At 38.5% G+C, this 63,815-nt stretch overlaps 1 protein-coding gene across 3 annotated transcripts; it reads right to left on the bottom strand.

Moving 5' to 3' along the window:
• Positions 1-5,722: 5,722 nt before the first annotated feature.
• Positions 5,723-54,973, bottom strand: LOC117288444 (gamma-aminobutyric acid type B receptor subunit 2-like). 3 transcript variants are annotated; one of them, XM_033769309.1, is made up of 17 exons: positions 54,317-54,973; positions 44,594-44,731; positions 38,887-39,054; positions 38,066-38,173; positions 27,791-27,856; positions 22,319-22,513; positions 20,418-20,660; positions 19,556-19,628; positions 17,090-17,173; positions 13,944-14,094; positions 12,793-12,925; positions 11,841-11,954; positions 10,707-10,829; positions 9,182-9,359; positions 8,494-8,663; positions 7,595-7,732; positions 5,723-5,976 (listed from the first exon to the last, which is right to left on the bottom strand). In XM_033769309.1, the coding sequence occupies exons 1-17, from the start codon at positions 54,617-54,619 to the stop codon at positions 5,854-5,856; spliced, it is 2,508 nt and encodes an 835-aa protein (XP_033625200.1). In that variant the 5' UTR covers positions 54,620-54,973; the 3' UTR covers positions 5,723-5,853. The 3 variants fall into 3 exon arrangements, with proteins under 3 accessions (XP_033625200.1, XP_033625201.1, XP_033625202.1); XM_033769310.1 differs by lacking the exon at positions 22,319-22,513; XM_033769311.1 differs by lacking the exon at positions 5,723-5,976 and having other exon boundaries at positions 7,601-7,709.
• Positions 54,974-63,815: the final 8,842 nt, after the last annotated feature.

The raw sequence follows: 63,815 nt of genomic DNA, 5'->3' as shown, positions 1-63,815 counted from the left end.
AGCCCCCCCCCCCCACACCCACCGACATTTTATTTATTATAAACCTGTAGGATATTGCTTGGCTAATATCACAACTCTGTAGTCATCTGAGAGCGGAGTCGTGTATCCAGATAAGTAACGTTCCATCTCACAATCGATTCAGAAAACAAATTGACGCAGTATCACTTATTGTATGCCCCTTTGAAAAAAAGCTCAGTAATCTGTATGACATCTGAATCACGTTGCAATTATGTTTTCGACGCAGAGTATAGTCGACCCCATTAAAACATAATCAAACTCTCGTTTGAAGACCCAATAGAGCTGGGATGATGCCAATGAAATTGACATTACTCAGAAATATCCCATTAAAAAGGCAAAAATCCGATTCTGAGCTCACCCTGTCCCAGAGGTAAGTAATAACCAGAAATATGACGAACATAGGAACACGGGAAAGCCGATTCACACGACAGCAGAGGTTCTCTTGCCTCAATCGAGATCGTCATGCAGACCGGGGAACTTCTGACATCTGCATGTGACGTACGTCAGACGGTACTATAGTTGACATGGGTACGAGTTGACTTTATGGGTTAGAGTTTATTTACATGGGTACGAGTTAACCTGCGCTGTAAAAACTGTGCTTGGAGTTTAAAAACAAGTTGTCCACTTTATCATTTTCGAAATCTGCTCAAATTGTTTGTAGCGTTCCGTCACAAAAAAGATTCTATAAACATAAAATAAGGTTTTAAATGTGAAAAAAAGTGGGTACAAAACTTATGCTTAGAAATGTTTTGAAAATCTAAACACCTTGTTTTAGTGTTGCGGGTACGAGTTGACTTGGGTACGAGTTTACCTCACTGATCTCTATTATTCTGATGTATCATACAAGTTGACCTGTATATACTTGAGCATGGTTGTACAGTTTTACAAAATACAAATCGTTGCGAACCTAAAGATCCCTGTAGCGAAATCGTTGCCGCCCTGCACGGTCAGTACAAATGTCGTTCTTTCACACGAGGTGCATTTTGTGAAATTTCGAATTCATGTGTAAAATTAAAAACAAGGGGCCGTGGCTAAATTGATGTCGTGTGAAGAGAGATTGACTCAAACATCATAGGAATGGAGATGTATTACTTGAAACAGTTAGTGATTGATTGCTATTATGGTTCTTCTTGTAATAATTAATTTATCAGAAATATGTTTATCTACCGCAAAGTGTGATCATTGTGATTTGTTTACACTTTACTTAACTCGATTATTAAAATGTTCTAATGTTTGATTTCGAAGTGCTGATAAAAAAAACTATAACCCTGGGATATAGATAAATAAAGTTTGAATAACAAGTGAGTTGTCAAAATTGCGTCATCCTTGACAAATCTTCGACGGCTAAAATGATCAAAATCTTTCTTTTGAAAATTCCTGAATAATCCATTTGTACCATCAAATGGCATAATTACCTGTGCCGTCGTACTATTATACAAAATTGTGAGTAATAACTTTACAATTGAAAATTGCAATTTGTATTTGAGGAGTCTTCTTTATTCAAATAGTGTTTCACATCAAACATATTAATCATACTTTAAACATCCTGCTTAAAAGACTTCTGGTACAATATCCCCCATCTGACATTCTATGACCGATGGCACAATCACCTCTCGTACTTCATACAAAAAAATACTTTACATTGAAAATGTTAATTTGGGGAGCCTTCGTCACTTTAAAACTATGTTTCACATTAAAATGTTAGTTTACTTTAATATATCATGCTAAACGTGCCATCTTTTGTCAAAACCATCATCGTTAAAAAGTTTACGAAGCTGATCACTACAAAAATAGTACATGTTTAAAATACTAATTTTCGATCTTTCGTGAACTTATAGTGCTTTTTGAAACTTATTGACTTCACTCTCATACCAATCCGGTCCAGAATTGACCCGTAGATTCATTTCTGTGTCAGGCTGCCCCGGAAAGTTGTTTACGAAAATGGAATTTAACTCAGATTCTGTCTCAGTTTGACAATTTTCCGGGTCAGATTTACCTTTTTTCAAGGCCTCCTTGGAGAGCTTCATAGAGCCGCTAACAAAGCGATTGGAAAGGGAGACCACGCACCGAGTGGCGCAGCACATGAGGCCTTTAACAACTCGATTCTCGTTTCGTGATTTGTTTTGTATCCTGACTTTAAAAGAAAAACTGTAGAAACAAGTTCAACCAATCAGAAGCGACTTGGGTCAGCGGTTCAGATTATATGAGCATTGTATGCACACTGTCTGGAAACAAAACACAAATCATCCAACTTTGATTTGTTTATAAAACGTTTTTTTTGCGAAAATCTTCGTTTTATTGGTTCATTGTTCAGCACTTTTTATGAACAATTCATAAATAAAACAGCAAACAAATGAAAAAGGCCCTCGTGGCTTTGCCACTTGACTCGAGTGAGTGGTCTCCCCATCCAGTCGCCTGGGTTCGCGGCTCTACGACGCCGTTCAAGCCAAGAAGGTCTTGCCAACAGAATAGAGTCACGTTGACACAGACTCAGGATCACACTGACCGAAAGTTGGTCAGGCCGGACGTCTCTTTCGTTCTCTCTGTCTTTCACAAAACTTACACGACAAACAACTGAAACCACTAATTACGAAGGAACCTTAAAAACTCGTCAGTCAGTTAGGTAAGTAACAGTGTTTCGCTCCCGCCCTTTTTTCTAATATATATATTGTGTCATGACAAGGGTGCGTTACAATTTAGAAAGAAGACGGGCGAACATTTTTGTTAAAAAAAATCACGGAACAAAGACTCTCCCATAAACCATCACACTGTAGTGAGGCTTGGTGGGAACATTATATGCACTCACAGAAACAACTTTACACATTATTTGTTTGTTCGTTTGTTGGGTGTTGGTGTGTTTTTCCTTTTTTCGGTTTTTCATTATAAAGACACTTAACCTTTTGGTTTGATATTTTTGTTTGTCTCACACCGTGAAACAGATTTATTGTGATAAAGTCATCAAAAGCAACAACAAATAAACAACAACGTCTGCGTGATGCATCCTGCTTACTATATTACCAAATGACCTTTGCAAGTCATATTTTTGCCAAGTGATCTACGGTAAATTTGGCAGTATTACCGGTACCCTTATAATTCCCATAGTTAAGTGTTCAATAATCTTGAAACTGGAACCGTAGACTGAGGTCGCACTCTCAAACAAAGCTCTCAAAGTGCACACGCACACACTCACGTAATTATGCGATGACTCGCAAAGGACACGTAAATAATGACATCAAATTTTGAGGAAAAGTGAGGACATTTGCTTCAAACTCCAAGTACCAAAGCACATAAATATTGACGTTGCGTTCATGCATTGCTTATTTGAGGGATGTGTTTTCACTGACCAATGAACGAAACAGTCGCATCTAAAAGCGCACAAATTTGTGCAAAAACGCACAAAGGGTAAAGTCGTAAAGACAACCGGGATCATTGAATACTACTATACAATTATCCAAACTTGTAAAGACGTAGACTTGTGGACAAGTCGTTTATGGTCCCACGCGTTCAGATAGTCGAGTTGCAGTGGTGCTCTCCGCGCGAACTGCTGGTTGCGCGACTACTACGCGCTGCCCGACTTCTACTCCGAGTAGAAGCATTGCGCTGCAACTCGACTATCTGGCCGCGTGGGACCTTCAACGACTTGTCCACAAGTCTAGTAAAGACGCAACGGGAACATAGAGTAAATATTGACGTCAGTATTCACGTATTATGTTAAGGTGTCCCTCCCGAACCTCATCATGCCACGCCCATTCACATTTTCAACACAGACATTGACTAAAACAAGGCCACAAAATGCTTTTAAGGCAGTGGACACTATTGGTAATTGCTCAAAATATTTAATAGCATAAAACCTTACATGGTAAAGAGTAATGGGGAGAGGTTGACAGTTTAAAACATTGTGAGAAACGGCTCCCTCTGAAGTGGAGTAGTTTCCAAGAAAGAAGTCATTTTCCACGAATTTGATTTCGAGACCTCAGCTTTAGAATTTGAGGTCTCGAAATCAAGCATCTGAACGCACACAACTTCGTGTGACAAGGGTGTTTTTTTCTTTCATTATTATCTCGCAACTTCGACGATCAATTGGGCTCAAATTTTCACAGGTTTGTTATTTTGTGCATATGTTGAGATACAGCAAGTGAGAAGACTGGTATTTGAGAATTACCAATAGTGTCCACTGTCTTTTATGTTAAAGTTACTTTTTGCATAATATGTGCATTTAAAATTAGGTGATCGAGTAAATCGAAATCTGCTTCCCATAGCACTTCGTGGTAAAAAATGTACAAACGGTGCGATCTGTAGGTGCATCCAACTTATCATTGAAATGACAGAGAAGACCAAAATGGAGGAATTAGGGGGGGGGGGGTATTTAGCAATGTCAGCTTTAGTAGGATTTGAAACTTTGCATGGCGGGAGTATAATCGGGTGATGCTTGCGATAGCACCAGGTGTAAATCTATTTTGAGTAGTGTTGGTTCTAAAAAGAATTAGTGGTTGACAACTCGAGAAAGAACCGTTGGTTGACGACTCAATATTTTGAGTCGTCAACCACTGGTTCTTTCCAGAACCAACACAACTAAAAAATAGAATACACATGGTGCTACCGCAAACGTTTGCTTTAATTTATTCTTTATGCTGAATCTGAACAACAAAAATACCCTATAGAGCTTGTTTAAATTAGTTTTAGCTTTTTAAACAAACACAATTATCGGTTAAAGTCTATGTATAGACGAAAGTAAAACTTTGGGACAAGGATGTTTGTTTGATCTTAAATTTTTTGAAACCCCTTTTGTAAATCTACGCCCGAATGTGAAACTAATCAAAGCTGGTTTATACGCAGACGCACGATGGTCGCAAGGGCGTTAGATAAACGCGTGACGCAGTTTAAAGAGGAAGACGACGCCAAAACGACCAATAAAAAAGCTTTTCACCCCGCGCGACCAAAACAAGCGTCTGTGTAAGTTTTGTGATCGGAGATGGGCACAAATTCTTAATTTTTACTAAGTAACCTGACCTGAGGTCAAGTTTAAATATCGGTTTTTCTTCGTTATTATGTTGACTTTATTTTAACTTTTATATATGATGTTAATTAGTATTACATTTTTAACAACATATGTCATTTTTATGGTCATAAACTACATTAAACTAAAGTAATGGACGAAACAAAATCTCCCCAACGTAAAACTCCATAAGGTTGGGACCACACTGGTCCCGAAAGTTAAAATCCGCGCGAGACTTGCACAGAAAGACCCTTCCCATGAAATGTAAATTGCACATAGCGCGTGCGCACTAACGTTTTGGTTGGCAAAATGAGAAAAAATCACGCTGTTTTGTACACGGCTAATGGGTGCGTGACGCACACGCGATTGCGCGTCTGCTTAGTGCACAACTCTATGGTGTTTGCCAACCAACAGGGACTGTACGCATGCGTGAATGTAATTAGCATATTTCATGGGAAGGGTCCATTCATGGAATGCTTCGTGCGATGCGAATTCCAAAAATTCCAAAAATCGTTTCGCATTCGATTTCACAGGAAGTATGAACCGCAGCCTCGCTACCATGGGCAGCGCGCCGTATCGATACATTTCGTCACTAACCCCCTGGGGTCGATTTCACAAAGCAATAAAATCCAGCATAAGACAAATCAGTATCACCATAGTGATTTGTATTGTGACATCACACTTCACTAAGCAACTACGATTGATTTGCAGTTACGATCAATCGTGGCTCTTTGTGAAATACCAACAAAAGAAACTGTTTAAACCTCCAAAGGTTTTGTTGCAGTACGTGTTCTTCTGATACAGTGTGTAAAATATGTCTTTTGAACAAGAAATGTTTTTCAGACGCTCTGCTCTTTCTCGTGATTTGTCGCCTCGTCCGGTTGGATCCACGGCCTTTTCTTTTGTAGAGATGACGCTACAAGATCAAGGTCCCGTTTCAGCCTCTTCAGCTTCTCTTCTTTCTAAAAGAAATTAAAATACAATACGAAATTTGCTGTATAGGCGCTGGTTTACAATCTAAAATAGTTAAAGGGCATGGAGAAACAGAAAGATATAATTAGGAGATAACTTATATTTGCCATAGCTATCATTTTGTGCCAAGTAAGTCATTATATAATAAAAAGCAAAAACAGCCGTTATGAGAAGTGTTAGACTTTGCTTGTCTTTCAATACCTATAATATTATTTCAAATACAAACAAATCTGCAAAGGACCTGAGGCAATCTTCCTCATTTCTAGCTGTGTCAAATACCAAGCTGGCCAGCAAACAAATTCACCCAAATGTTTTCTCTATCTGCCCACTTCGTGTATCTTTTGCTTAGTGTGTTTAATTTTGCATATTACAATTCTTGTATCTAAGGGGGCTAGACACAAGATTTTAACATGAAGGTAGTCAAACATCGGAAAGAAAAAAATACCCGAATTGATTGAAACGATGTCCTCCAATGAGTCTTTGTACTAAGGGCACTTGGAGATGTCACCACACTGAATTACATGTTCACTTATTCAGTGCAAGACCGAAAACAATTCAGTATACGTGTCTGCAATGCTATTTCCCCTTTACATTAAAGGAACATTACAGAATTGGTTGTTGCTAACAAAACAGTTGCTGGCAGTGTAAGCAATTTATGTAATCCATCATATCCATAAACTGACAAACCTTTAGAAGTTTGAGATCAATCGGCCATCTGGGTCACGAAAAACCGGTGAAAAACCGTTTACAAATTTTGCATTGCATCAATGCCCAAACAAAAATTAATAAAACGCTTACTGAGCGATAAACTCAAAACGTGAAATTAGATTACTTATTTCCCATCAAATATGACATTTCAGACAGAAATATTTCAAGGGATGTTTTCTACTATCATCATCATTAGACTGTGTAAGTTTTATGTAAATCTGTGGTCTTCACGATTTTTGTTTCTTACCGATTCTGTAACGTTCCTTTAAAGAAGGGATCCAGGGTCAACATTGAGTTTTGTGACGAGCTTATTTTTCAATAGATTTTGCTCCTTGTGAAAGTGGGGAAAAGTTACAAGTCCCTAACCTCACATTAAAACGGTGTTCAAAATATTGTTTTTATATGTAATCACGACGTCATCGGACAGCAACGCCAAATGCTTGTACAAATTGTACATACATTCAACGAGGAATTTATGAGCCAGTCGAAAGCTGGAATTCAATGCCTTTTTTGATTGAGTAGGCCTACATTACAAAATTAGTTATGAGCTGACCATTTTCTGTACCGAAAATAAATACAGACCACTTGAAACGTGACGTCATTGAAAATTGTTTAATCTTGACAAAAATGCACCTAAACGAAATCAACCACGGCATAGCATTTTACACCAAGATGTCTAAACTTGTTTTTGTTTCCCATTTTGATAAAGACTCTATGTGTAGAAAAATTAGTGGATAACAAATCTTTATTTGACCTATGAACTAGATAAAGGGTGACAAATAAATATAGGCGTACGACAACCTAACCCGAATAATTCTGTTTTGCAGCCACATAAAACACATCCGTTTGAAAATAAGGAATGAAATAAACAGGTTCGTCAAATACCGCTGAATGACTTACTCGTTGCAGTCGTTGATGTAGTCTACTCACGTTCGAGTCTGCGCAGTCATTGAACGTTGACATTGAAGCATTGGAGATGTATTTAGTCATCATACTAACCTGGAAGTTTTTTCTGCTGTATTTGCGTAGAAGATATATCTGTCAACAACGGTCGAGCAAAACAAAAATGGTACAGTTTTATCTGATTTACAACATCATGAATATATATTTTGGCGCCAAATCATCGAAATATTTTACCTTTAAAACATAAAAAAAACTAACATTGAGCCTAAAATAAGAATTACAAAAAAAACAGTCAACGGAATTCAAAAAAGAAAAAAAAATTGAAGCATGCTTATCCAATAATGGCGATAACATAACAAATGACCAAGTTACATTATCTGAACAAAAATGAAAGCTACGCGTTTCACTGTATGAGCAGATTAAATTTCAAGAACTGTATCTACGGCACAAACTGTCTGTGGTTTACCCGACCCATTTTTGCGTAGGTCTCAAAAATTGTTTACGTAGTTCTGTGCATGCCTCGTAGCGTTCATTACATAATTACTCTGTTCGGTATAAGCTATTTCCGATCATGCCATAGAGTTATATATTAGAACTAGAGGGCGCACGAGTGATGCTTCGTGCACAAACGCCACGGAACCGCAAGATGACAAGCGCACCATTCTGCATGCGCGTTGAATATGAAATACACGTTTAAGGTTTTTTTATTGAACGCTCACGCGATGCTGTTTGTTCAACTTACAAAATGGCCGCACTAACACACGCTGTGAGATGCCAGTTTTGTCAAATTAGAAAATGGCCGCCTGCGCGCATACCGGAGCGCGTATATGGGCCAGTGCGCCCTCTAGTTCTTATATAATATAACTCTATGGATCATGCACACTAAAGTAATTTACCTTCGGTAGAAATACCAAACACAGGACGGTAGTATTGGTAACGATGATTGCTGAGCAAAGGACGGCGAAGTGGGTAGTTACGTTGGTACGAACTACCTCCAGATTTAACGTTGGCAAGACGAGGGCGAGGAAAATGGCCACCGTGTAAATGGACATGGCGATATAAGTACCTTAATAGGCAAAGGATAATATTGTTTAAGGCTTGACAATTTTTTATTTTTTTTTACAATTTGTATAGGCATATCACAAGGATAATGGCTATAGATATTAGCATGTCTGCGTAAAGTAACTGAGTGGTCTGGTGTTTGACTCCAAAAAAATTACAGACTGTGTGTTAGTAAAAGGAAAACCACACAAATTAGATGAATATTTGTGCGACTCATTACTTTCTACTTTTAAAACATCTTTCCAACCATATTAGTTTCAAAATAAACGCGTTTTAGATGCACTAGCTTTTTAAAAGGTTTGTTGTACTCTGACACACAATTTATAAATTTAATTTTGTATTCTATTTTGTAATAATCCCGGGGGATTTTTATTTTGATTCACACCAGAGAGACGCAAATAACATTAACTAGCTTGACTGTGGAATGTTATTGCACATTAATTTTCTTTTATTTTATAAAAAAAACAGCATGTTAAACGCATAACGCAAAACTGGGTTTTACAAAAATGATTTGTAACTTACTGTCATTGAGCGAGGAAACAGAAATCGTTCTGGTTTCCCACGCTAGAAAGATCCCGAAGACGAGTAGGATTCCTTTGGTGATGTAGATAACACCTGAGAAGTACACGAGGTACTGTGATGTACAATACGGACTGACCGAAACAATATAGAGCTCCCTCTCTGGTTGGCTCATGTCTAGCTTTGATTACAAGAGAATACAAATTGACAAAGTCAGTAATGAAGTATGGGATTTATCTTGTGTCGATATAGTAAATTATAAATGATGGAGGGACAATGAAGGATTCTACGACAGAACTTCAGACCGCTCCCGACACATAATAACGATTTGATAATAATAAAGAAAAATTTAAAAAGCAGCGTATAGAGGGAAATCCTTATTTAAACAAGTCGTATAACTCAATGTAGCTAGAGGTTAAACATCGAACCACCCTGTAAGAAAACTAAACAACAACAACTCGAAATTAACCTTGAGTTAATTAGTAGAAGATAGCTCATACTAATACTCATTTGTTGATCTCACGATTTGCTCATCCAAATATCAATTAAATTATCTTGGCTGGTGGATAAAGAATATAATTTAAGAGCATTTATGTTTTATTTCAACCCTTTTAGAATAAAGGTTGACATTTTATGCAACATTAGGACAACAGTTTTCTTTGAGCGGAAAACAGGGAGACTTGAATTTGCAAGATTCTGTATCTGTAAGCGTTACGTTGGTTTATTGCTTACTTTTAACTTATTAATTGGCTTGAGTTCGATCGAAAGTGTATAGAGTGACGTAACTCAGTTTGTCCTTACGCGTGTGAGCAATTATTGTTTAAAGGCACTCGACTCCTTGGGTAATTGTCAAAGACCAGTGTTCCCAGACAATCATGTAAGCAAAACATCATTGTTGAACAAATTAATTGTGTGATTTTAGACGGGCCGGAAGTCTTTAAATATTCGAGTGAGAAATTATATCTGTCTCAAGAACTAAGCTACTTCAGAGGGAGCCGTTTCTTACAATGTGTTATACTATCAACAGCTCTCCATTGCTCGTTACCAAGTAAGTTTGTATGCTAACAATTTTTTGAGTAATTACCAATAGTGCCCACTGCCTTTAATGATTGTATGATTTATACATAGACAGGATGTAACACTAAAACAAGTTTTAACCACAGTACGTTAAAACGTACTGTGGTTACATTTCTGCATGGCTTATTCAATATCAGTATAGTTACGCATTGATGCGTTCATGTTGTCATAACCCATGTTGACGTCAAAACATAAAATCGAACATTCATTGCTGCAAAAGTGGTCGAATGCAGTTTAAACATAATAATAACTGCAAAATAACAGCGAAAAATCCCTAAAGTTGAAGGAAGGAAAACTTTGATGGCGTTTGTTCCGTTGTAAAAAGACCCAAACAAGGGTCTGTACCCCAATGTACTATAGTGGTTATTATTTTTTTCACACCACGGCATGCAGAGCTTCAAACATCAGTAACAGTTTCCTTGTTGCTATGTGAGGTATAGAGTATACTTACTACTGGTACGGAAGTTATTTCATCGATGTCGGTTTGTCCCAACAGAATCCAGACGGTGAATATAACAATGTCAACACTGACGGCTAGGAATACTCCCAAAATTAGTTTAAAGTTGGGTAAATCCTAAAAATAATATACAAAATGACAGAAAAGGATCAACAAAATATGTCACGATGTAAGGCTGGGGCGTTTGTATTGTTTCTCAAACAGGGACCGGATAGGCTAAGGTAGAGTTTATGTTGGGAGGATCAACCATGTTTTTTGTGTTATCTACAACCCCCTGCCACCCCGAGGGAGAACACCCAACCCCGAGACAAAAACACCCCATCCCCTAAAAACCCGGGACAGGACCACCCATCCCGAAAGAGGCACCCCAACCCGAAAAGAAAACCCTATCCAAACGGAGGACACTCTTATTCCCCATAAAAAGACCCCATCCCGAGAGAAGAAACCCCCGCCTCGAGGGGGGGGGGGGGGACCCAGGAAGAGGAACCCAACCCCGAAAAAGGGACCCAACCCCGCCTCCGAGGAGACAGGACACCTCTTCAGCGCTTTGAAACAGTGTTTATAAAGCGGTTTGCAAAAAAAAAATGCAATTGAAGGGAAGGTACATGTTTGGTAATTGTCAAAGACCAGTTTTCTCACTTGGTGTATCCCATCATAACCATAAAATAACAAGCCTGTGAAAATTTTGGCTCAATTTGTCATCGAAGTTGTGAGAAAATTATGAAAGTAAAAACACCCATGTTGGACGAATCTGTGTGCTTTCAGATAAGAACAACAGACTTCTAGCTAGTAGTCTTATTATTTTAGTGAGAAATTACCCCCTTTTCAAAAACTACATTACTTCAGAGGGAGCCTTTTCCCACAATGTTTTATACTATCAACAGCTCTCCAATGCTCGTTACAAAGTCAGTTTTTAAGTTAATATTTGTTTTGAGTAATTACCAAACGTGTACCTTCCCTTTAAGTTTTACGTTAAGTTAAGTTCCCCCTAAAGGCCTAATTAGAATGTCAAGCCTTATTTTGTGTGATATTATTGTAAGTGGTGTGGGGCGACGCACACCAGTCTCAGTGACTCTACGACCGTTTTGGTCAGAAATATTAAATTATTTCACGACAACACGTACTCACCACTCGTTTAAGTTTAGCGACTGCTCTGCTGAAAATGGCATGTATCCTGTACGTCTTCATGAACAGCGCCCCGAACGCCAGAGATATGCCAACGCAAACAAGAAATGACTTCATCTATAATGGAAGGATTGGAAAAAGATTGTAACAAATATAAGGTCCAATAAATATACTGATAACATTCATGGCTACACACGCAAAAGTTTAAGTTGGTTTCACGTCTCGTGTAGAATCTTTCTCAAAGGACGGACACTTGTTACCTCGTATGAATATCTTTCCCTGAAGATGTTTTCCCCAATGAGAAATTAACATGGGCCGATTTAGCCTGAACATCTGACGTCATACTTCGAGGCTCGTGAATAACGCCAGAGACCGGCCTTCAGTGTTCTAGCACCTTTGACCTACATTCATTTCACATAGAGATACGCAGTCAAATTCTATGGCAGACGTGATAGGAGTATACTGTTTGGGCATCTACGGAAAGCTCATGTCAGTGTGCACGTTTATCCAATGATATCATTGTATCCAATGGAATCACTGGATCTGAGTTATGTAGCAGGTACCTATCTTTATCAGAGCCCAGCCTAAGTCTATAGTGCCGATTGAGGGAGGTTCGCTCAAAGAGAGCGATATCAGAAGAGGACCAGAAGAGGGCGCAATCCGAATAAGTTAAAACACAGTTTGCCGCATGGGGACAATCTTCCCCACACTGTTGTTTTAGGAAAATTTGTCCTCTGGAAATTATGGGAAATTGTAAAGGGCTGGATGAGGAGGATTCAAAAGAGGGCGCCATCAGTAGAAGTTTAAACACAGTTCGTCGTGCTGCCATATTATCGCATCTCTTGGTATTTTTCTCTCCAAAATAGTTAATCAACAACAAACATTGTATCTACCTACTTATTAAAGCTTATTTTAAAAAGAAAACATTACAATAATTTAAATAAACGAAACTCACGTGACAGAATCGAATAATGGTGTCTTTTTGAAAGGAAGATTCATCTAGTCCGAAGAGAAAGACCGAGATGTAAAGAAGAAGACTTCCCAAGACGATTAGGTTATTCAGAGGCGGAGTGGATATCTTGATTGCTCTTTATTAGGGTCGAATAATGGATGATGCAAATTGAGAACCAATAATATAGATCTAAAATAGTTTCATTTAAAGGCAGTGCAGTGGACACTATTGGTTATTGTCAAAGACTAGCCTTCACAGTTGGTGTATCTCAACATATGCATAAAATAACTAACCTGTGAAGGAAAAAAAACACCCTTGTCACACAAAGGTGTGTGCGTTTAGATGGTTGATTTCGAGACCTCAAGTTCTAAATCTGAGGTCTCGAAATCAAATTCGTGGAAAATTACATCTTTCTCCAAAACTACGTCACTTCAGAGGGAGCCGTTTCTCACAATGTTTTATACCATCAACCTCTCCCCATTACTCTTTACCAAGTAAGGTTTTATGCCAATAATTATTTTGAGTAATTACCAATAGTGTCCACTGCCTTTAAACACGTATGCATTCCCTTCACTGCAAAAACCGAGGAGACATTATGTAGAAAACCAAAACACTCACTCATAAGGAAGTAAACCCTTATGATTTTATTTGTTTATACTCGTATACAATATTCTCTCACTTGTAAAACTAGCATTGTTACTCTTTTATAAACTATTGTTTGTACTGATTTCATGAAGTTTGGAAAAAAATGTAAGCTTGAATTGAAATGAATAACTATGTGTTTTGACCCAATATTCAAAATTATACAGCACATTAATTTTGTGTTTTTATCTTATAATAATAATAATAATATGTTATTTTTGGTTGACATAACTTTGGCCTTTTTAGTAAACACAAAGTGGGATGGGTTAATCTGTTATAAGAGCCATGCGCTTTTGTTTTCGATGTCTTCACGAAATTGCTTTTCCTGTACTGTTATCATTTTATTAAATTATCATCCCTTTTCAAAGGGATTCACGAAATTGCTTTTGTGGCATTACTATCATTTTTAATAAATTATCATCCAACATCAGCTTTTGTTTTCGAAGGGATTCACAGAATTGCTTTTGTGGTATCACTATCATTTATTGAATTATCATCCAATATCATTTTACCTCTCCTCTCTGTATTTGACATTAATTCCAAGGAACACCAAATCCATGAGGATACCAAGTGCACTCAGTACGTAAAAGATCAGCCTGGTAGCCTCACTAATGACTACATGTTCAGTCCGGTATGTCTTGCCGTCTACTGGGGCCGATCCACCTGTGCCAATCAGTCAGAAAAGGAATAATGAATTGTAATAATGATATATAGCAAGACAGTTCTCTAAGAATAAACTCTTCAAGGCAAGTAGACAACATACACATGATGTTACCGCAAACCAAATATATAGTTATACCTCACCAGGAAATGCCTCAAAATATATTATATATTACATTATTGGTAATGAGAAAGACTTGTTATGCGCAGATATTCACCCTGCTGTGTGTTCAAGGCGCAGTAACAAAACAAAACAAAAACACGAAAGAAAAACAGACACAGCGAAATTATTCGTTGAAAACCTGTGACATATTGCAAAGAGATTTGAATTCGGTGGTACAAAGACAAAATTAAGTGGTAGAGTGTTCCGGATACGCAGCTGAAGAAAAAAGACCTGCCACCCAGGAGTCTCAAGACTTGGTTTCAACGAGGAGAAGCATGAATTGGATCGAATATTTGGAAGGATGATTGTCGGAATACAGGAGGCTTAACATTGTCGTGACATTGGTACTGACATTTCATATTTTATTTGCATTGTTTCGTTTATAATACAAATCGCCTTCTCGTAGGCCTTTACTGCAAAACAATAGAATGGGCCATTATTATTTGGTATCGCGTGAGGGCGCTCTCAATCACTTCCGGGGTTATATTCATTCATACCCAAAACAGTTATTAAAGATTGGAACACATTACCACCACAGACATCTAATCCATCACAGACAATAAGACTTTTAAAGGAGCCGTTATAATCCACCTCTAAAGCAAATTGAAACTACGGCGCAACAAAAGTGACAAAACGCCTATTGATTTGTGCAGGGTGAATCGCGTATACCCCGGAAGTGATACAAATACTATTTATAGCGCCCTCGCGCGGTCAAAAATAAGGCGCCTTGACAACATGGGTCTTGTCACAAAGATACCAAAGAGAGAGAAGGACAAAAACAAAATCAAACTTAACACCAGTGGGTGTTACAATAACACCAGTGAAATTGCTTTGGCAGAAAGAACATATAGATTTGAGAGGATTATTGTCGGAAACAGGATGTTTATCAATTAACTTGTTCATATTATTACTACTGATATTTCATGTTAATGTTCATGGTTTCGTCAATAATACAATTGGCCTCTCGAAAGCCAAAGTTGGTCCCTGGGAAAAAAAAATCCAATACCACACTATCTTAACGTTTAACTCAAAAATGTTTATTACAAGAATTTACGCATTGGCATGTAATTTGAATCGGATAATTACACTGCGAAAAGTTGGGTGTTAGAATTGGCACCATGGGTGTTGTCGAACAAACACAGCAAAGAGCATATCAAGTGTTATCACCAGATGGTGTTACAGTTACACAAGTGAAATTGTTTTGGCAGAAAGAATAAAGACTTGAAAGGATGATTGTCCAAACAGGAGGTTTATCAATATTATTGTTATCTTGTTGTGACATTGGTATCGATGTTTATTTTCGGAATAATGTTCGTGGTTTCGTCAATAATGAATTGGCCTGTCAAAAGCCTTCACTGTAACACAACAACATTAGAATTGACACCATAGGTGTTGTCACAAAGATGCCAAAGAGAAACTCAAATTGATCACCAAAGGGTGTTACACCAATATAATTACACCATTATAATAATTGTTTGTGCAGAACATGGTGTTATTTTAACACAACCTATATGCAGCGAATTATAATTCTTTGTATTTTGTATCTTTACATGATTCAACACGAAATCAAATTCGTGGGAAATTACTTCTTTCTCGAAAACTACTTTACTTTAGAGGGAGCCGTTTCTCACAATGTTTTATATTGTATAACTGATATACAGATCCTTGTCATTTGATTGGTGGAACTTACTTCACGTGACATTCGCTTTTACTCCCATCCGTACCGGCGATCAAAAATATCTTTTCGCCCATGGGAATAGCATTTCCCATTCAACAGTTAGGATCATCCTTGTTCCCAATGTTTTTGAGTAGTACAGCGCCGCCGCGCCGCTGCTAAAACAAAGGAGCACCCGTGCAAAAGGTTGTGATCCGATTTGTGCGTTGTTGCCGCTACGCGGCGCTATATGATTGTTGGTTGTCAGTAATTAAAATGTGTGATTTTTCATAATGTTATACTTTTAAAATACATCAAATGACAAGGATCTATATGTCAGTTGTAAAACAAATATTGAGTGGCTTTAATTCGTGGAATGGAAGGAATTATTATCGCTCGGTAAAATTTGGACTGGAACAGTCCACATTTTACCTTGCGATGATATTCCTCCCATTCCACGAATTAAAGCCACTCAATATTTGTATACTATCAACAGCTCCCCATTACTCGTTACAAAGTAAAGGGTTATGCTATAATAATTATTTTGAGTAATTACCAATAGTATAGGTTTTCTCGGTCAAATTCGGCAAATGAGCAGTCAATTTCATTTTCATGCTTTCGAATTAAAACTGTTTTGCCTCTCCAGTTGTTACTGCGTTTCAAATTCAGAATTCGGCCGTTCAATTTCGTTTTGAGTCGAGTCAAATTCCTTTAGCACTCTGTTCAATTTAGCGTATCGTCATTCTTTTTCGTGACACACACGCCTCAAGAAGCGTCTGTGAATTTGAATGCTGCTTTGATGAATTGTTAAATTGAATGATTATTTTGTGAAATCGAATAACGTAAAAATACATTTTGACTAGTCTTAAAACGAAATCGAATGACCCTTTTCTGTAGCATTCAATTTATTGCAAAATAGAATAAGCTGGTGGTTAAATTGGCTGCTCATTTTCCGAAATTTACCGAGAAAACCTATATTCACTGCCTTTAATGCCAATTAATAGTTTTCTGTCAAGGATTTAGCTGCAATTGGTTATGTACACGAGAATGTATTTTGGCAGGTTATCTTATTTGTTTTTGGTTAGAACAGTTATTTTGTACTAAGCTAACTTGTGTGCTTATTAGCAGCCTAATGAAGATGGGCCACTGGTGGAATCAAGAAGTATAATACTTATAATTACCTGGCCAATGAAACCGCATATCATCCACTTCCTTGAAGCTTTGGCAAGAATTCACGCATTCGATAATCTCCAGTGATTTTTTGCCTGCAAAATAAAATTTGAAAGAGTCTGTAACTTTAGTTTCTTGCACAGGACACGTGTTTGTAATTGTCAAAGTATAAAATAACAAACCTGTGGATACTTGGGCTCATATTGGTCATCGAAGTGGCAAGAGAATAACGAAAGAAAAAAACTTCTTTCTCTTACCTCTTTCTCAGAGTCTACGTTATTTGAGAGGGAGCCGTTTCTCACAATGTTTTGTACTATCAACAGCTCCCCATTGCTCTCTTTATCAAGTACGTCTTTATGCTAACAATTATTTTTAGTAATATTGTCCAGTGCCTTTTAAATGTGTATTAACATGTTGTATTTGCAGTGTCATTGTCACATCCACTTGTGCGTAACATTTGAAACGTCACCATTCAACCTGTAGCTTGTTTTCAATTAATAAAGTGTGTGTCAGACTAATTAGTTTTAGAGCACCCATTATTTGAATAATTGGAAACCATTCTACAAATGGTTAGGGTTATTTACCATTGGGAAACATAAAACATAAAAATCGATGAGTCAAAGTGTTTTCCCATTAATCGAGTCCTGAGGAACCATTACCGATCCGATAGACATACCGGGGGCTGCGTTTCAGGACCTTGACCTCGAGGAATTAATGGGGCATACGTTTGGTAATCACTCTTAAAACTAATGGCAATCCAAATTTACTTTTTAGTTAAAAATACAGCAGCTTACGATAATATAAATCAGTTTGAGAATCATTTTACATCATATAAGTAATGGAAAAGTACGACAGTTTTTTTTTTACGACAGACCCATTGGAAAGACACTGCTCTAGAATCGCAAAGGCCGTTTGTTCGAATCCCACACGAGTAATAATGCGCGTAATTTTGTGTTTACAGAGCTCGGAAAAGTACTGAGTACTGAATACAGAGCTAAAGCCCTTTTCACACTACATGTATTTCCCGGGAAATTCCAGGGAAATGTTAGTCGATCTGTTCACACTACAAACAAATTACCGGGAAATGATATTTTCCCGGGAAACGATATTTTCCCGGGAAATACTTTACCCAGTTAAGGGGTAGGGTTAAAGGAGTTAACCAAGGGGAAAAACGTTTTTCCCAGAAAAGCAGCTAGTGAGAACGAAAGCGGGTTTAACTTACCCCACCTTTTGCCAAAAGTTCCCGGGAATTTCCCGGGAAATAACTATAGTGTGAACAGGCACACATTGAGATGAATGCCAACACAAAACCTCTGGGTAAAACACGGACACAAAAGTCCATTCAATTACAGTTCTCAAAAGAAAAAAAGCTGTCGCAGAGTAGAGAGCTCCCTTCCGCATTTTCTAATAGCAACTTGCTCCCACTAGTGATCGCTCTTCTTGGTAGACCAGATTGACCTGTGACCAATTCTTCCAGCAAGTGCCATGAAACCCGTCAATCGCACGAAATATTCCATCAGATTGTTGTTATACAGCATGTCTTTAAAACACTGTCACAGCAACGTCTTCTCCTGAAAAGCCGTCAGCGACGTCTTCCCCGAACTGCAAGACTTCTTCTCCGCCGTAATCACAGAAATATTGGTATAACAACACGCAAATACACATGTGCAGCCATTTTGGGTCGCATGTGGCAGGGATTTTGCAGCCGGCCGTGTGGCATTGTGGGAACGGACTTCCGTCCACAAACATTCTTGGTAACTTCCGCATGGTCTGACCTGTTTACCACATTTCCTGGGGTTTGATCGTAAGTGTGAAACGACCGTGCATATTCCTGGGAAATAGTACTTTCGGGAGTTATCAAATTGGGATAGTGAGAACGGTTGCTGGGGTGGCGATGGGGTTAAAGCCTTCCGGGATTTTCCCGGAAGTTCATTTCCCGGGAAATGGCTCTGTTAGTGTGAAAAGGGCTTAACACACAACAGTGTATGGGTAAAGTAAAAAAGAAGAGTTCTTGTGTTTTATTAATATAAACAAAAAAATGTGCCTATCACGGCTGTTGCAGCCGGTCTTGTCGCAGGGTTAAAGACACTGGACAGTGGACACTATTGGTAATTGTCAAAGACCAGTCTTCTCACTTTGTGTATCTCAACATAATTATGCATAAAATAACAAACCTGTGAAAATTTGAGCTCAATTGTTCGTCGAAGTTGCGAGATAATAATGAAAGAAAAAACACTGTTGTCACACGAAGTTGTGTGCTTTCAGATGCTTGATTTCAAGACCTCAAAATCTAATTCTGAGGACTCGAAGTCAAATTTGTGGAAAATTACTTCCTTCTCCAAATCTATTTTACTTCAGAAGGGAGCCGTTTCTCACATGTTTTATACTATCAACCTCTCCCCGTTTACTCGTTACCCAGGAAGGTTTTATGCTAATAATTATTTTGAGTAATTACCAATAGTGTCCACTGCACTAACCTTGAAATTGGGCAATGAATTGACGAACATCTTTTTCGGATCGGTAGCCGCCGTCTTCAATCAGAATAGGTCCCTTGAAAAGAAAAGAAAAAGTAGAGAGACAAGTTTCTTCACGATGATAATTAACCAACGGAAGATTTGAATGTCTAGATGTGGTAGATTGTATAGTTTCCGTTGACACACATTGCCGAGTGGTGTTTGACTTTGTGGTAGCTTTACTTCTTTTCTATCCTGATGAAGACGAGCAGAGTATACTGTTCGAAACGTCGAAACCAAACCGGCTCTTTTCAGAGCCAAGTTCCTTTTAAATGGTTTTGCTATACACGGTTGTATCCGCAGTTGATTCAAAAGCCGTGTTCGCACTGGATTAATATTTTGGGTAACTTAACCATGACGCTTGGTAACATTCCGACGGGTTAACTTTCCCACCGTCCGCACTTGGAGTTATTTGACTCGGGTAAACTTACCGAGACCGTGGATAAACTAACAGAGCTGGCCCCCATGCGTAACATTTGACAGCACTTTTCGGTTTTCGGCTCGATCTTTCGCAATTTTTCAGTTGAAGAGTTGCATTCCTGATTATTGCTACATTGAACAGTTCGATAATCCCGAAAATCTTATTCTTCCAGACAAAACATGTCAGCTTCTTCGGGTCACGGATGGATGGGAGATTTAACCGAGTAGTCGCGTCCGCATTGGACTTTCTGGCTCGGTTTAACTGACCTGGTCAATCTTCCTGGGCACCTTTGGCTCGGGTAAGTTACCTGGGAGGAAAACTTCCTGTGGGATGTTCTGTAAAACTAAATCTTGTCTTTATCCTGGTAGTAGATTAAGACAGGGGACCAGTCTAACAGACACTCACCGTAGGCCCAACGAAACGAGTCTCATAGACGCTCTCCAAGAGGGCAGCAGACATGTTACTGTCCTCATACGTGAACTCTTGGAGAGCTCTCGGTGGGTCGAGTTGGGCTAGTTTCTCGATGGATCGATTCAGTGCCATTGCTATGGTGATGAGTACGTCGTAAGACTCGATGTGTTCCAGTCTGTCCACCCCTTCACGGGCTAGAAGCCCGCGGATAAAGTCCAACTGGTACTCCGGTGGACGCTGCATCAGATTTGAAACAAAGAAACAAATTTTAAAATCATTGGAATCATAACTTTATAATTATTTTGTTTTGTTTGTCCCGGTATGGCGACTTATTGGCCAGGAGTCACCGTGATCATGTGTATCTTGACTTCAGTACATAACCCTTCAAGAATATAGACTGTTTAAATGCAAAATCTTGCATGTTATTCGATTTTGAGGAATAGTATAAAAGCTCCCCATACAACGATGCACTGGGTAACACTGTGCCCGAACCATTTTGTTGTACTCAACATTAATCTAGAGTGGCTCCTCCAAAAGCACCCAGTGATCATACTCATGGATTTTTTGGTTTCAAACAAGCAGAAGAAGAATACAACCCCAGTCCTATCCACAGTTTTAAAGTCTTGTGCCTTTGTGAAATTAATGTTGTTGTGTTTTTATAGCGACTATTTTTGTAAACTGTACATTTCGGCCCTTAGCCGCTGTGTTTTAGTATGCCATGAGTATTAACGGTAGTAACCACTTTTGGTAATTACTCAAAATAGATTAGCATAAAACCTTACTTGGTTTAACGACAACATTGTGAGAAACGGCTCCCTCTAAAGTAACGAGTTTGATTTCGAGACCCCAGATTTTGAAATATTGAGGTGTCGAATTCGAGCATCTGAACGCACTCAACTTCGTGTGACAAGGGTGCTTTTTCTTTCATTATTATCTCGCAACTTCGACGACCGATTGAGCTCAAATTTTCACAGGTTTCGCATATGTTACGATACACCAAGTGAGAAGACTGATCTTTGACAATTACCAATAGTGTCCACTGCCTTTAATAATAATTACATACACGCAATCGAGGAAACCATTCCAAGCATAAATCTCCGCTACTGAACCAGATTCCCCTTCACTACCACGTATGTTGATGTGTTTTGAGACATTCGTGTTTCGATATTTTCTGAGCAAATAATCGTATCTGATACCAATTTTAGTCTACAAACATACACGACACGTATATCATGCACCCAATCTGTTTTTCTTCTTTGAATGAAAGTGGGGCGGAAGGGGGGCTGTGATTATTAACTGTTGTTACCTTACAGTGGCTATATAATTGTGGTTTTCTGTTTACCTTTTTTATCGGCTATCAACGAATTCTACATGCAAGTACGTGTACTGATAATACACAGTGCCGAAACATGCAGACAACCGAAAATAACCTTTCAATAAATATAGCTTTGATTGGTCCATAGTGATGTTTGTCAGCTGCACCCACATCACCTCAGACCAATCAAGACACAGATATAGAAAGCTTTCCGCCACTGCATGTTTATCCAATGGAATCGCTGGTTCTGAAAAGCAAGTACCTGTCGTGATCAGTGCAGATAAAGACAGGGGACAAGTCCAAGTCTATATTGAGTGCGTTCGTTAAACTTCCCTGGGTCTTCCCCGCGGTGCTCACCCGGGTGAACCCCTGACAAGAGCTAATCGAACGATCACACTCGCCCTCTCGTGGTGACGGCATGCACCTCAGGTCACCCCAAGTGACCCACTCCACAAGCAGGGCACTGGGGGCTGACCCAGGTGAGCCCCGTCAAAGCTATTCGAACGTACCGGGGCAGACCGGTGTCGACCCAGGGAAGCTAAACGAACGCACCCAGTATTACTTCCGATCGATCACTCACTATGCCGTTATAATGGATGTCTCTGACGTCATCAACTGATCTCCATAATGGAACGGATAGATGGTTCTGAAGAGCCTCTTCTAGCTCGTGTGCAGTGCAGTCCATATCGGGTCGTATCGCCTCCCACCAGCCGGGTGGGTACCAGCCAATACTAATCCACACGTACTTTGGGCCGAACATGCTTATGTGGTAGATCTGAAGCGAAGAATGTTTCGCTTACAATTTGAAAATTGTCTTTAAAGTTTTGACATTTTCCGAAATGGATGGTTTTGGGATTAAAGAAACTTAAGAGAAACAACAGAAGAAGAGAGTGTGAACAATTTACAAAACATACTTAGCCCGATTCGTACTTCCTGCGAATGCGAAATAAATGCGACACGAATGTTTACGTCACATGGCTGCCCTCTCAGCGAATGTCTCGTATGAATTGAGCACGTTTCAGCTGATGCAAATTATTCATTGCCAGGTTGTGACGTCAAAATTCTATCGCATTCGCAGGAAGTATGAACCGGGGTTAACACACAGAAGGGGCATCAAGCCTCTTAAACAACCTCGGCACTTTGGGCGAGTCACATAAATCCCGAATTGTGTTTGCTCAATTGCCGTTTACGAGTTCTCGCAATCAGCAACATCTGAATTTAATTTCGAGAAGAGCAATCTCAAAAGAGAGTTTCCACAGTGAATTAACAAATTAAGTGCAATTCAATTCGATAACGAAGTTAAACATTTCATGGCCTATATAACAAATTGCTCCAAGTGCATCTACTTTGTAAAGTACGTGCCAGTAATGGAAGCAATCCATTTAGGACGCTTTGCAAAATTGAGATATTATATGTTTTGCACAAACCAACCACCCAACAAAGTCCATGCTTTCAGGGGAACCACGGTCAGATAAATATATGTTTGTTTTGTATGTAAATCATTCTTCATGAATACAAAAAGAACGCCCAACAAAGACCTTAACCAAACTCCATGCTCTTCCAACGAACCACAGCTTATTGCCATGCATGATCACACAAAGATGGATCATATATTGGATACCATTGACACATTGCGGCAATTTTAATCACTCAAAATGTCAAAATTGCAACCAATGATTTATGAAACTACTTGGTTTATCAACGTTTTTGTCAGTATTATCCATCAGGGCAGTTGTATCAACAGTCAGTGTCAATTACTCTACCGGCTTCAGGTGTATAAGCAATGCGCAAGGCATACAAAAGTGCCTCAACATTTATAAGTTTCCTTCAAGGTATGTGGGTCTAGGTTTTGAAGTATGATATCTACTCATTTTGCATAGCAGCAATGGTTTACAAGGTGCTGCGGTGCATATGCTGCCAATCAAACCAGGAACAACGGGGCGAATACCTATACGCTTTTTGATAAACGTCCTGAGCCTTTATACGTGCGTTCACAAAACACGAGATCAACGGCTTCACGTCCCATACGAAGGAAGAAGCAACCATGTGTTAAGTGTCTTGCTTAAAGGCAGTGGACACTATTGGTAATTGTCAAAGACCAGTCTTCTCACTTGGTGTATCTCAACATATGCAAAAAAAAAAAAAACTGTAAAAATTTGAGCTCAATCGGTGGTAGAAGTTGCGAGATAATAATGAAAGAAAAAACACCCTTGTCACACGAAGTTGTGTGCTTTCTGATGCTTGATTTCGAGACCTCAAGTTCTAAGCTTGAGGTCTCGAAATCAAATTCGTGGAAAATGGCTTCTTTCTCGAAAACTACGTCACTTCACAGGGAGCTGTTTCTCACAATGTTTTATACCAACAACCTCTCCCCATTACTCGTAATCAAAAAAGGTTTTATGATGATAATTATTTTGAGTAATTACCAATAGTGTTCACTGCCTTTAATGACACGACCGGGACTCGACCCACACTCTGCTGATCGGAAACTCCATGAATGTTAGGCCCATTTCCTCTTTTCTCCAACTCTCCAGGATCATTAAACAGTCGGAGATTCAAACTAATGGTTTTTACCGTATAGCTACTTTCAATTGCCATTGCTCCATCAAAATTAATGCAACTATATGTTAAGGTTCAATGCCTGGACTTAATTTTACATAGAGCTACAATCTAAACACTCCCGGGTCAGAATTGACACGGATTTGGGTCCCAGGGGGTCAGACCCATTTATGGGTTTGTTTCACCCGGAATCCTTGTCAATGTGACCCAGAATCCGTGTTTTTGTGACCAGAAATTTTGTTAAAAGCGGGTATTTTGACTCAGATTCTGGGACACATTTACACGGATTCCGGGTCAAACTGACCCTGAAATGGGTCTGGCCCCCTAGGACCCAAATCCGGGTAAATTCTGACCCGGGAGTTTTTAGAGTGTACGATTGCCCATATAGGACGTGTACCAATGCTGCTGGGTGAAGTGCGATGTCACTAAACAAATCACGATAGTGACAGTATCAGAAAAATTATCTACAGAAAATAGTCTCGTCAGTGGTTTGTGAAAGCCACTTCGGTATAATTGATTTGTCGAGTTCAATATGCATAAATAATTGAAATTATATTAATGTCCAGATCGATGGGGCTTGCGGAATATGAAGCGGCATAAAATGTGCAATACATTGATAGACAAATCAGACATTATCGACAAATCGTGCATTTTTCAGTCTGACGAAGAAAAAGAACTTGAACTTACAGGGAAGGTACGTTTGGTAATAACTCAAAACAAATATTAACTTAAAAACTGATAGTATAACACATTCTGAGAAAGGGCTTCCTCTGAAGGAGCATTGATTTTGAAATAGAGGTAATTTCTCACTTAAATAATAAAAGACTTGTAGCTAGAAGTATTTTATTGTTCCTATCTGAAAGCACACACATTCGTCCAACAAGGGTGTTTTTTTCTTTCATCATTTTATCCCAACTCCGATGACCAATTGAGCTCTAATTTTCACAGGTTTGTTATTTTATGCATAATATGTTGAGATACACCAAGTGAGAACACTGGTCTTTGACAATTACCAATCCCTTTAAGCAAGTCTGGAAAGTTAAAAACCAACTTGAACGAAAACGGCAACAAGTACCTAGAAGTTCAATACCTGGATTCAATTCCACACTAAGCTACGAATGCCCTTAGGACGTGTACCAATCTAAATTGCTAAACGAAGCGTGATGCCACAAGACAAATCACAATAATGTACACATCATCTTCCAATGATTGTCTCGTGAGTGGTTTGTGGAGATATGCATGAATAATTAAATCGTATTTTATAGTCTAGGTCAATGGTGCTTGAGGAATAATACGCTAATGGAAAGACACGGCTCGAAATAATTGAAAAATCGTGAATGTGCATTTTTTGTTTATAGAATATTACAAATTAGCATAAATCTTGGAATGACTGAATTTTGTTTAAAACTACTTGAACGAAAAGTTTTCTTTGTTGATTAAAAAGTGTTTAATCAAAATATGATGAAAATTGAGTTCACAGATTTTAATGGACCCTTCCCATGAAATATGATAATTACATTCACGCATGCGTACAGACCCTGTTGGTTGGCAAACACCATAGAGTTGTGCACTAAGCAGACGCGCAGTCGCGTCTGCGTCACGCACCCTTAGCCGTGTACAAAACAGCGCGATGTTCCCTCATTTTGCCAACCAAAACGTTAGTGCGCAGGCGCTACGTGCAATTTACATATTTCATGGGAAGGGTCTATTGTGCAAAAGCAAATCATTTGAATACATGTCTCCCGTTCTTTCCATAAAGATTCACGAAAGCCCAAAGTTACATCATCCGAGTATGTCACCGTCAGTGAAGATGTACGTAAGTTTCAGCTTCATTAAATAGTTGTTAAGTTTCTGAGAAAAACAAGGTGAAAATCACAGAGCAACGTTTTCAGGACGGTCGCGAATGTTTTCAGGAATGTTCATTGTACATTTTTCGTCTCACATTTTCGTTGTACATTTTCGATTGAGTTTATTTTACTAATTTCTGAAAAACTAAAGCACCTGACACAAGTAATACTTTAAAGGCAGTGGACACTATTGGTAAAGACACAGTTGGTGTATCTCAACATATGCATGAAATAACAAACCTGTGAAAATTTGAGCAGAATCGGTCATCAAAGTTGCGAGATAATAATGAAAGGGAAAACACCCTTGTCACACGAAGTTGTGTGCGTTTAGATGGTTGATTTCAAGACATCAAGTTCTAAATCTGAGGTCTCGAAATTAAATTCGTGGAAAATTACTTCTTTCTCGAAAACTATGGCACTTCAGAGGGAGCTGTTTCTCACAATGTTTTATACTATCAACCTCTCCCCATTACTCGTCACCGAGAAAGATTTTATGCTAATAATTATTTTGAGGGAAGCATTCTACCACTATTATTATATTTGTTGTTTGGTGCCGTACAAAAAGTACCGCAAACCCTTCATACAAGAGACGAATGTGCACCAAGTTCTCATGGTGTGACTATTGATTGTGTTAAAAAACAGTGAGCATCATCGAGAAGTATTATTTAAGCAAAAATACCAATACAGCACAACATATCTTGACGAGTACAAACTGAGATGGATTGCCGAAGGTGAAACATGATATCAAGTCATCAGAACAAAAAGTAAAATTACAACAACACATAGAAAACCCCAACAATTGTCATCTCCCGCAAGAAAACAAAGCAGGCATCTAATTCTTGAAAGGGGTCATGTAACCTCGAGCCCACACCAACCTGTAAGTGACCATAAGCCGCTGTGGGATCCCGGGGTGCAAAGAAAGGTAGTATTGTCCCCGCAATTTGAATTATGTTGCGCATTAACGGGAATTTGGGACAAAGGTTTATTCCGTTGGGCCGGAATTATTGGAAATTTGCTTCCATTGCAACAGATGGCAGACTTAACTTGAAGCTTTCTGAAGAAAAAAAATATCTAGTCGACGAGACATTAAAACACACCCGCGTTTGATTTTGTATTAGTAAGGGGGGGTGTATAGCTGCCACCTACAGATTAAGTCGTAAGTCGTACGTACGACTTGTTATCTTATACGTACGAATTATTATCTCGTTCGTACGACTTATTGTGTCGTACACACAACTTAATAACTCGTACGTAAGACATATCGTATGTATGACTTATTGTGTCGTACACACGACTTAATAACTCGTACGTAAGACATCTTGTATGTACGACTTAATTTGTCGTACGTATACAAACTATTATCTCGTACGACTTAATGTGTGTTATGGTCGAAGCTATACGCTTCCGTAGAGATGATAGGCCCTTTTCGAAACCACGTCTTCAGTCTCGGCTTCAGGCTCCATCTGAAGCCCTGAGCACGTACGCAAAACACGTGCATTAATTTGTCAAATAACCGCGGGGCCAAGCTAGCCTGAGCCGACTCCAAACATAACCCGTGGTTTCGAAAAGGACCATAGTCAATTATGGATGTCCATACTTTATTTTTTACTAAAAACTTAGTCATATTTAGGTTATTTTAAAAGTACCTTGCAAAACATCCTGATCGCCGTGTCAAAGTACGACAGTGCGAAGATTATTCTGGCATCGTGTCTCTGAAACAGAACAAAATCAACAAATAATGGTTAGTATTAGTGTATAGACAATGTGACCTGTGACATCACATGCTTACAAAAGAGCCACAGAGCCTGGACTTCCTGCAGGCATGATTTGTGCACAGCTCAATGGAAGAAAACACATGGAGATTGCACTGTCTAATTCTTATCAACTTTGGCCAGCTTTTTACTTTCATAACTCTTGGTCTAATGTGGAAATTATGACACATAATGTCAACTTTCCCGTAGGACCAGTGTAGTATCTTGCCTGCCAGAATACTGAAAGAATGTACATGGTCACACTTATTGTAAACAAGGTTCAAATGGTCTATACGGTACAATAACACATTTCCGAAAAAGGGAAAACAAAAATTCGCATTTAATTGTACTTCTTACCATACCAGTTAATCCCATTAATTTTAAGGGTGATTATCAAACAGATACCTTCCATTTAGCAATGGACATCTTTGGTTATTGTCAAAGACCAGTATTCTCACGTGTTGTACCCCCCCCCCCCAACATATGCATACAATAACAAATCTGTGCAATTTGGACCCAGTTAGTCATCGAAGTGCCAAGAAAACAGTGAAAGGAAAAAAAGACGATTGTTTCAAAAATTAGTTTGCCTACAGCTGCCCAATATAAGGCTCCAGAACTAATATTCAAGTGAGAAATTACCTCTTTCTCAAAAACTACTCTACTTAATAGAGTGAGTCGTTTCGGCCAAAGTTTTTTATACTAAAACAGCTCTTTATTGCTCGTATACCAGGTAAGTTTTTACGCGTAAATTTATTATTTTGAGTTATTTCCAATTATGTCCTGTGCCTGGAAGCATCTTAGACTTATAGTAAAAATCGAAGCCCAAAGTCTATAATACCCACACTCGTGCAACCCAAGCTTGATTTCAACACTGCTGGATTTAAAGAAAGGTACACATTACTTTGGTAATTACTCAAATCAAACTTAAAAACTAAATTGGTAACAAGCATGGGAGAGCTGTTGATAGTATAAAACATTGTGAGAAACGGCTTTCTCTGAAGGAGCATGGATTTTGAGAAAGAGGTAAATTTCTCACTAAAATAATAAAACACTTCTATAGCCATTTGTATTTTATTCCTAACTGAAAGCACACAAATTCGTCCAACAAGGGTGTTTTTTTCTGGATACACCAAGTGAGAAGACTTGTCTTCGACAATTACCAAACGTGTACCTTCCCTTTAATATTTACCGGTCACAGACGTTTGAAAAGAAGATCTGCTGCCTGAGAATTCTAATTTCGATCCAAAAATATTCATATATTCAGTTCTTTTTAAAACCGTATTTGAAAGGGAAACAACTGAACAAGAGGTGTTCGTGTCAAAAGCGACAACAAGCAATGGGCCCGCATGCCTTCCGGGTGAATTATGGCAATGTCTATAGACAATGTGTGTCCGTGTATAACGAATACGTGTCACCGTCAGTACACTAGGGATTCCAAACAGAAATAGACAATGTCCACAGACTTAGTCCCAATACAAATGAAATATTCACTCCAATTCCAAATGGATACCGAGTCACAAATCAGAATTATTATTTGTTTAGTTCAGATGAGTAAAAAGTACTTTACTGTCGGTTCCATTCTTGTATGAGCAGTTCTGTTTCGCTTGAGGACTTTTTTTTTTTTTTTTTTTTTGCGAAAACAAAAAAACCCAGATATTTTCTCCTGAGGCAGAGGGCAGTACTAAACATCCAAATGTCATCTGTCATAACAACAAGGTAATAAAGTTTGCTCTTAAAACCAACTTGGTAGGCCTACGGCACGAAGGTGATGTGAGTGTATCTTGGCGACACAAGCTTGAAATGTTGCACAATCAAAGGTTCTCTCAAGGACCGGTTGCTTTATAGGGCACCGAATATCGTCCTTGACATCTGGACAATATTGCTTGTTAGTATACCTTTGTTGTTTTCCAAATTCTAATCTGCGATGGTCGTATCAGTCTATTACTTTGACTGTGTGCAAAATTCCATGCTTGTATCATCAAAGCAGAATGCATCTAATATTTTCTCTATATTTCCAACTAAAAGCAGATTGCAGATGAAATCACGTGTAAGCTAAATAAATCTCGCGAGTATTCGCCAGCCTCGTTCAAGTACAAGATTTCCGTTTCCCTCTAAGACAGTGGACGTATTGGCTGCTAGTGTTAAGGGGTGGTTATACACGCTAAAAACTGCCGGTTTAGACTTAAACAAAAATCAGGAGCATGGGACTTTATCGAAGTCTGCTCCCCTATTTTTTTGCGTCAAAAAGTTTCACCCAAAACAAAACAAGCTCATGTTACTCACGATCAAGGACCGGTTGCTTAAGAGCGTGCATTCCTGCGCGTTAATATAGCATAATATACGCAATCAATACATGACCTATGGTACTCATTGTAAAATCCAATGATCAATTCCGGCCATTCGCAGAACGCAGAAGGAGGAGTTCTGACTGGTGAATTTTGTTTTGACGGCGATGGATGGCGATCCTCTTTAACATCATCGTATACCCAAGTCGCAAGCAATCGGTAAATGATATGTTCCCGACGGTCTTATATAGCTCAGATCAAGCGCAGCATATCATCTTGAGAAGTCTTTTGCCGACTGTTTCTGTGTCATTACAAGGGTCCGAGGGTGGCTTAACCCAGTTATTGTAAGCGAGCAAGGAAGCGCATGCTTTCCGTCACATCACAACTGGCACCGTCTCATTATACAATTGCACACGTGCAGCAGACCTTGGTCAAAGGAACACGTTGCTTTGAATCGGTCGAGTTGGTCTTTGAAAAGCGTTTGTAACCGTTTTTTTTTTAAAGTGAATATGGGTGTTGAAAAAGTAGAATACAAAGATCCACACAAACATACCTCGAAATTGCACGGTTTTCCTTTTACCTCGTCGACTAACACGGTCGGCTATTTATGGGAGTCAAATTTTGACTCCCATAAAATTATGGCCGACCGTGTTTTATGGGAGTAAAATTTGACTCCCATAAATGGCCGACCGTGTTAGTTCGCACAGTAAAAGGAAAACCACGCAATTTCGAGGCAAACTTGTGTGGATCATTGTATTCTACTTTTAAAACATCTTTCCAACCATATGCATTTTATAAAAAAAATTGTTACATACGCTTTGTATAGACCAACTCGTCCGATCCAAGGCAACGTGTTCCTTTAATGTTGCTGCACAGTGTGATGAAGTCCAACCCTCCGTTGCCCCACCGGTCTGCAGCAAGTAAACCGATTTTGTTTTAGTTACTAACTTGTTCATGTTTATTTTGCAAAACATAACGAAACCTTTCAGGTTCTATCCTCAGATAGGCCAAATCGACATGGCCTATATTGCCCCCTATACGCAGTATGACCCATGGACTCGAAATATCCAGTTAAAAAACACTTTCTATATAGGCTTGTGCACAAAAATACTGCAGATTAACAGCGTAAACACATACTAATTAACCAACAATATTTGTAATTTGTTGTTGTCGTCACACTGTTCGGAAAGTATACGTTAGCTTTGCAAATAAGTGTGCAATCAAAATTACAAACGAGTTATCATTGTTTCCCGACGTTCTACTGGCTGCCGACTGGTAGCCGTGTTAATCTGACAGGGCCGGGGCATCGCAGGGTTAAACAAGTGTTGCACATGGGCTCCATGGTGTTTTGAAAACCTGTGGGGGCAAATGTCACCCAAGGCGAAGCATTTTTGTATCACATAAGCACGTATATTGGTTTTCTATATATCGATACAAAATCACAATATTACCACAGTATATAGCAAAACATCAACCCGCCACAACCACGCAACATTTAAGTCAACATTTTACTTCAAACTACTCTTCTCAAGATATAACGTATACAAATATTACATAAGCAACATAATACGCACATAGGTCGGAGGGAAACAGGTGTATCACATCAGCGTAAAACCAAAAACAAAATAAGATTAAGATGCTGTCATATTAAGCCAAGGCTTTTAGAATACAGTCTACAACCAAGGACATAGAACAAACATGTAACATGAAAACATTTACAAAGACCCAGGCAAATGGATTTAATTTGTACATTGTTTCATTTATAACATGCCTGCAATGTTCATGACGACAGCTGCCCCCCTTCAAAGTAATGTAGACCTACGTGTCGAAAGCAAAGGTTTCCAAAGATAAAACAAAAAAACACACGCATGACGTGCATTCTCCGTTCGAATTTATTTCATTATGGACATACAGCCTTTAAATTGTTATATTTAAAGAACAATATTGGTAAAGTTGGTGAGCATTTTGTAGGCCTATTTATTAACCTTGCTCTGAAGTAAAAACGGCATACATTGCTTCCAAATTATGTTACTTGATTTATCACGAACAACGGATGTTTATTTCTTTAACTCGTGACTTCACCGGGAGCGACTTCTCTTTGCTTAAGACGCGGTCGGTCGGCTTCCGACGATAAAGGGAAACCATACGAAAGATATAACAAGGGTAGTAGTGGATAGCATTTGCATAATAACACTGCATGAGCTTTTGTAGCATCAATTATAGTCCTACTTCGTCACCATTCCCAGGTTAGGCCGATCCAGAGAGTGTAGTGATTAAAAACTGACATGTTAATTCTGAATCTGAGTAATTTCTTCGTAATGTTGACACATATTCCGGGTCATATTGACCCAAAAAATGGGTCAGAACCAACGCGACCTGGGGTCGATTTCACAAAGAGTAGGACTGTAGTCCTAACTTGGGACTAGTCCTAGGAGACGTAAAAAAACTTAAGGCTAGTCCTAAGTCAGAACGAGTACCTCGTCCTAACTCGATATAAGAATTAGTCTTAATTCTTTGTGATACCCACCCCTGGATCTTGGTTAAATTTTACTGGGATGTGTGCCAACGCACCAACTGTGACTCAGACTGGTTTACTTTTACTGCATTTTATTTTGTTAAGCAGACATTTGTTAAATTAAATTGGCTGCCCGGGCACATTTCTTTTACTCTGTAGTATAGAATTGTCATCCTAAATCAAATAAAACATGTTTTAATTTATTTAGAAATACAAAAATCCCAATTGAAAAGCACTACGAAAGTGGCACTGTTCATACAGCAAACAAATGCTGCCTGGACACAGTACTATTGAAGTGGGCTCGTGTGATGCTGATGCTTTATGCAACACGTCTCCGTATAACAAACCGATTGTTCGAAAATCGTCCTCTGAAGTACCCATGACTCTAAATATTGTGATCTCGCTCTCGAGCATGTTGCCAATTTGTCATTTTTTAGAACATCCAGTGGCTGGCACTTGTAACGTATGGATTCACGTCATGGTAAACAAAAATTGATATCAAATGCTATCTAACCCTTTTAAGGCAGCGGACACATTATTGTCATAAAACCTTTATTGATTTTACGAGTAATGGGTAGAGGTTAATAGTATAAAACATTGTGAGAAACGGCTCCCTCTGAAGTGATGTAGTTTTTGAGAAAGAAGTAATTTTCCACGTTGATTTCGAGACCTCATACTTGGAATTAGAGGTCTCAAAATCAAGCATCTGAAAGCACACAACTTCGTGTGATCATGTTGCGACAAGGGTGTTTTTTAGCTTAAATTTTCAAAGGTTTTTATGCATATGTTGAGATATACCAACTGTGAAGACTGGTCTTTGACAATTACGAATAGTGTCCAGTGTCTTTAACTGCATTTAGAAGAACTTAGTAAAATTGAGTTTGATGCAATTTCCCGAGAGTATTTGTTCGGCAAAGATAATCATGCACTCTGTAAGGCAAGACCTGTGGCAATGATGCCTTTTTTGATTTATATATGTTTTAGCCAATTTGATGATTACACGAGAACGAGGGTGCAGCTGCCAGCCTCACCTCTTGTAATCATAAAACAGGCTAGATTAAATATCACTTTTCATGACAGTTCAATGAAATGAATGAAAAGCTGATTGCTACATGCTAGTACCGTCCATTTATGTCAGATAACATCACTAAGGGACAACACACTTTGAAACTTAATAGGGAAACATAACTGTCAAAAAACAAAAAAAAACTCGTAAAATCTGGGTTATTTAAAGGCAAGCCATCAAAAACAATTGCTTTCAATTTCGTGTTGAAGTTAATACAGAACAGGTCAGAGTGACTATAGAATTAACGGGTTTATATTTCTCGAGTGTCCCGGGATTTATAGAATATGTAATAGATGAATTGAGTGAAAACGCAGTAACAAAATAAAAAAGCCGGTTATTTTTGCCATCAACCATTTTTAATGAAAAGGCTGTTTATATATAACGGAGCGCCGGACCTCCCTTAAGGGGAAACTTGGGGGCTGTTTTTCTTCTTCAAGAAACGGTACATTAAATCACAACCGTTGGGACTTTGGAATGAATGAGGTAAAGTGAGTGCAATGGATCAGTTTCCAAAGATGCCTGATTTATTAAGTGATTAGGAAAGCCATCAAAGAATGATGTCGTTAGGTAGAGGCAATGTGTCTATGGCAAATTAATGACGAGATATATGAGAAACCCGATCTTCCGGCGTTGCGGTCCGGCAGGAAAACCAACAGGTTTGGCAGTGCGAGGTATTAAAGTTGCTCCCATAAACGGCCGACCGTGTTAGTTCGCAAAGTAAAAGGAAAACCATGCAATTTCGAGGCAAATTTGTGTGGATCAGTGTATTCTACTTTTAAATCATCTTTCGAACCATATGCATTTTATAGCAAACGGTTACAAACGCTTTTCAATTACCAACTCGGCCGATCCAAGGCAACGTGTTCTTTTAATACGTCTCGTTTGATACTACATGATTATCGTGCGGCACACACGTACAATAACGCTGAAACACTTGTTGAGTACATGATACAGATTGTATCCGTATATACGACAATGGCACTGAAAGAGTTTACAACGTCGAACCTGCGTTATAGCGAAGTTGTAGTGGGTACCTACAACACTTCTGGCCGCAGCATTCACACAAAATGACCCACGGAAATGTTAGTCTCCCAAACTTGTCTTAGGGGGAGTTAAGGATCAACCCACTTAATAGTTTGACAAAACTTTCGAGATGTCCAACCAATGGGTGCACTTTAAATGAACTGTACACCTTCGGTAATTATCACCTGGTGTAACGCAGTTGTATGCAAACAATAACAATAATAACAATTGAAAATAGTTGACTCGATTGGTCATCGAAGTTGCAATTAAAGAATGATGAAAGAAAAACACTCTCGTTGCACAAATTTGTATGCCTCTGCAAGCCTATTGAAGCTTCATCGGGCACGAAATCTTTTCGTATTTGAGTGAGACTTTACCTCATTCTCAAGAACAACGGTACTTCAAGGAGCCGTGTCTTACACAATGTTCTGTATCAGAAGATCTCCATTGCTCGTTACTATTAAGTAAGTTTTAATGCTACTAGTGTCCAGTGCCTTAAAACATACTAATTTTGAACGAGATCACCGCATGTATAAACTGCCGTTTCCTACCGTATCCGTGTGACGCATGTTGGAAAGATTCAAGTATTAAGGCGTTGCTTCAACTTTGTTCAACGGGAATGCCCGTGTCGCGTAAACACAACTTAACAGTGAGCTCTTCATCCGGCCGTATTTATCCAATTGGATTTATTCCTCCCCCAGTATTTTCCATACTCTGTAAACCTGTCAGTCAGTCATTCCAGAAACACGGATGAAGGATTTATGTGGAAATGTCACACGTCTGTAAAACGCGTCACGTCCCAATCCCTAACGGGGCCCAGAGTGTATGCCTTTAGTCAAGGCGCACGCGGCACACCGGATGGCACGCCAACCCCAAAAATGTAACGCACGAAAAAAGAATATCACCGCGAGTGGCGAAGCCGCGAAGCGCCTTTACCATTCGTTTTGGGGCCTTATGTTTTTCTTTAAATTTGCCAACGATTTTGGTGGGCGAAAATGTAATGCATAATGCATTAGCGTGGTGAGTTGCTGGCCAATAAGAAGCCACAATTACTTGCATGACGTCACAAGTACGTTCGATGCAAATTCGTTACATTTTCTCCCACCAAAATCGTTGGCAAATGTAAAGAAAAACATAAGGCCCCCAAAACGAGTTGGTAAAGGCGCTTCGCGGTGTGCCTTGTGCGCCTTGACTAAAGGCTACCCAGAGTGCAGTCGACGGGTTGTATTTCCTAATTTAAATGTACCTGTTGTCGACGTAATGCAATTCTCGCGGTTTGTAAGAAAGTTTGGATTCTGGACCACTGATAGGGGATCAACGGTTGAGACCAGAGTCCAAATTCTTAGAGCTGTTTCATATCTGTTTCAGATTGTACATATTATTATGGAATGGTACTTTGGCTGTGGCGACCTAATTTTGGTAAGTCTGCTTAGTGACGTGGCTTTGGCAGATCCATGACATTTATTAGGCCCAGTGTAAAGTGCGTAATTCTGTCGCACCTGCCGTCGATTTCATTAAACTCTTCTTAACTTAGGATTAATCTTATGACTTTGGACGAGTCCCAACCCTGCACTGTAGCACGCAGACCTTACTCGTCCTAACTCGGGAAAGACAAGTCCTAACTCTTTGTACCTATAAACAAAAAAAGGATGCTGGCACCCTTCTGACCAAATCACTGTCCCATATTGATCGACTTCCCCTGTTTAGTACGTGTGACATGGTCTAGCTTTGGATAGCATGTCATTTTGAGCTGCATGCTCAGTGTGTATTTATTAAAGGTAGTGGACACTATTGATAATTACTCAAAATAATTATTGGCATAAAACCTTTCTTGGTGACGAGTAATGGGGAGAGGTTGATGCTATAAAACATTGTGAGAAACGGCTCCCTCTGAAGTGCCATAGTTTTCGATAAAGAAGTAATTTTCCACGAATTTGATTTCGAGACCTCAAGTTTAGAACTTGAGGCCTCGAAATCAACCATCTAAACGCACACAACTTCGTGTGGCAAGGGTTATTTTTCTTTCATTCATATCTCGCAACTTCGATGACCGATTGAGTTCAAATTTTCACATGTTTGTTATTTTATGCATATGTTGAGATACACCAAGTGTGAAGGCTAGTCTTTGACAATTACCAATAGTGTCTACTGTTTTTAAACTGAAATATTTTAGTCAGCACAGCTGCACGGTAATATTCGGAAATGTTTTTAGAGCTCCTTAAGGTATGAAAAAAAAAAACTTGAACACGTGAAACATTACTAATAAGTTGTTTCGTTTCCTCGAAGTATTACTTTCCCTCGAAATCATTTCAAATAATATTTCCCTCAAAACAAGCGTTAAACTACAACAACAGGGGTGTTCAATTGACACCATTTGTACTTTTGGGGGCTCTGTTTGGAAGCATGTTAAAAAAGGAGTTCGTGCAATTTAGTGAACCATGTTGCTATACATTTCTAGTTTACATGGACCGGTCACCTTTTAATAATAACCGTATTAATAATAACCGTATTTATAACGCGCCTTTTGCCAAAGGATACAAAGCGCCAGGTATTATTACTGCAAAGAGTTGGGCAAATTTTGAGATATAAGACCTAATCATTAAGCATGGTTAATGGTTAACAAGGTGCTGTGGCGCAATATGTGGTTACATGCGTTTACACAACTTATGGGACCAACGGCTTTACGTCCCATCCGAAGGACGAAGCAATGGTTATGTGTCTTGCTTAAAGGCAGTGTACACTATTGGTAATTACTCAAAATAATTATCAACATAAAACCTTTCTTGATTATGAGTAATGGGGATAGGTTGATGGTACAAAACATTGTGAGAAACAGCTCCCTCTGAAGTGACGTAGTTTTCGATAAAGAAGTAATTTTCCACGAATTTGATTTCGAGACCTCAAGTTTAGAATTTGAGGTCTCGAAATCAAGCATCAGAAAGCACACAACTTTGTGTGACAAGGGTGTTTTTTCTTTCATTATTATCTCGCAAATTCGACGACCGATTGAGCTCAAATTTTCACAGGTTTGTCATTTTATGCATATGTTGAGATACACCAAGTGAGAATACTGGTCTTTGACAATTACCAATAGTGTCCAGTGCCTTTAAGGACACAAGTATACCGGCTGGGGATTCGAACCCACACTCTGCTGATCAGAAACACCAGAGTTTGAATTCGGTGCTCTTAACCGCTCGGCCACGACACTCGGCCACAACATGTGGTCAATAAGCAGACCTATTTAAAGTCGTCTGATATATTTTGCTTTATAGTAAGTTTACCTTGAGGCTCAATAACTGTTGATCTGGCGCATTGACGTCACTTATCGCTTCAGTCGCAATCACAGAGATGTTGGCATCCTTCAGCTTCGAAACGAGGTTCTCAACATTCTGTAAAAAAAAAAACAAGTCAAAATATCTAACTTAGTTTCTATGTCGGGACTCGAACGCATAGTCTGCTGCTCAAAAACACCAGAGCTTGAGTCCGATGTCCTTATTCCGCTCGGCCACGACAAGCAGTTCAAGCGAGACTTTTCGCCTTTTCACTGAATCGTTTAATGTTTACCAATTTCGAAATAATATTGTGTCATCCGGTTATTCGTGTCATGGTCTAGCAGGAAAAGAGCACCAGGACCCAAACTCGGGTGTTTCTGATCAGCAGAGTGTATGTTTGAAAACCAGTCGAGAAAGACACTTATAATATGATACTTCTTCCTTCGGATGGGACGTAAAGCTTTAGGTTCCGTAAACAAAACCCGAAAAGAGAAATGGGGTTCGCCCCGGTGTTTCTGGAGAGCGTATTGGCGACCCCAACCAAAAACTGTTTCGGTTGTTGGTCGTTGGTTCTGCTGTCTAGACTGAACGATAACCGAGTTGTGAGCTCAGTTACCGTTTTGGTTATGACGTCAGAAACAATTATTGGTTTTACAGCCCCCCCCCCCTGGTTTGATGGGCTGGATATTGCGCCACAGCGACCTTGTAAACCATTACATGGTGCTATGTGAAAGGAGTAGGTCTCATACTTCGAAAATAGTCCCAAATGGTACAATGTAGGATAATGAACGCTGTATAATTGTTTTTATTTTTTGTTTATTCAAACTTACCAGACGGAAATACTCAATATCCTCAAAGATAATCGCGACTTTTGTCCACTTCATGTAGTTTATGAATGCTACCCGGGCTGGATTCACGCTGTCTTCGCTCCAATACATTTGTACAGTCTTAGGGTACCTCGGCCGATCACGTAGGGCCTGGCTGTTAGCGAGGCACACCTGGAAAGATCAGGTCAAGTTCAAAGAAGAAACAAAATTAACACTCAAAACGACTGAAAGTTGAAGCGCTGGAGAATTCAAACTTTGAGGTATAGCAAATGATTTGGTGTTTACGAAGTTGAGGCCCAAACTGAAGCAAATTGTAAAACCAAATGAGGAAATTGCCAAAGTGTTTGCCCTAAAAGACGCTGCAAAATATCAATCCCAACTTCTGTTGGAATGTTGCCCAAGTGTGGTTGGCACATCGAGATTTGAAATTTACTGAAGAAGTTGTTGCTTCTAATATAACATTTGTATCAGAACTAAAAAAGTAACTGATCAAAATACCCAAGCTATGACTAAACGCGCTACTGAATACGGGTAAATAAAGTTACATACAAACTGAAAAAAAGAAAAGAATAAAAAGCATACAAAGTAAGTCAACAACTTTGCAAAGTCTCTGAGAAGGCACTACAATAACCAGCTTCAAAACTCATTTGAAAACTTATTTTTGTGCTTAAATCATTGTAAACTCATTGTCCACTTGCTTTTGCTTCTCTCCTGTACACGGCCTTTAAGACAGACATGACACATTATGAATGACCATTATTTATTATTATTATTAATAATTTGTTTTATCATTATTAACAAAATTGGACAATAAGTAAATCGAAAAGCATTCCAGTTTCCCTAATTGATAATGAGTGTGGTAAAACAATTGTCGATTGTAAAGAACAGCAACGAGTGGTCCAAAGACATGTCAGGAATACAAATACTAGTTAGTATCAAACTCACAATCCACAAGAATTGTTATTATACTCTCAAAACAACCATGCGAATATTATCATAAAAGGGTTTCGACAAGTTCGTGGATTAGAATAAATTACTACGATTTGATATCGCTCGGTTGCGTTTTGATCGTGATTCGACTTTTCTTTGGCAATCTGTTGACAATTATGAGTAAATTTGTTTAACCTTCTGATATGAAAATATTATGAGTTATTAACAAATATTATGAGGAGAGAAGGACCTCGTTGTTATAGTTCAGTTGTACTTTTGATGTAGCTTAGATAATAAAATAATTTGAAAGCAACAACATCAACATTGTGGAAAAAGGGTGTTTTTATAATTTAATCCTTATTCTCTTGCAACTTCAAAATGTTCATAGATTTGTTTGTGTTGGGAAACACCAAGTGAGAATACTTGTCTTCACTAAAGGTGTCCAGTGCCTTTAATACACAGGTTGTCTATCAGTCAGTCCAGCTCCTCTTGATTAACATGTGAACTGTTTTAACTGCACTCCATGTTGACTGTATACCCACCTGCACTATACTCACACCCTCGGCACACATCAACCATAATATGGTGGAATGCACTTATTCTTGAATGTATTCATTAGGAATGTCACTTCAAACTTCAGTAAAATGTTCGTTTTACCCATTCCATTTTTTTATTTTTTGTTATGATAAGTTAACATCTTTACTGAAGGTGGACTGTTCTCTTATGGAAGAAGAAGGCTTAATCTGTAATTTTGAGTAACGTGAAACAAGCGGAAACGTACTTACCCCCCCCCTATTACAATTTTAGAATTATCGAGAACTCGCTTGCAATAAAAAAGCAACAACTTGGTTTTCCACCATGACTTTATTATTATTTGTATTCGTGGTTTATTTATTAAAACACTGCAATACAGCGGCTAAAAGCCAAAATGAACAGTTTACAAAATAGTCATTAAAAACATTACTATGTAAAAATAAAAAAAAATGAAATATCAAATGTATAAACACACAGGCAACAAATTTGTGACAGAAAAACATTAAAGAAACACATTGCCCCGGATCGGTCGAGTTGATCACCGAAAAGCGCCCGAAACCGTCCGCTACTTCAAACTGCATAAGGCCGGATAGATAATTCGAAAGTACAGCAGAATAATCAACACAAACACCCCCAAAACTGCACGGTCCTCCCGCTACGTCGCGAACAAACACGGTCTGAAGGGTCGTAATGTAAAGTTACGCGCAAATCTGTAGGGAAAAAAATATTTTTTTCAATTTAACCACTGCTGTGCGTACCCTTAAAAAAAAATGGAATGGGTAAAACGAACATTTTACTGAAGTTTGAAGTGACATTCCTAATGAATACATTCAAGAATAAGTGCATTCCACCATATTATGGTTGATGTGTGCCGAGGGTGTGAGTATAGTGCAGGTGGGTATACAGTCAACATATAGTGCAGTTAAAACAGTTCACATGTTAATCAAGAGGAGCTGGACTGACTGATAGACAACCTGTGTATTAAAGGCACTGGACACCTTTAGTGAAGACAAGTATTCTCACTTGGTGTTTCCCAACACAAACAAATCTGTGAACATTTTGAAGTTGCAAGAGTATAAGGATTAAATTATAAAAACACCCTTTTTCCACAATGTTGTTGCTTTCAAATTATTTTATTATCTAAGCTACATCAAAAGTACAACTGAACTATAACAACGAGGTCCTTCTCTCCTCATAATATTTGTTAATAACTCATAATATTTTCATATCAGAAGGTTAAACAAATTTACTCATAATTGTCAACAGATCGCCAAAGAAAAGTCGAATCACGATCAAAACGCAACCGAGCGATATCAAATCGTAGTAATTTATTCTAATCCACGAAATTGTCGAAACCCTTTTATGATAATATTCGCATGGTTGTTTGGAGAGTATAATAACAATTCTTGTGGTTTGTGAGTTTGATATTAACTAATATTTGTATTCCCACATTATAGTGGGTTTCTAAATAGACCAATTTTGTTTAGTCTGTAAATGAAACAAAGGTTGCCTCAAATGGAGAGCCCGAGGAAACCTGTAGATAAAGGTGCCAGCAACACTGAAGCAAACCCGACTCGTCCACGATAAATGTTTTATGTTCTTTAAAGCCATTGGACACTTTCGGTAAACACTATTGTCAGGGCTCACACTTCGTGGTTTACAGCTTGTATATAAATTAAAAACCTGTGGAAATTTAGGCTCAATCGGTCATCGGCGTCGGGAGAAAATAACGAGAAAACCCACCCTCGTTGCCGCACGTTTCGCCGTGTCATGACATGTGTTTACAATAAAACCGTAATTCTCGATATCGAGAATTGATAATTGTTTTAATGTTTTCTCAAAAAGTAAAGCATTTCATGGAATAATATTTCAAGAGAAGTCTTCACCATTACCTTCTGTAAACCCTTTTTTTTTTTTTTTTTTATTCTGTGAACTTGTGTTTGTTTTTCTGTTCCGAAAGTGTGTAATGGCTTTGACGAGCACTACAAACCAGTCTGCCTATCCTAAAAAAAAAACTAACTAGAAGTAGTTTGCTCAAGGACACACATGGGGAATATGCCTGGGGAAAGAGCTAAGATTGATCCTAACTGCAAACCAATCATAGTTGCTTAGTAAAGTGCGATTGTCACAACACAAGTTACTCTGATGATACTGACATGTTGTATCATGATGAATTGTCTTGCTTTGTGAAATTGCGCCCATGGACTCGAACTCCCACACTGCAGTGAGTGACAAAATTTTAATATGCGGCACACGTACTTTATCAAGACCGCTCGGTTGACATAAAGTTCAATAGAGTTCGAAGTCGCACTTCAAGAACCCATTGATGTACATTTGAACAAGTCGCTACGGAGGTATTGCTGAATAATTAACAGCCAAAATATGTTCGTGTGTACTTAAATGCAGTGGACACTATTAGTTGCTCAAAATAACTGTTTGCATAAAAATATACTTGGTAACGAGCAATGGAGAAATGTTGATTGTGAAAAACGGCCTCTCTGGAGCAACGTAGTTTTTTTTAAAGAGGTGTAATTACTCCCTCAAATAATTATTGCAAAACTTAAGGCATGAAAACATTGTTTTAGACATTTGAAAGCACACTCGTTTTGTGCAACCATTTATTATTTTATTTTTTAGATTATTTTATATGACTAATATTGAGTCCAAATGTAAAAGATTTGTTATTTTGTGCTTTCGTCATACATCAAGTGAGAACACTGGTCATTGCCAACAACCAAAGGTGTACAGTGCCTTAAAAGACGGCTCTCTTGACATAAAGTTCAACATAAAATAGTTTAATGTCGCACTTCCAGAACCCATTGATGTCAATTTTTAATTTGAACAATTATTTTGCTACGTAGGTGTTGCTGAATTATTAACCGCCAGAATACTAGCTTGCTCTGAAATGTAAACCGTTCGTTATATTGCATAACGTTAGAAAGAGGTTTTAAAAGTAGAATATAACGATTCACACAAATATGCCTCGAAGTTGCAAGGTTTTCTTTACACGTCGTGAACTAAAACGAAACGCCACTTTGTGGAGTCAAGTTTTTTATTCTAAAAATGGCCGACCGTGTTAGGTTGTAAAGTAAATAAGAAAACCACGCAATTTCGAGGCACGTTTGTGTGGATTGTTATATTCTACTTTTAAGACATATTCTAACTTCATAACAACCGGTTTTAAATGCTTTTCATGGACCACTCGACCGACCCAAGGCAACTTGTCCCTTTAAAGGCAGTGGACAATATTGGTAATTACTCAAAATAATTGTTATCATAAAACCTTATTTGGTAACGAGTAATGGGGAGAGGTTGGTAGTATTAAACATTGTGAGAAACGGCTCCCTCTGAATTGGAGTAGTTTTCGAGAAAGAAGTAATTTTCCACGAACTTGATTTCGAGACCTCAAGTTTAGATTTGGGGTCTCGAAATCAAGCATCTGAAAGAACACAACTTCGTTTGACAAGGGTGTTTTTTCTTTCATTATTATCTCGCAACTTCGATGACCAATTGGGCTCAAATTTTCACAGGTTTGTTATTTTATGCATAATGTTGAGATACACCAAGTGAGAAGTCTTGTCTTTGACAATTAGCAATAGTGTCCATTGTCTTTAACGCTAAGGTGTAAAGGCGCATCACTGTCACAGGACCACTCTAAGCTGTTCACACGATAATTGGGCAATCATACTTCCCATCGTGTCTGTCCACAGCTGATGCGCATCGATCCACGCAAATTTAATACCCTTCATCATTGCTACTCTTTCTTGTCTCTCATAGGGAATAAATTCCCCGATATTTTCCTGTAATTTACGCTCCGATTTCTGCGGGCAATGCACCAAAATCTCAAAAAAGTACAGCGAAGTGCAGCGTAGGTGCTGCGTTACAAAGTCACACAACTTCTCTGAAGTGGTAGCCTATCGCTAGTGTGTGCCTATTGGTGTGGTGTTGCACGTGAAGCTTAATAGTGACGTGGCAGCAGCAAGGTTCGATAGTCTGATAGCTGAAATCTATGTGTAGTCACGTCGAGCGACGAGAGGATTTTAAAGAAAAAACGCAAAGAGGCGCAAACCTTTAGGGTCAATTTCAAAGTTGAACTTTTAGTAGTAAATCAAAAAATTGATTTGCAATATCAACCGAAGATGACCAACGTCTAAAAAGATCAGCACGTCGGGGAACCGTGAGTGAGTTTTATCTGACACAAACCAGCTGCGTAACCAATACGATTAGACACAATACTTATTCTCACCTGTACGAGATTGTACTTGGCCGCCACTTCGTTCACGACCAGCGCCTGGCGAGAGAATATTGGTCCCCATGACATCAGCACCGGCGGTCCCTCGTACAGAAGGTCATTCAGCAGCTTCAACGCATCGGCTGGTTTACCCTGTGGACAGGTCAAAGGTCAAACAAATTAATTACCTTTTGGTTGAGGGACTTTTCGAACTCTAGGTGGCAGCAGACTTTCAGGAAAATTGCTATCGTTTACGTAGTTCCGAGCATGCGCACATAACCGATGGCAACGCATTTACCTATGCTACGTCTGCTGCCATATTTAGCGTTCCATTAGTGAGTCCCCTGACCTGTACAATGCAAATTAATCAGTGAACTAAAAACAAAACAAAAACAAAATCAATTTTTGAACAATACGTTTAACTATAAAATATAAAACACCAAACATTAATAAACAATATATATATATATATATATTATTATAATAAATACTGTATTGTGTTCAAACATACCCTTAAACTCATGGTACAGTTAATTTCAAAAGAAGAATTGTCAATATTAACTCAACTGAATAAGTTGTAACCACGCAAGCCCCGAAATTATTTATGGGTGCTTCTCAGCATTTCCGTTAGTTAAATCAAATTCAACGCAATAAAACATCATCTTCATCGTGCATGCAACCGTGCATTCAACCAAAACGTGGGTTGGTTGAAGCTTTATCAATCATTGAGCATCTAATGAGCCACGAAAAAAAAATCATTTAGATAATTCAGTGTCCATTATTTTATTAACCTTTAATGTAATACAGAACTGGCTATTAAATTCGCGCTGCTGCACAGGGTCTAGGTTAAACTGCACGCACCAAAATAGGAAAAAACAAATTTTCCTTCAAAAATAAAAACTCCAATACTTACTCATGTATCCATTGGTCCATAGGTATATTATACAGAATGATTCGATGATAAAAGGTATATATCAAAGTACCGGTGATATGCCTTTACAATATTCACACACATTTTAAAAGATGCATAGAAATTGTTACACTTCACATATATTTTAACTCGCTGCTCTTATAGCAGTTCATAAATACACTATCACCATGAAAACCGTCTCGGAAGTAGTTTACACTACACCATCACAAGACAAAAAACACTGATAATCATTTTTATTTATGTTTATTATTTGCAAAAGCCGGACAATGAAATTGTACCCAAATTCCAGTTTTTGCAGTGTGAGACGGGACAAACATGACCCCCTCCCCTCCCGCACAACGTGTAGGAGCGTTGGCGTCCTTCGTGGTAAAGATTTAAAAAGCGAACATAGCTACTCAATGCACTCGTGCACTTTGGGGATGGCTTATTCCACAATTTGTCTTTAGTTTCCCTGGATTTTTTAATATTCTTACCCCCCCCCCCCCCCATTCGAGATAATTCCCCGCATAACTCAAATCTGAGGGGAGGGGGTAAAATACATTCATAATTGTGAATTTTGCAAAAAATAGTTAATGGCCTGACGTTTCGACCCTAGCAGAGTCTTTCTCGAAGGCTAAATGACAACACAACAAACATGAACATGTAACTAAGTGAAACATAGCAGTGAAGTGTAAATTTGATAACATTGTATGACTTGTCCACACCAATAAACATGCCCTGCGTGGGGGTATACAGTGCTAACACACATCGGTGCAATTGGGTAAAAAGGTAAAACGACATTTCTACTATACTTTATCCACGATGCAAATATAACATCTCTCAAAGTCAAACACGAAACACTGTGTTTACAATCAAGTGACAAGTCAGAAGTTATAATAATTATTCGAATTCTTATAACGGTATCGAATTCGAATTCTTATCACAAATTGTTTAATTTAGTTGTTTTGCTTTTGCTCACAGCCCGTGATCTCGAATGTCTTGCCTTTGCCAAACAATTAAAGCCATTATACACTTTCGATAAACAGTATTGTCCAAGTCCCACTCTTCGTGGTTCACAACTTATTTATAAAACAACAAACCTGTGAAAGTTAAGGCTCAATCGGTCATCGGAGTCGGGAGAAAAAAACGGGAAAACCCATTCTTCTTTCCGCGCGTTTTGCCGTGTCATGACATGTGTTTAAAATAAATTCGTAATTCTCGCTAACGAGAATTTATATTGTTTTAACGTTTTCTCAAAAAGTAAAGCATTTCATGGACTAATATTTCAAGAGAAGTTTTTCACCAATACCTTCTGTAAACCCTGTAAATTATTGTAAATCTATGAACTTTTTTGTTTTTTTTCTGTACCGAAAGGGTCCAATGGCTTTAAGCCAAACATTGTTTCCCAACTAATATTTTTTTTTTTCTTCAGACAAGTGATAAAGAAGAGACGTCGCGGTAAAAACTGTCAAAGTACATCACACTATAAGTTAAAGGCACATAACTTAACACTATTGTTACTCAAAAAAAATGTTAACATAAAACCTCACTTGGTAACGAGTAGGAAGAGCTGTTGATAGTATAAAACATTGTGATAAACGGCTCCCTCTGAAGGAATATAGTTTTATAGAAAGTAAATTTCTTACTCAAGTTTCTGACTGAAAACTTTTATCGGGTATCCGAAAGCACACAAGTAGTTGTGTGCAACAGTGGTGTTCTTTTTGTTCATTATTTTTTTGCAATTTCAAGCCCAAATTTTAACAGATTTGTTATTTTATGCATTTTTGGGGCCACACCAAGTTGGAACACTGGTCTTTGACAATAACCAAAATGTGCCTCAACGTCAATCAAAAAAACAGGTTACATATCTATTCTATAAGTCATTACATGGACTGCTCAAACCTCGACAAAGGACGGCGGGAAATTGTTGGCAATAATTCAAAGTTCGCCTGAGCAGACAACGTAAAAAGAAACACCTGACTGAGGCAAGACAAAAATTAATCCAAACCGAAATTAATAAGCGAGTGTGAATGGAATCCCTAACCAGCTATTTATTATTTTTGGCAGTAATTGAGTTGATGAATCAGGCACTGGACACCTTGGTTATGGGTTATTGGATATGAGCTGTAAAGTTCGGGTGCGTGTGTTTGGGTGTTCGGGGGGGGGTGGGGGTGGGGGTGGGGGTGGGGGGGGGGTTCAGAAGGGAGCGGTGAAATCATCGGGTTTATGACAGAGAGCTTGGCTCACGTAAAGGGCACCATACACCTTTGACTGTCAAACACTAATCTGCTCACACGGTGTATTATGCCATGGAAATGAAGAACAAAAAATCAATTCGTTTTTTTTTTTTTTTTTTTTTAATGTTGTTTTACTCGTTTTATGGTTTAAAAAAAATTACCCCATAACTTAAACATCTTCCAAACCGTGCAATTTAAAAGCAAGACAGGAAAGGTTTATTCCCATGATAGATTGAGTATGCAACTGTTCCAGTCATAGCGGTGTTGTGGCGAGAAAAAAAAAGGATTTAATTAAAACTGACTACAGAAACCTTTGCTCTGTATTATCAAGCGGACTGTATGAAAAGAAGGGGAACGCAATTTAATAACGTACCCGGCTTCCATCGATCACTTGCAAGCTGATTAGAGATCTTGTCGGCACAGACAGAGGTTATCATTTTGTGGTGGTGGTGGGGGGCACAGGGGTTGCATACAGTGTAGATGTTGTTTCTATAGTTGCCACTTCCAGCAAGTTGAACATGTAGTTTTACATTACGTCACATTAAACAAAAAGTTAAAAGTCAGTACAATTTTTTTTGGTGGTGGGGGGGGGGGGGGGGGGCACAGGGGTTGCATACAGTGTAGATGTTGTTTCTATAGTTGCCACTTCCAGCAAGTTGAACATGTAGTTTTACATTACGTCACATTAAACAAAAAGTTAAAAGTCAGTACAATTTTTTTTAACGGTGTTCAGTTCATTCCTGGATTTCACTGATGTTCAAAAATCCTGTTTTGGAATTACAAACTTGTTTTTTTGTTTTAACATCCGAGGATAACATGCTTTAATTTTGGAGTAGGCCTAGTGAATAAATTGAAATTTGAATAAAACAAATTCACGAGCGGATACATTTGTCTATCTATTGGAAGACACTCTTTAAATGCAGTGGACACTATTGGTAATCACTCAAAATAATTATTAGCATAAAACCTTACTTGGTAACAAGTAGGGGGAGCTGTTGATAGAATAAAACATGGTGAGAAACGGCTCCCTCTGAAGTAACGTAGGTTTAGAGAAAGAAGTTTTTTCTATGAATTTGACTTCGAGACCTCAGATTTAGAATTTGAGGTCTCGAAATAAAGCATATAAAAGCACATAAATTCGTGTGACAAGGGTGTTTTTTCTTTCAATATTATCTCGCAACTTCGATGACAAATTGAGCTCAAATTATTGTAGATTTGTTATTTTATACATAATGTTGAGATACAGCAAGTGAGAAGACTGGTCTTTCACAATTACAATAGTGTCCAATGTCTTTGAAGTCGGGACATAGGTACGATTTATGTTGGAAAATTATAATCCTAGATTAAACTTGTTTTCTTTTTTTCAATAGGCCTATATTTAATTTAGTATTTTGAACATTATGCTTCAGCGTTTGCAAACTGTCCATTATCTTGATATATTTGATAATTGAACTTAAATTGAACTTGGAAACAGTCTTGAAGTAGGTCAGTGTTTTTGAAAATTAAGGTTCGTATAAGATAAACTCACATTGTTGTTTTTTCACGTAATGTTATTTAGTATTTGTTATAATGCTTCAGCGTATGCAGAAAGGTTGATTGAATTAAATATTATTTCGCTGGTTTTCAAAATAAATCTGACCTTATAAAAGACCGACCGATTCAACAACTCTACGACGACGCAGCACAGCCAAACTGACTCGTGATGTTTTGGGTCTTCGGTGACCAATTGAGGCAAAATTTTTGAAGGTTTGCTCTTGTATGCATAAGTTGGGAATCTGGGATACACCTAGTATGAATACTGGTCTTTGACAACTACCACACTTGTCCAGTGCCTTTACCCACACGATTGATTTGATTCGTCATACACTTTGATACAGCTTTGTATATACGTTTACCGTATGAGCCTAACGCAATCTATCAACACAGGCATATACCTTTGATATTAATTGCGTTGTTTTCTAATGGAATTAAAGGGCAGATGGGCCAATGTTTGTACATTTGTTAACTGACTGTTGGTTTTGCGAGAGATACCCGCATGTTTGCTCCTATGGCGGATTCAATCGTACGCACTTCAGATTGAAAAAGTTCGTTCTGTTGTGAGTAAATAACCCCCGGCAATTTATTCAGAACCTCTGGCTGACTCTATGATGATTTAAAACCTAGTCTGGCTCTCGCATTGTGTGAAAAGTGCACAACTGTTCCCCCTTTTTCTTGTTGTTTTATTTCTCTTAATAATAATAATAAGACATTTGTAAAGCGCCTAATGCAAAAGCCTCTAAGCGCATAAAAGAAACAAGCACCTTGCGCCGTCGACCGATTACGTCACCAAGTTTAGCTTCCTTGTTTAGACTCTGCGTTGAAGTGTTTACGGAATGGGGGACCTTGTATTGAGGAGGTGTTTCATGTCTGGAACAAATTATTACATAAAAAACCTTTACAAACGGTTCGGAAATTTTGAGATGTGTTTCATTTTCCGTTCGCCTCATCACTCGGTCCTGGTTCGATTCCCGGCTAGGGCCATATTTCACCCGACGATTTTTCACCCTTGAGAAAATTCAAACAGTTTTGATATCCGGCTGTGCTCCGTGGACATGATCAATGTGGGCTAAAAGGGCCACGAAAGCACGGCTCAACCACGTTGTAGTCGCGTCCTTTCGCAAATCAGCTTTAAAGGGAAGGTACACGTTTGGTATTTACTCAAAACAAATACTAACTTAAAAACTGACTTGATAACGAGCATTAGGGAGCTGTTGATAAAATAAAACATTGTGAGAAACGGCTCCCTCTAAAGTAACATAGATTTTGAAATAAAGGTAATTTTTTACTAAAATAATGAAAATTTTCTAGCTAGAAGTCTTTTATTCCCATCTGAAAGCACATAAATTCAACAAGGATGTTTTTACTTTCATAATTTTCCCCAACTCCGATGACCAATTGAGCTCAAAATTTCACAGGTTTGTTATTTTATGCATCTGGTGAGATACACTAAGTGAGATCACAAGTCTTTGACACTTACCAACAGTGTACCTTCCCTTTAAGGATTTGGCGTTTGCATAATATTCCCAGATCTCAACTATTTGGTAGTATAAAGCATTATTCACAGGACAGCGATTAACTGAGACCCCGTTGCTTTATTTTAGCATGGCTGTATAGTAACGCAAGGTTTTGACAATATTTTGCTGCAAGAGAATATGGACATGTCACACGAGGTACTAGTTGTAAAATAGTATAACCATGCTACAATTTAGCAAACGACCCTTGCTAAAATGGCTCTCGTGTGAAAGGGACTAAAGAGATGCTCTGCGAACATTGACGTGTGTTTTGCATTAAGACAGCTTTTCGCCTGGAAGCATCAGCAGATGAGACTTTGCATACGGCAAATACACACGTTTGTTATGGACGTTAGTTATGTAACGTTCCAAAGGCTTTTAATTTCTAAACACAAATAATATTAAAACTTCGAGCTGATCCCGCGACTACAGGCGTCCTTGCGCAATTCGGCTTTTTACTGGCAAGTAATTAGGACGATAGCCTTCCCGTTTATAAACACTTTCTCTTCTCAGCATTTAAACAAAAAAAAACAGACAGAGTTTGTTGTCCGTTGACAAGGAAGTACATGAAGAGATATCACATGTTTACCGGATCGACTGCCGCGAACAAAATAAATAAACAGTCTGCTTCTAGTTAAAAATTAATTGTGTAGATCATTTATGACTGCTGGTACTTCATTAGAAAATATTTCATTACATTCATTATTTTGTTTCACGAGCAAACTCTTTTTGTTTTATGTGATTGCCCTTGTATTTTAGAATAAGTTAAATAATAATAAATTCAAACCCGATTTACATATAAACAAGGATCGGTTAACGTGGAGTGTTTGATAAATACTAGGCAAAAAACAATTAATGCCTGACGCCGGAATTCTTCATTTGCTTTCCTATAAAGTCAACAAATTCTCATACAAAATCACCACGTTCTGGTTGTGTCAAATGAAATACTTGAAACTTAAAATACTTCAGTTATTGATTCAGACAATTTAATTTTAGTACAGGAGTGAAAATGTCATTAAAGGAAACTGATTAAAGGTTATTTGAATAGAAATTTGTACATAACAATGATATCTGTCAGATTGTTGGTTAAAAAAGCGTATTTAACTGTACAAAGGATGTTAAATTTGCATCGGGGATAAATAATATTAATTTTGTTTTTTACCCATACACCGATTTGTGTTAGCACTGTATACTCGAACCCACGACCCTTGCAATTCTAGAGCAATGTCTTACCAACTAGACTACCGAGATTACCAAAAAGGCTACTGCTGATGAGAGATTGAATTTGTTATATCAGAGAAGATTTGAGTTGTACAATTTATTCTAGTTAGAAAGGAATACGCCTAACGCACAAGCTGTTCCGCGCCACGAAATGGTTTTGTTTTCCTTCTTCAAAAATAGCCGTTTTTAATTCCATCTGGATTAAGGATCCTTGGTTTTGCATTGACTCATAAAGGTTACAGAAGACTAACGACAGACCAGCAAAATAATGTACCACCAAACACATAAATAAAGCAAGTATAGTCAAAATTCCGGAATAAGAATTTTACATCAACAACTTTCAAAGGTCACAGCTCAGCAGCTAAAGAGTGCTTTTATTCAGAAAGGCATTCTCCCAACGCTCAAGCTGCTCCACGCCACGAAGCGCTTTTGTTTTGTTTTTCTTCTCAAAAAAATAACCTCTTTTTAATTGCATCTAGATTATGATACTTCATTTCGCAATGCCTCACTGAAGACCAACAACAGACAAATAGACGTGGCCATTAGTTACAGTTCCAGCTCAAGAAAGCTTTAGTCCGAACACAATTCCTGCAACTCACTCTCTCTATACATGTGTTCCACTCCATGAACTGATGTCTTCTCCTTAAGAATAACCCTTTTTATTATAACTCCATTTGGATTATGGTCATTTGTTCGACATTTCCTCATTACGGTTAAACCTCCTAAAAGATTAAACGGAGGGCAGTCAAGGTTATCAACAGACAGCTTTTGGTAAATTGCGATTGCTGTTAGTCGTTGAAGGCATTTTTACCGTTTTCGTCATCCTTTTACATCTTTGTTGGGTTTATAGTATGACAACACCCATCGAATTAATGTTAAAGCCCCTGTATTCCTTTTGGTATGTGTTATAAGAAAGCGTATGGTATCCGAACAGCCGATAAATCCTTGTTGGAGGAGCCTCACAGAAGTTGAAGAAGACACACTTTACCGATAGCTCATCATCATGAGAACAATAATGAGCTTCTCCGGATGATGAACAACGTATGCAATTCGAAACGTCAAGACTATACATTGGGCCTTATTAGAACCAACTCCCAAGGTTTGTACCAGCAAGTTCACTAGGTGTGGTTACTTCTTATTTTCCACACCATGCAAAGCTTCAAACATTAAAAATAAAAAAATATATTTGATTGAGCTTCAGTAATCATAAGCTGTCGTCTAAAGCTTGTTACAATTTTGACGCTCTGTTGATTACAACTGTAAAACGAATACCCCACTGACGTGAGAGCAACAACAACAATTACTGTCATATTGACAATGCAGATTTATCTGGGGAAATCCCGGTTTGATGTAGGCCTATAATAATTCAATTCAGGTTAGTTTTTTGTTTTCTTTTCTCGTCATGACTGTTGATCTTTAATTGTTCCAAATAAATGATGGCCCTCGTATTACACCGTATAACGGACAAACATTAACTACTTCTTGTGAACACCAGCAATGTACAGTAAACATTACAATTTAATGTCAAATAATTCGATTCATGTTAGGTTTTGTGGAGTACTCATTCATATGGAACAGCGGTTGCCTAGGTCATGGTTCTCGAAGTGATGGATTATTGAAGAGAAAGCGAGTGTTATGGTTGTTTAATATAATATACATCTTTGATAAAGAATATTAGCCTAAATTTTTACCAATACAATGATGATAGTTTAGCACTATACACTCGGTACTTTCCCAACGTTCTGTAAAATAAAACAACATTTAATAATTATTATTACTCGGGGATAGGATTTGAACGGCCTCTATCTACTGGACAAACTCGGTGGTCTATTGGTAAGACACTGCTCTAGAATTGCAAATGTCGTGGGTTTGAATCCCAACTGAGTAAGTGTGCCTGCACATTTTTTTCACAGAATCGGGAAAGTACTGAGTATAAAGCAAGTGTTGACAACAAAATGCAGGCACACGTCCAGTAAAGTACCATCTAACCTAACGTTAGCTCTAAAAGTAAAGGACCATCTCACATTGGTTATACTTTTATGTCAGACCTAAATGGCCAGAGAGAAAAAAAATACTGACACATGCCCAAGGCAAGAAAGTGCCAATGGTTGCAAACTTATGTTAGCTATAAAAGTAAAGAGGCCTCTGTGGCAAGTATAGATTATAAACTTATATTAGCTATATAAAATTGTCACAAGAATAATACGCGCTATTTTGCAGACTGAGGGAGGCACAAGAGGGACTAGCTGTACAGCAAACAGTAACCAAAACAATTAAGTACCATCGAAGGTAAAGTACTAACTATTAAAGTACTACTCACGTCAGTAAGTCTCCAGCGCATCCTCAGCTCATAGCCGTCAAGTATCCCCGTTAGATTGTTAATGTGGTCCACGGCTGTCTGTGCTGTGTATGGTAAAGCACCAAATATTTTGTCACCGGGAAACGCAAAGAAGCCCCCGATGTAGAGCGGAATTCTCGGCATAGGTGAGCTCCCGGCAGTGTTGGCCGCCGGTACTACCGTGGCGTTGATACCGGTCGTGCCTGGCTCTGCTGATCGGCACGTGAAGAATGCTACATTATTAAAGAGCAAGACAAACATAAAGAAATACACAATGCTGGACATTGTGGATGGTGTAAGCACAGAGCTGGGTCCTAGCTCTGTTGTGCTAGCTCTATGGTGTAAGGCCGTTGGCACGTGGACGGTTTGTTGTAAGAATAGGGTCCTAGCTCTATGGTTATCATATGGGTACTCAGCGATCACATCTGCAGTTCGTACAATCCAAGTGCTCCTGCGCTTATATACTCCCTTTTATAAGCTGTGTCAAAAACTATAGGCAAAAATGCAAAGCGAAATATGACTTGAACCAAATGAATACGCCATCGTGCAGCAAGTGGACAGCTTTTGCGGTACGTTTGAAAGTCCCATGCGCAAAGGCAATCAATGTACGTGTCATGGCCCTGGTACAAACTTCGCCAATCGTTGTTATGGGAGGCACGTGTGTGTATGCTCGAGTATGTCATAATGCTGTTATCAACGTAATAATGGGTTTATCTGCAACACGCTTTTATCGGCTAAACTCGATCACTCTGATTGGCTTCCATGTTGGTGACATCACGCCCCAAGTGTTTTTTTTATGTTGATAAAGTCGGGCAATGACTTGTATGTTTACCGAGGGAACTCCACTTTGCACTTGACAACGGCATTTGCAAGGCACTCCTGTGTAGCCAAGTTGGTGTTAATGTTAACACTGGAAACACAGTTATAATGGAAAACGGGTATGAGAAGCGTTACATGGACAGTAAGCATTTTTGGGGGCTGCAATATAGAATTGCAATCCTCAAAGATTGTCCGCTTTTTTTTCCGATTTGTGAAGCGATTCCCAATTGAAAAGCACTACGACAGTGTGGCGATTTCGTAGTGCAGAAAAAGGCTAAATGTACACCGATTTGTAGTATCCCCGTAAAGACATAATTATTTAGTTGTGTTCCTTTGTCCCCTGATAGTTAGAGACACTGGACAATATTGGTAATTGTCTAAGACCAGTCTTCTCACCTGCTGTATCTCAACATAGGCATACAAACCTGTGAAAATTTGCGCTCAACCTTGTCACACGAAGTTGTGTGCTGCCAGATGCTTGATTTAGATACCTCAAATTCGAAATCTGAGGTCTCCAAATCAAATTCGTGGAAAATATATACTTCTTTCTCGAAAACTACTTTACTACAGAGTGAGCCGTTTCTCACAATGTTTCATACTATCAACAGCTCCACATTACTCGTTACCAAGTAAGGTTTTATGCTAATAATTATTTTAAGTAATTACCAATATTGCCAACTGCCTTTAAGGACCTTCCGTAGACTTTGCACCCCAGTCCTTAGAGATCTTTTTTTCCATTGCATGATTGGTTCTCGGTCCCCATAAGGTAGTGAGTATTTAATCACGCTGCTGTTCCACATGGAACGGAGTAAAAAATAGACCCGTGTCACGCTAACCTCAAGGAGTACAGCGTGCAAACCATGGCATTTTCTGGCAGGCAAGAAACTGAGAATTTGTATCACTCTAAAAAAGCAAGAGATTAAAATGCAGCGATACCATTTGTTACATGAAAATTCACAAACAATACAATCCAATAGGGCATTAACTGATGTAGGTATTAATAAACACAAACGTATGGCAGCTTAGGAGTTGGAGGACGCAAAGGACCTTGCACGTGCAACAGGTGCGCATGCATGTGTGACGCAATGGCTAACCAACAAGATACCAAAAGTTGACTGATATTGGGGCTCAATTTTATACATCCGCTTAAGCAGAAACTATTACTTAATATTGTTCTCCTAAACACAAGTAAGCAAATTATCAATCACAGATTGTACATGTGACATGCTACTTTGGTTGGTTACACTACTTAATTGGGACGCATAATTATGTCATGCTACGCAACTTATTGTGCTTAATAGGACGTTCATGACGTCATCACAGCTGATTATACCGCGAACGTGCAGGGATAAATTGTACCTTGTCTCAGCTTGCCAAAGGTTTAGTTATGATGCTTATGTCGGAAGGGCAATAATGTTTTTCTTCGAAAAATTCGACACGCTATACGCTATGACTGCGCGGGAAGTACATGATGACCATTTAATTTGTAATTAGTTACACAGCACCGTTGACAATGCTATATCAATAATAAGCATCGTATATCATCACCTCAAATTCATCCAATGCCTCATTGACCTCTGTCGTATTGTTTTACGTGGCCCTATATAGAGGGACACTGTGAACAATAAAATTTAAAGGTAAAAACTAAGAACATGGAATATTATTTGTGTTCCCTTAACATACGATTTCGTTCCCTCGAAGTAGCTTTTTGTTCCCTCGAAATATTGTTTCAGTATACGTGGCCCTATATAAAGGGACATGTGAACAACAAAATGTAAAGGTACAAACTAAGAACAGGAAATATTATTTGTGTTCCTTAACATACGATTTCGTTCCCTCGAAGTAGCTTTTTGTTCCCTCGAAATGTTGTTTTGTTACCGGAAATTTTGTTTTTGTTTTTCTAATTCGATCCCTCGCAATAAATTCGTTCCCTCGAAACATTTCATTGGGTGACATCATGTCGAAGGAGCAAAACAAATGTTTTGTTTTTGATTTACATGTCCCTCTATGGGCTCTGTACGATCGTATAATAAAAATGACCCAAACATGACATGTTGGGGTCTTCTCAATTAAAAAAAAAATCTTCAGATTGTTGTTTTAACTTACTTGTATCGTTTAACATGTGCATCATTAAAACATAATCCACAAACACTTACATTCACAATTGCTGAAAGTTTACTCCGCGGACTGAGTGCAGAAGACTCGAAAGAATTCGGATGAGTTAAAGGTTATTAATTGGTGAGGAAAGTTTCAAATGCGTTGCCCCAAAGCGTGAAGACGCATGCAAGTTCCCATGGTTGAATTCGCGCCAAGGTACCACGACCGTCACCTTCTCTTTATCCCTTTCCACTTTCGCAAAGAATAATGAGTTTTTAGAAGGTCAAGGTCCAATTTTCCGATGGTTCTCTCGCAAAAAACGACGTTAATTCTTGCATAAATTTCCAGACTCAGTTTTTAGCGTATTTCACGGCTTACTGGACAATGGTGATCGATCGTCAGTATGCTGCCGGGGAAGAGACGGTGTTTGGCTAACAGGTAAAGTGTGACAGGACTTTGGAATGTATCAATTGTTCCTGCATCCTAACTGGGTCCAAGGTGTCAGTTTCTTAAACTGAATACATTTGCTTGCCTAAAGGGGAGAGTAGCCTATGTCGACATTTTTCTTGTTAACAGCCTGTGGGAAGCTCAAACCATAGAGTTATGATAACACACTAATATTTATGTTATGAAAAAAAATGCTGGGTAAACACCCCCACCCCCTGATCAAATTAGCCATCTTGAAAAAAATAAAATGTTTGGTAAAATTATCCGACTTGTCACTCCGTAGTGATAAAGGATATATAGGTCATTTCGTTTTAACTGACATTCATGTTCTCATGACACCTGCCGTATAGCATGAATAATGGAGCCAGCTCAGGTTTTTGTATAGAAATACCCAACTGTACCAATTATTAGTTGGACATGATAGAAAAAACATGATGTGTTCAAACCTAACAATAGAAAACTAGGGTACTGGAATAATGACAACTGAGTGCCTTAATGCAGTGCCTAATTCTCTTCATTCTATTTCTGACCTTGTAGACACTGGAATAAACCTGATATGTAAAATATTCAGAGTCAAGCACCGCTAAATCGATAATCAGTTCACAAAAGGGGAGTTTGACCGAGTTCTTATTGTACAATATTGACCGAGTGAAATGTTGTTAGGTCAGTTAACTTGCATTAGGAGGTTTTCAGCTTATTACCAATCTAAAAAGGGTATCGACAAACCAGTTCGAACAGTGCTTGCAACATCACGATTTCCGCAAGCTTTGACGACGTCATTGAAGCGAATTACTTATGGGTTTTGGGTCAAAGATTGGTTTCTGTCAATGTAATGCAGATTTATAAAGATACATTTCAATGAATCATAAAATAATTATTTATATACTTAAAGCCACTTAAAGGGTTTACAGAAGGTTATAGTGAAAGACTTCTCTGAAATATTATTTTAGAAATGCTTTAATTTTGGAGAAAACATTACAACAAAAACAATTCTCGATATCGAGATTTGCGGATTTATTTTAAACACCACGACGAAACGTGCGAAAACAAGGGTGGGTTTTCCCGTTTTTTTTCTCCCGACTCCGACGACTGATTGAGACTAAATTTTCACCAGGTTTGTTGATTTTTATAAAATTTGTAATACACGAAGTGTGGGCCTTGGACAAATACTGTTTATCGAAAGTGTCCAATGGCTGTAATGATGTGACGTTTCGACCCTCGCAGAGTCTTTCTCGCAGGCTATAACGAACAAAGTAGAAAAACATGGTATTTTCGTACAAACGTCGAAACCACGCGGGTACAAACCGCATTTCTGGCCGCAGTGTTTGCGAGCGGACGCTAACCCTCATAAAAATATGAAAAACGGGTTAAAGAATGAATCGTTCCTGAGTTTCAAATGTTTTCGAGGTGAAAAAAAACCCACACACAATAATTTGGGTGGAACTCTTTATTGCTATGTTCATTAATTTGTGTTCATTATTTACCAATCTATGACCCTATCTTTAAACATTTTTTATTCAGCTCTTGTCTGTCAAGCCCGACGAACGAAAACAAACTTGAAAAGATTCTAATTTAATTTGTTCCGCTCAATTTAACCATCACAATGAACACTGCACGGCAACGCAAACAATTAGTCGTGCTTTTGTGTTCAGCTCAAAAACAAACATAACGATATTGATCCTGGCTCTACTGGCACAAAAAGGTAGTAAATTAAGAAAAACATGTTCACTTAATATTATTTTTAGAAACACGTGTTCAAAAAACAGTATGGTGCTGTTGAGTACACAGTGTGCTGTGAATGGGCGGGGGCAGAGGGGGGGGCAGAACGCAAAGGATGATGTACTGTTTGGGAGTGATGAATTTGTTCGTATAATTGGCATTGACGTCACGAACGACCAATGATGCCTTAAGCATGTTTTTTTCTAAATTGTCATTATTTTTCGTTAACAACAACCATCTTTGGTAAGTTATGCATATTTAACATTTAATTATACTACCGTGACAACATGCCATAATAGCAGACGAATTATACTGTGTAGAGTTCTCACATTCATTCCCCATTATTCGATTATCACCAAACCCAAAACTACACGCACAAGTTCAAATTATATAACCACTTGTTGTTTTGCTATCAAGTTGTCTTTTCCGCTCAAGTGGCATACCCGGCCTCACAGAGATAAGTAAAAAAAATCTAATTATTATTTAAAGGGGTCGAAGTTATATTTGTAGGTTAACAATAAATGATTTCGAGGGAACGAACTTTACTATTATTTCGGGGCAACGAAGTAAGACTGACATGTTACATATCTAAACGCGTAGTTAAGATGATCTCTGCTTTGATGTACAATACAGCCAAAACGTATCAGTAGGCCTATATGTTGTTCTCTGTGCTTTGTTAAAGGCGGTGGACACTATTGGTAATTTTCAAAGACTAGCCTTCACAGTTGGTGTATCTCAACATATGCATAAAATAACTAACCTGTGTAAATTTGAGCTCAATCGGTCATCGAAGTTGCGAGATGATAATGAAAGAAAAGAACACCCTTGTCACACGAAGTTGTGTGCGTTTAGATGGTTGATTTCGAGACCTCAAGTTCTAAACTTGAGGTCTCGAAATCAAATTCGTGGAAAATTACTTCTTTCTCGAAAACTATGGCACTTCAGAGGGAGCCGTTTCTCACATTGTTTTATACCATCAACTTCTCCCCATTACTCGTTACCAAGAAAGGTTTTATGCTTATTTGGGGTAATTACCAATAGTGTCCACTGCCTTTAAGGAATCATGTCAAAAATTGGATGCAAACACGGAAGAACAATCTTCTGAATCAACAACAATCCCAGCGAAACATCTAGATTAGCGAGACGAAAACTCATGCATTTGTGACGAACTGTAAACACCTGTGACCAATACTACTCCACGTGCGATAATTTGAATTTCTCATAGCTGAGTGGATAGTATTCTATGGTTGACATTATGGCAATTTGGCGCCAGATAATCGTAACATGTGGGTAGGTATAACTTCTCACAGCTGTTTACTGATTGAATGTTGAATGGCAAATGCTTCACATTTCAATCAGAGAAGACGAATCATGAACAGAAATACGAAAGTAAACTAGAGTTTACATAAAACAGGCTAAATGGGGATGGGCTTGACACACTGCCCGAAGAACAGCCATGGTATAGAAATAGAAAGTGTTGCGGGAACACGATGTAAAATTAACCTCCTTATGACTTGTGGTAATTCTGAAAAGAACCGTTTGTTTAAACTCGACGTTCCGATCAGATGCTCTGATCTTTTTCTGGAGATGGACAAAATAAGATTGAAAACAAAACAGATAACTCGGACAAATGGGGGTGTCAACAAGAACGGGGAGAGGAGAAGAGGCAGGCAGAGAAGAAGATTGAGGGATGACATAGGATCATCTGCAGGACCCGTATTCAGAAAAACAGCAAAGAATTAAGTAATCGTCTTGAATGCATTTTCATGAAGGGAGCTATATAACAACCGATGAACAAAGCCTAAAGTCATTGCTGTTGAATGCATTTCCCAAGAGAAGGGAACCAAAGAACACGTGAAGGCTACGCAATGCCGAACGATGAATATTATTTTGATCATCAAGTCGAAAATGCCACTTTGTGGCGCCATTTTTTTCTTTCTGTTAAGGTCTGATTAAATAATCCCCCACACAAGGCATTAATCATAGCCAAGGGTCAAGCCCGAGCGTCAATTCGGACACATTTATTCTGTTCAACAATCAATATGTCGGGTACAAATACGTCTGCTGCACTTGTCAATAGTTGCGTCGTCCAAATATGTTGGTATGGACACTCCGTTAATTAACCTGCTCGGTCTTTTCTTAACTGTGTTTGATATGTCACTTTAAATGTAAATGCTATCAATTTAGATCAACTTTGAAGACCATGTTTTCACGTAACGTGATTTGTAATATTGTGTGATATTGTCCCCGTGGTTGTCTTGTTCGAAAGGGAAAAGTACAAATTAAAGCTTTGTTTATTCTGCTTCACTTTTTTTTCCTACCATGCTGGCGCCATTTTCATCTGCTCGACGGTTACTAAGTTCCAATAATCCAAATTATTTTTCAGTTAATAACCTAAAGTCGTCTATCCCTGTCCAGAACGTTGCTTCATATTTTCCCTTCACATGGGTAATAACGTTGACAGAGTATCTTTTCAGACTATGTATTAATCGATTTGTGATATGTACAGGATGCGGCTCCAGGCGTTTGTACAGTATTTATTTATCAGATGCAGATGCAGATAATGATGTTTCAATTTGTGTCGTAGTCTATATTATTATATGTTGATACATTGTACAATTGTTGCACGCTGTGACGGGGTCCATGGCGTTTTGTACACTCGAGGGGGAAAATGGAACCCGAGGCCAAGCTGAGGGCGCCATTTTTCCTCGAGGGTGTACAACACCCATGAACCCCGTCACAGCGTGCAACAATTGTTTTGTTATACCTTTTGTATAATTGTTATTCCTCTTCTCGAAGTTCTGTTGTCATCTTCAAACATTATTACGACGGACTTTTCATTGTTTAATAGGCAGAGGAACGAGAAACAATTCCCTCAAACCCGCGGTTGTTTCGTACACAGCGCGAAATCGACCAACGCTGGGAACGATCAAGGTGATGTACACCGGTGTACATCACTTTTCATGTTACCCGGCCCGTCGCGAGCCATGTAACATGCGTTTTTGTTGCGCGTCACATGATTGGTTCTCGACCGATCAAACTTCACAGTTTGTTACCTAGGTATAACAATGTTTGTTGTTGCCAGTATTTGAATAAATTGCTATACTACATATTATATGTATTATTACCCAAAGTCGGTTTTATGAAATAAATGTTGTTGCTAGTAAACTTTTAAAATAAGACACTCTGGCTTCAACCCATGTCATAACCAACATCAGCGACTTTAGAAATTGGTATATCTTTGACAGTTTGACGCATATTATAGGGTCATGTCACACGTTTACATGCAACCAGTTCCAGGCAATCTCCAAGAAGAGAAGTCAACCACATTTGAATATTCACATATTTATTTGTTTTTGAAAATCGCCTTGTGAAAGTTGCTTCGTGTGGCAAGGCCCTTACGTTCCTGATCTTTGTCGCAAAACGGCGAATATTGATGACAACATTAGCATGTCGCAAATTATCCCAAATTGCTTAACACTATACATGTATAGAGGCATGCATTCTTATTTTACACCTCAGTTTCAACACTGGCCATGCGACTTGAGGCAGAACATTTCGAAAGCAAAAAATGTACCCAAAATATGTGATGAAAAGTCACAAAAGAAAAATAATGTTGGGATGTCCCTTCGAAATCACATTAGTCTGATGAATGAATGACGTCACCAAACCGACATGTTATGTGTTTCCGAGGATAACTATGATTCAATTAAAGACACCTGCGAACATACAGAATACAATGTCAAAAATTGTAATGGGATACCTACTCACAAAATTATCGAGGCAGTGGATTTGAACAGGTGTAATGGTGTTGACACGTTACGATCGAATTGCACGCCAAACAAGGCCGCGCATTCTTTCTTTTTGAACACCACGTCTCAAAAGACTGCATTGAGATCGCATAGTGCGTGCTGGGAGAATTTTAAGAGCTCTCCATTGGAAACAAAGAAGCCATGTGTTGACATATCTTATTTCGAAAATAAAAAATGCCAAGAAGCTGCGAATGGGGCTGTTTCTGTTGAGCATGGTATTATGTCAATACAGAGCTTTATCATTTTCAATATCTCTCTGTAAAGTGGTCAAAAAGTTGCTATTCCACTCAGGGTGCTCAAGTGAAATTACAAGAACGTTACAGTTTTGAAACTGTACTTTTAAATTTCCAGGAAAACGCAATTTTGTTTGTATAATGAGAAGTAGAGAAGTTAATGGCTCTTTCGTATAACAAATGACCATATTGAAATAGTTTAACAACGTAGCTTTACATAATAATTGCTCTATAAACCATCTAAACTTTCTACACTTTCAACTTGGTTTACTTGGTTTTCAGTTACGCCGGACTGATTGATGTACACGTCTTATACATTTAAAATTTCAGCATAATAATGTATCAGTTCTAATC

This window comes from Asterias rubens, chromosome 3 (genome assembly GCF_902459465.1).
Source record: "Asterias rubens chromosome 3, eAstRub1.3, whole genome shotgun sequence".
Classification (NCBI taxonomy): Eukaryota; Metazoa; Echinodermata; class Asteroidea; order Forcipulatida; family Asteriidae; genus Asterias; species Asterias rubens.
This window is presented reverse-complemented; position numbering and strand designations above follow the sequence as displayed.

What these genes read in the sequence shown, in the direction of transcription:
- LOC117288444 (XM_033769309.1), bottom strand. Translation starts at nt 54,619, where the DNA reads ATGTCCAGCATTGTGTATTTCTTTATGTTTGTCTTGCTCTTTAATAAT. An exon ending in ATATTGAGTATTTCCGTCTG is followed by an intron (nt 38,174 to 38,886) that starts GTAAGTTTGAAT and finishes TTTTTTTTACAG; the next exon opens with AATGTTGAGAACCTCGTTTC. An exon ending in CCATTATTCGATTCTGTCAC is followed by an intron (nt 11,955 to 12,792) that starts GTGAGTTTCGTT and finishes CTTCCATTATAG; the next exon opens with ATGAAGTCATTTCTTGTTTG.